This window comes from Chenopodium album, chromosome 2 (assembly GCF_948465745.1).
Source record: "Chenopodium album chromosome 2, dcCheAlbu1.1, whole genome shotgun sequence".
In the NCBI taxonomy this organism is placed as follows: Eukaryota; Viridiplantae; Streptophyta; class Magnoliopsida; order Caryophyllales; family Amaranthaceae; genus Chenopodium; species Chenopodium album.
Window position 1 is genome coordinate 36,359,660 of NC_137835.1, and position 72,089 is coordinate 36,431,748.

The following is a 72,089-nucleotide window of genomic DNA, read 5'->3' on the forward strand; positions in this document are numbered from 1 at the left end:
TTAACTTTAAATTAAAAATATAAACTAAGTCTAATAATTTGAAATTAAGCAATGCTCCTAATCTTTCTTTTCTTTCCTAGCCCTTTTAATTTTTGTCTGCTTCCTCCTCGTCATCCATAACCTTAGCTAGTAGGCATGCTTTAGAGGACCTACATTTAATCTTAGAATAGATAGTCTCCCCTTCAGCTAGTACTCTATGTTTCTTTTCCACCCAAGCCTTTTTATATGTGGTGTCAGCTTTCCTTTTTCCTTTATCTTTGGTCGCACTTTTCTTCCTAGGCATTGCAGGTGTTTTGAATTCAACTCTTGCACCTAAGCGTTCCTTGGCAGGAATCACCCTGTCACCTAGACGACTCTTCACATCAGTTTTACCCTGATCTTTCTTCGAATCCTTCGAAGGCTTATTCATCAACCACTTCTTCACATCGTTGGGCAAAAAAGGAGGAACCTTTTGAGTAATCACTTCCCATAAAGGTCTAGCACTCCAGTAAGCATCAAATCTGTCTACTTCCTGGGAAACAGGGTACTCATAGGGAGGACGAAGATCCCCGGAAGGAATATTCTAAAGCAAGTCGTATTGTCTTCTTACCCTGCAGGGGTAATAATAAGTCATACGAGACAAACTTGGAAGACAGCAAAAAGGTTGCTTGTTGACACCAACCATCCTTTCTATTTTCCACCATGGGACGACCCACTTGATAGCAAAATCGCGAGATTCGAAGACCTTCCTCCACCCATGGCTAATTAATTCTCAATACTTCTCAATATTGTCCGGAGGGCTAATTAATTCTAGCCTTTCCATTAGCCACATCTGTAAAAAAAAATTGCAATGCAAATAAATTATTATTACAATACAAAAATATATTTTTTGATTTCTGTAATTAAAAATATTATTTTTCTACCTGTAATAAAATTGGAGAGCCGCGAAAAGGTGCTTTTGGGTTCCTTTTCAATTTATCAAGACTAATCATAGTCTTTCCAACTATCAATGGCATTGGATTTCTCCCTGATTCAATTTGTTCTAGTACGGTGGTTATAGTTGATTGACCTTCATTATTTTTACCACAACTAAGAAAAAATTGATTAAGCATGCAAAATAAGAACGCTCTTCTTCTATATATATGAAAAGATTCAGAAAGAGGTTTATCAAAATAATGGCGTGCAAATTCTTTCAAATTAACTATGTTGCCATCTACTATTTTTGATAAATCCCTTTATTTTAAATTAAAGAAGCGCTCAAAATCCTTATAATAATATGCATCTACTCTAGGGATTACTATGACGTCTATTTTAGGAAAGCCTAAAATAGCACCAAATTCTTCTAGCAAAGGGCTAATCTCATCATACCCTATTCTAAAGCAATGAGTATCAACATTCCAAAATTCTAGAGCGGTATGTATGAAATCTAAGTCAAGATCTACCCCTTTGATGCCATAAATTCCCCCCAAGTGAAACAAATCTAATTCTTTTCTGTCTCTAGCATTAAGAGATCGACACCATTCATGAGTGTATTGGGTGAAAGTTTTGGTGACTAAAGACATGGTATTATTTTTCTAAGGCAAAAAATTATTTTATTTGCTGGAATTATGAGAAGAATCGGCTGGGCGGGGGGCTATTTATACACAAATTGCGAGCAGTTTTAATCAGAATGAAATACGGAATCAGCGTCAGACCCCGTAATTGGCGCCAGACACCAGCGCTTGGCGCCACACGCCAAGTGTAGCTCCTGGCGCTACACACCATTGCGTGGCGCCAGCTGGCGCCAAGTTGCCACATCAGGCGCGCTTGCTTAAATCGCGTTTTGATCCTAAACTCGAGTCGGCTAATGACTTTACGGCTCCGTTTATCTTTTCTAAACATCTTTTTTATCCTTTTTTTAATTAATTAAAATAGCTACTATATTAATTATATTATTCTTTTTGGATTTTTTTTCCATGTTTTTTTGTACACCCGACATTTTATTTGATTTTTCCTTTTTTTATTTTTTCTTTTTGGGGGAGAGAGTCGGATACCCTCCATCAATAATAAAAATGACGGAATTTTTGCGCAAAATTGTTTGTCACACTTCTCTTGCACACACAAACATGCACATAATAATAGCAAACAAAATAAACTCATAATAGCATAAATATACAAATTATGTCTAAAAATAGTGAGTCTAAGGCAAAGTTCTATAAAAGTCAAAATAAAAATCACAGGAACAAACTACGGCGCCGGAGGACGTATACCCATCATATCGTAAAATTGCGTCGTACGAGGAGTCACCTCTCCACCAGCACCAGCACCAGCTCCAGCTCCAGCTCCAGCTCCAGCTCCAGCTCTAGCTCAAGTCTCCGCACGAGGAGGAAAACTCAATGTAGGTCCACTCCACCCAAGATCAACCTGAGGCTGAGGCTGCGGAGGCTGCTGCGATGACGAGCCTACCTCGTACATCCAACCACCTATGAAAGCCGTGGTAGCCTCTCCCTCGCCTACCGGTGTAGCATGAGCTCCCTTAGAAGAAGATCCCGAGCCGTCCGCAATATCAGCACGAGCAGCCTCAGAGCGACCGCCTCTACCCCCTGACGTAGTACGACGACGTCTCAAGCTAGACCTCGCCGGATCCCTCCGCACCTCAGGTCTCGTGCGGGTGTGAGAAGCAATAGGCTGGCCCTGCAAAAAGAATAAAATTAGAAACAAGGCAAAATCGAAGCGGTAATGCAAAAATATATAAAGAAAGACTACCTCTCGGACGACGTCGTCCCGACGGCAGGTGGCCACATTCCTCATCCGGACGAGCTGGCTCCGGAAGGCATCTATACATCGTGTCATTGCCGAAACCACCTCGCGCGAAAACTGTCAGAGAAATAAGTCAGTAAATATGCATGATATATGGACAAAAATTATGAAAAACTAGGCTTACTCGAGTCTGATGGTGAGGAATCGACCGCTCTACAAAGCGCTCGTCCTCGGGAGCTGGAGGAATCATCTCCTCGATCGGCCCATATGTCCCCTGGTAATGGATGGACATACGGGGTAGCACAAACTCGGTAGCAGCAAACTGATAAAGCAAAAAAGTCAGTAAAACATTACTTCGGGGCTACTTAACGGAAAGTAAAAGCTAAAAAATCTTACCCTCACATCCTCAGCCGATACGGGGGCTGGAGCTAACAACGGCAGTAGCTCCTCAGCATAGCACCGCCCAGGGATCGCGTAAGACCGCCAAGGGGTACCAGCTCCCTCGGACATGCTCAACAACCGCGCGTCGTCGAACATGTGACGTGGTGGAGGAGCAGGAACGACGAAGACATCAGAGGAATGCTGTCTAGCGACCTTCTCTCCCAAGTACGCGATCGCTCCATAAGTCCCAAGGAAATATCGACACTCAGCAGAATACTGTGCGGCTAACCCAGAGACCGTCCAGCCGCCCCACGACCGGTACACCACCTCAGGCCCCTGCAAAGAACATCAATCAGGCGAGAATATACCTAAAGCGTCGCGAAAAGGCAAATAAATAAAAAAGTTGTACCGCGATGATCCAGTTCTGGACATGTGTAGTAGACATATCCACATGGCAACCGCCCCAAGAAGCGCTCACGGGAAATCCGCGTGGCGACGGTCTAGCCGGCGCAGCAGAGGGGAAGTGCTCGTAGAACCAGATCTACAAAGAGTTAATATTGTAAGTAAATGCTAGCTAAAATGTAGAGTTAAACTTTATAGGGAATAATGTTTACCTCTACGACCTTCCAAAAGGCGGACAAAGCAACATTCGTCCCAAAGGACCGGTGTCGACACGAGTCCCTTAGTGCACGAATGAAGTCAGCATAGGCCAAGCTGGCCCAGTCATAAGTCCTGATCCGGTGAAGATCGCGAACAGCAGGAAGGTAGTAAAGCAACGCCCTACTACCCTTGTCAGGAGAGAACGTCCCTGACAACAACATTAGTGCAAAGATGCGCACCCGCTACTCTCGGGTTGTCGCATCGTCATCAAAAGTCGCTGCCAGCGTCGAGCGGCGAATCCCCCTGGCACTAAACTGAGTCGTCTCAACCTCAGCTCGGGCCCGAAAAGTGATCGGCCCCAAGAGCTCCTCGACCTCAGAAGAAAAGACGTCGATTCCACTGTCAAACGGCAGTGGCACAGAGTTGAACTCCAGTCCTGTAATGAGACTGAAGTCTGTAGGGGTGACCATCATCTCGCCCCAGGGGAAGTGGAAAGTGTTGGTGGTGTCCCAAAAGAACTCCACCAAAGCACGCACTATATGGTGACCCCCATTAGAGGCAACCATAGCCTCGGAGGTCTCAAAGAAGGTAGCCAGTCCGCAAGACTCCCATAGGAGTCTCGTCTTAAGATCCCTGGCAATGTACATCTTGTACAAATCGCCCAAGCCATCATAGCCGGAACCGTGATAGCGCGTCCTCCCGACCGTGATGCCCCGTCTCACCCTCTCAGAAATGTGGTGGACGGGGGAAAAGAACAGGGTCCGCTCATCCCACTCAGGGAGCCGACCAAGCGAAGTAGATGGTGTGACGTCGTCTTCTATGGGTTCATGCTCCCGTCGGGTGTTTTGGGACCGTGAACCCGAACCTCGCTGTCTAGCCACGCTACATTGTGCAAAATCATCATAAATTAAGGTTCTATAGTATCTAAACTTCGCCTAGCCGCATAATACTATGTTCGCAAAAATCAGAGTACACAGTACTAAAACAGAGCACAAATTCAAAATTGAGCATAACGGCATTTTTCAAGCAATCACACAATTTCTTGCAATACTATAGTAATTATTGTGACAAATTGGACAAGAATAGCTTGCAAAAACATTAAGAACAAGGCACATTGTTCTTCACGACCTTAGGAGGTCCAACTATGGCAAATTGCTCATTTCATCACCAAATTGAGTCAAACAAGTCTCAAATTACTCCCAAGGAAATATATAAACATAATCAAGCAATTTCATGGCATAAAACTTGATAAACAAAGTGAATTGAGCATTTTTAATTTTGAATTTACATGAAATTCGTGAGTAAACATGTCAAAAATTCATAAAAACTGATGTGAGTTTGAAGAAAACTTACATAGATCGGAAAAGTAGATGAAAAGAGCTTTAATTTGCAACGAATTTGAGTGAATTCGGTTGAGAAACGAGCAAGAACGAAGCAAATGAAATTTTCTGGTTTTTTCGAGTGAAATCGCAACGAGCAAGCAGCAAAATGAAGAGGAAAGGGGTATTTAAGGAAAGCCCCGTGCTGGCGTCAAATATCAGGCTTGGTTCCTAGCGCCAATCCCAGCGCCTGGCGCCAAGGCTGATTGTGTGGCGCTGATGGTTTTTCAGCGGCGCCAGAACACCCAGCTACTTGGTGAGGTTGTTCTACCTTTTTGCAACATATTTTGGGTTCCTTGGTACGCCAGTTAGCCCCTCTAAGCAATTTGACATGATTTTTAGTAATCGGCTTGATTACATAAAGTGATCGACCTGATGAAAGATCGTCTCACTTAGCTTAAAGCGCCTATGCATTGGCTAATTAACAAAAAAGCACCGACATACAAGTTCAAAATGAACAAAGGACACCGACGTACAGGTTCAAAGCAACGGAAGCGCCGACGTATAGGCATAGCGGAAGCAAAGTTCAAGCGAACTTTTAAGGATCGATAGATGGAGGTCTTCAGTAAATTCCTTTGGAAAATTATCGCATCAAATGAGGATGACTTCAAGCGAAGATATCTTCGACGGCATTCCCTAGCTTGTGGAGAGTTGTCAAAAAGCAACTGAAGGTGATTTTAAGAGAAATAATCTTCGATAGTATTCCCTTGGACGTGGAATATTATCAATGCGGATTAGGATTGTTTCAAGAGAAGCAATCTTCGATGGTATTCCCTTGGACGTGGAATATTATCATAGCGGAGGGGGATCGTTTCAAGCGAAGCAATCTTCAAATTTGGAAGCAGTTACAGGCGTAGCGGTTTTCAAGCAAGATGGCATTCTCTAGCTTGCAGAAGGTCATCAAAGCAAATCGGTTACTTTCAGAGACGTGTGCTCGACGATGCAAGATACGCGTTTCTGAACTCTTTTATCTGTTTAACTAACGCTTGTATTGCAGGTATCGGCGTTACAAGAGTGGTTTAAGATTACAGAACGTTCTGAATCATTCTCCGTCCCTATCGATACTTTGACTTTTGTTTTCAAAACTTGCGTTTCTCCAAACTCAGTCAAAGTGGGGGCTTCTGTAGACACCCATTTGTGTCTCCCCAAAACCAAACCCAGTGATGAGTACCTTTCACGTCGAATCATAATCGAATGAAGTGAAAGTGTGGAAAGTCTAGTGTGGGCAGATAGTTTGAATTTCTTTTCTCTTCTCTCTTTTTTGAAAACTTATTTTAAGAAAACAGCCAATCCATTTTGGTTGGTCCATGATATGGGTCCAATAGTAGTGTAGTTGGATGGGGCTTGCAAAGACCTTTCCAACGATATATTGTAAGCCCAATTCCGATGAATATTGAGGAAGTTATGGCCAATTTACCAAACTAGGCCCGGTTTGAGCTTTATATGCGGCCCAATGATCTAGAGTAGGGCCTAATATGATTTATCACTCCAAATGCAATAAGGAATGGTTTTAGTCATCTAGATTCTACTAGAAGGTTCTTTTCATTCCTAATTCAATTAGCATTGATAAATTTACTTTTGTTGACTTTTCAGAGTTTTAATTAAAATCAAATAGCGTTTTTGAGGAAAATATACGGTTTTATCCTCCTGTACGGCAAAACTTATCTGATTTTCGAAAACGCGTCAAAAAAGGCCTAGCGCCTAGCGCTAGTGTTGGTGCCTGGCGCTAGTTAGCCAGGGTTAACGCCAGCTCTATTTTTCGTGCGCCAGACTCTGTTTTGTTTATTTTATCTTTTTTGCTGATTTTCTCTATAAATAACGTATTAAAAACTCCGTTTTCATTCACCAATTCTCATCAACAATCAGTTTTAATTAATATTCACCTACAATCAGTTTTCATTCGCAATCAATCATTAATTCATTCTTTCTTTCTTTCTCTTTTTCTAAACCTAATCTTTTACATACAAAATTCTGCATTCGCAAGATCTAGAAACACCTAGCCATATTCGAAGTTGCCTTCGCCCTAGACGTGAAAGGTTTAATTTCTGAGGTTTTGGTCCCAAATCTCTCTTTCAATTAGTTAATTTAATTGTTTGATTATTATTTTCCTTGAAGTTACTAACGTGTGTATTTTGTTATTAGAAAGAGGTACGAGGCATCAAAGCAAGTGCTTTAATGGTTTTTTAATTGATATTATGATATAGAAATCATGCTTAGGTTGTTATTATGATTCCTAGTATCATGTCTAGGGTAAATTTAATATTAAATATGATTAAAAATATGATGCTTTCTATGTTCTTCCTAATATTTATGATTGTTAGTATCATGTTAGGATTAAAGATTTGATTTTTATTGCTTAGTGACATGCTAGGGTTTGTTATTAATCTTGTTAGTATCATGCCTAGGATCTTGCTATTGTTATTATGCTTTAATATTAACATGAACATGATTATGATTATAATTGTTATAATTCATGATTATTATTTTGATGATGATTATTTTATCTGTGATGATTATGTTTATAATTTTATTATTGCTATTATTATTATTATGATTATTATAATTATGATTGTTATTATAATTATTATTATGATGATTATTGTTTTGGTTATTATAATGATTATTTTGATTATAATTTATAATGATTATTATATGTTGCTTGATTATATTTTATTGTTATTGCTTGATCACGCCTTCTATGCATGTTTAAAGGGAATTGGTACTTGTAATCACGCTTATATAAGATAATTAATAATCTTGTTTAGGGTTAATGTGATTATAATTCAAGTGATCGCTAATAATAGTTTTATTTGTGCATTAATATTCAACCAACATAGATAAACAGGTTTAGGGTTAATCCTATTGTTTGCATGTTAATTGAAAAGCGCACATGAATACAATCAGAATAAAGTAGAGGCCTATTATTAGGGCAGGTTCAATCTCTTTTAGGTTTGATTTGTACCTTCATCCCTGAACCCTTATTTGGTTCTAGACCTTATGGAGTTGACGATCTCTTGGATCGTTAAGGGGTGTAACCTTCACCCTGTGAACGGTTTACAAGTTCCTAAAAAACTTGTTGGCGACTCTTTTTGCTCTATCTTCTTTCCCTTTGGACGCCACCGTACTTTAGTGTATGATCACAGTGGGTTTCAAGCTAGGGGTTAACGCTTGAAATTTATTCCCCACAGCTTCCAAGGTGCTTTAATGTGGATTGTCGTGGCCAAATATCTTCAAGAATACTTGGGAATTTGTCAAGAGTTGTGACCGGTGCCAATGAACCGGAAAAATTTCAAGGAGAAATGAGATGCCCCAACAACCCATCCATGAGTTAGAAGTTTTTGATGTATGGGGAATTGATTTCATGGGTCCTTTCCCTTCCTCATATACGAATCAATATATTCTTGTTGCCATTGATTATGTGTCCAAATGGGTTGAAGCAATTGTTTCCCCAACAAACGATCATAAGGTAGCGATGAAGATGTTCAACAAGATAATTTTCCCAATATTTGGCATTCCTAAGGCGGTCCTAAGTGATAATGGATCTCATTTTGTGCATAGTTCTTTCCGCAAGATATTGAAAAATCATGGAGTTAATCAGTGTTTTGGACTCCCCTATCATCCTCAAACTAGTGGACAAGTTGAGGTGTCTAATCGTCAAATCAAGTTGAGTCTTGAGAAGACGGTCGCAAAAAATAGGAAGATTGGTCGGACAAGCTTGATGGTGCTTTATGGGCATATAGAACGTCCTTTAAGACTCCTATTGGCACCACTCCTTACTACTTAGTTTATGGGAAGTCTTGTCATCTTTCTGTTAAGCTTGAGCACCGTACTCATTGGGCTATTAAGAAAATCAATTTCGATTAGGCAAGTGGGGGTGAGCAACGTTGGCTTGATCTTCATGACTTGGAAGAAATTCGTTTAGCTGCATATGATTGTGCAAGCAGGTACAAATCTCGTACCAAAGAGCTGCATGATAAGCTTATTGAGAAGAAGGAGTTCAATGTTGCCGATAAGGTGCTTTTTTACAATTCAAGGATGATATTATTTGCCGGAAAATTATTGTCTCGTTGGAATGGTCCTTTTGTGGTTCAAGAGGTTTTCCCCAATAGTGCTATTGAAATCTCTCCTTTAGATTTCTCAAGGTCATTCAAAGTCAATGGCCATAGACTCAAGCGTTACTGTGATGGACTTTTTGTCAGAGTCATTCATGAAATGACCCTTTATGACTGTAGGGAATATTTCAACCATCACCCCAAACTTGAACCCCACTGTGATCATACACTTAAGTATGGTGGGGTCCAAAGGGAAGGAAGCTAGAGAAAAAGAGTCACCAACAAGTTTTAGGAACTTGTAAACCGTTCACAGGGTGAAGGTTACACCCCTTAACGATCCAGGAGATCGTTAACTCCAATAGCTCGGGAACCATGACTGGAAGTTCGGGGATGAAGGTACAAATCCAACCTAAATGAGATTGAACCTGCCCTAATAATAGGCCTCTACTTTATTCTGATCGTACTCATGTGCGCTTCTGACTAACATGCAATCAATAGGTTAACCCTAAACCTGTTTAATCTATGTTGGTTGAATATTAATGCACACATAAATCTATTATTGGCGATCACTTGAATTATAATAAAAGTAACCTAAACAATATTATTAATTATCTTATTAAGCGTGTTAATAAGTACAAATTCCCTTTAAACATGCATAAAAGGTGTGATCAAGCAACAACAATATATATAAACATCAAGCAACATAATAATCATAATAATTATAACAATAATCATAATCATTATAAAGCATAATATTATTTAGCAAGATCCTACGCCGCATGATACTAACAAGATTTTAAAAAAAACTCTAGCATGTCAATAAACAATAATAATCAAAGCTTTAACTCTAACATGATACTAACATGCTATTAAGACAGAAATAGGAAGCATCAGAACAATCACACTTGATATTAGGAAATTTTAATTGTTACCCTAAACATGATACTAGGAAGCAATAAAACATCCTAACGTGATACTAAGAATCAAAATAACAATCAAAATATAAATTAAACAATTAAAGCACTTACTTGGATGCCTCGTACCTCTGTCAAATAACAAAATACACACGTTAGTAACTTCAAGGAAAATATAAGATTAAACAATTAAATTAAATAATTGAAATAGAGATTTGGGACCAAACCCTCAGAAATACCAAACCTTTCACGTCTAGGGCGAAGGCAACTTCGAATTTGGCTAGGTGTGTCTTGATCTTGTGAATGCGGAATTTTGTTTGTAAAAGGGTTGGTTCTGAAAAAGAGAGAGAGAGTATCAAGAAATTCTTGATGAGAGTTGATGAGAATTAGATGGAGAATTTATGATTAAAAACGGAGGTTTAAGGACGCTATTTATAATGAAAATAGTCCGGATTTGATAAAAAAGAATTGGAGTTTGCAAAGGAATAAAACACGCTGCTGTCGCCACAATTGCCCCTATCGCGAGGCGACAGCCTGACGTTCGGCGCTGCAAGAGATTTATCACACACGTTTTCTATTTTTTACAAAAAAATTAAGCGCAAAAGTCCGTACGAAGGGTAAAATCGTAATTTTGTTCAAAACACTTCTTTTATTCCAAGTAAAACTCATAAAACTTAATTATCAATCCTAATTACATTAGGATTCAAAAGAACATTCTTGAATATTCTAGAAAACTACAATCAATCCTAATTGCATTAAGAATAATAATTCATAATAGGCCCTCCTCTATATCATTGGGCTGCATATAAAGATCAAACCGGGCCTAGTTTAGTAACTTGGCCATAACTTCCTCAATATTCATCAGAATCGGGCTTATAATATATCGTTGGAAAGCTCTCTTCGAGCCCAATCCAATACACTATTATTGGACCCTTGTCATGGACCAAAATAAATTAAATTAGATATTTTCATAACATAGGTTTTTGAAAACAGAAAGAAAGAATTTAATAAAAAACTATCTGCAACACTAGACTTTCCACTCTTTCACTTCATTCGATTATGATTCGACGTGAAAGGTATTCATCACCGGTTTTGGTTTTGGGGAGACACAAATGGGTGTCTACAGAATCCCCCACTTTGACTGAGTTTGGAGAAACACAAGTTTTGATAACAAAAGTCAAAGTAGCGATAGGGACGGAGAATGATTCTGAACGTTCTGCGATCCAAAATCATTCTTGTAACGCCGATTTCTGCAAACTAGCATTAGTTAAATAGATAAAAGAGTTAAGAAATGCGTATCTTGCACCGTCGAGCACACGTCTCTAAAGGTAACCGATTTGTTGCGTCATTTACCTTGACAACCTTCTAAAAGCTAGGGAATGCTATCTTGTTGCTTTTGACGATCTTCCTCAAGCTAGGGGATACCGCCTGAAGACTGCTATACTTGTAACTGCCTCTATTTTCCCCTATGATAGTCTTCTGCAAGCTAGAGAATCCTATCGAAGACTACTTTGCTTAAAATGATCTTCGTTTGTCTTTTAACCATCTTTCGCAAGCTAGGGAATATGATCGAAAATAACTTCGCTTGAAGTTACCTCCGGTTATTAGTGACAACCCTCCGCAAGCTAGGGAACAATGCTTAAGAAATCTTCGCTTGAAGTCATCCTCATATGTTACGATAATATTAAGAAGGATATCGCCGAATTTCAACGCTTGTCGATTCTTTAAAAGTTCGCTGGAACCTTGCTTTTGCTATGCCAGTGCGTCGGCGCTTTTGCTGCTTGTGAACCAGTATGTCGGTGCTTCTGTTGTTTATGAACCATTATATCGGTGCCTTTGCTGTATATGAACCACGATGTTGGTGCCTTTGCGATGAGCTAATGTTTAGGCGCTTTAAACTAAGTGAGACGATCATTTATCAGATCGATCACTTAATGCGATTGTAACTGAGCCAATTACTTAATCATGTCAAATTTTCTTAGAGGGGTTAACAGGCGTACCCAGGAACCCAAACTGCTGCACGAGGTCCAAATAATCATATTTTGATGTCTTCGCTCTGTCGCCACTCCAGCGGCTGCCAGAAATTGTTGTCGCCGCAATTTCTTCTTGTTGCCCGGCGACATCCTCTGTCGCGCGGCTGTAGACACCTACTAAAAATGTCTCCCCAAAACCAAACCCGATGATGAACAACCTTTCACCGCCATTATTGGTCGGGTTGAGTATTTAATCTTAGAGTGCTTAAATCCATATTTCCATTTCATAAAACAACCCAAATTCTAGCCCATTTCCCCAAACCATAACTTATTTTCCTTTTTTCGTGCCTTTAAATCCAAAATAATTCATTTCGTGTCCTTTAAAATCATTCATTTCGTGTCCTTTTTATAAAAATAATTAATCCACTTTCTTTTGGTCCATAATCTGGGTCCAATGATTGAATAGTTAGTTGGGGCTTTAAAAGAGCTTTCCAACGATATATTATAAACCCAAATCCGAGTTATAACGAATAAGTTATGGCCAAAATATTAAACTGAGCCCAAACCGAACCTAAGCCCACCTTACCTACGACCCAATGATCATGTGGAGGGTCCAAATTATTTAATCCAATTCCTAAACCAATTAGGATTATTTGGAAGCTTCTACAAGTTTCTAAAAGATCTTAATTATCCGTTTTGAAAAGATAAGATTAAAGAGTTTTAAATTGAATAAAACTCCTTTTTTTAAAAGTCCTAATTTTATTCGAATTGAAAGACATTCAAAGATAGTCAGATATGATTTTCGTGCCTCGTACTTTTTTATCCAAATTTTATATGGTTGGATAGCCCTTGAAATGATATTTCCAATGATATATTACAATATCAATTCCGAGCTATAACGGAAAAGATATGAATAAAATGTCAAACTCTATCCAAAATTGACACCATCTCACTATTTCGTCCATATATTTTTTTCTACAAAATATTTTAATCTAATTCTAATTGCATCAGAAAGTAGACTTCAAGATATTTCAACGATATCTTATTCATCTTATTCCGATTTCTGGATCAATAGATATCATAAAAACAAAAACCACAAAAATTGTTGTCTATCGCAAGAGTTTTAATCCGGTTCGAGCTCGATCTTTTCTTGATTCATCGACCCTTATTTTTTTTCTCTATAAATAGAGGTCATATCACTCCTTTTCCAATCATCAACAAGCTTGATCACAAAATAATTCTCTTCTCCCTCTTTAGCCTAAATACTAGCCACCCTATTCTCTCAAAATACTTCTCCTAAGCACTCCAAGGAGTCCATACAATACCTGAAGTTTTATACTTTAACCAAGGCGTGAAAGGTATAATTGACTAAGGGTTTGGACCAAATCAAATCTAATCTTTATTTAATTTAATTTTCATTTGATTTATATTTTTTATTGAAGTTACTAACAATTTATTCATGATGTAGCAATTTAAAGGAACGCGCGGAATGTGAGTAATTAATTAATTTAATTACTCTTATTTTATTTTTATAGTGCTAGTATCATGATTAGGTTATTTTATATTTTATTTGACTCACATTATTATTGTTAAATTTCTTCCAATATTAATGTTTATTCTATTATTATTTATTGATCACCATATTGCATGTTTAAAGGGAATATGTAATTGAAAATCACGCCTAATAAGATAATTTGGATAACCGGTTTAGGTTCCTTTTTAATCTTGTTATTAAATCAAGTGATCACCAATATTTTAGAATTATATGTTGCATTCATATTAAACCAATTTAGCCTAATAATAGTTTGGAGCAAATTGAATTTCTGTTTGTATGCCTTTGAGATCGCAGGAATCATTTTTCACTATAAGAATCGAGTAGAGGCCAATACGGGCGAATGTGACTCCATGACTCACTTCGTACCATCATCCTCGATCCTCCTTCCGTGGTTCCGAACCATATGGAGTTAGTAATCTCATGGATTATGAATGGGGTGTAACCTTCACGGGTCAATCGTTGTCCCTTTATCGTGGTTGCCTTTTTATGATCCGTGAACGGTTTGCAAGTTCCTTAAAAACTTGTTGCCGGCTCCCTACTTTTCTTGTCCCTAATCTTATTATGTCAGTTCCTACTTCCTATGAGTGCCAAGCATATTCATACATGCTTTTACGTAGGCGCACTTCGAGCGACGCCTACAGCGGCGATAGCTTTGTCGTGCGACGCTGCACTCGGTTTTTCCGAATAAAACCCCTTTCTTCCTCATTTTCACGTTTGCTGTGTTCTTGTGCGCAATTCGCCACGAAACTTCAAATTACTCGTTTTCGTTTGTTTCTCAACCAAATTCGCTCAAACCTTTTGCAAATCAAAGCTTAATTCATTTAGTTTGCTGATCTATTTAAGTTTTCTTCAAACTCACTCGAATTTTGCTGAAATTTTGCATGCTAATTCTCAAATTTTCAAAAAACTCAAAATTTATATTGCTTAATATGCTTTGTTTTTCAAATTTTATTCTATGAAATTGCTTGATTGTGTTTGTATATTTCCTTGGGAGTATTTTGAGACTTTTTTGACTCAATTTGGTAGAGAAATGAACAATTCACCATTGTTGAACCCTTTAAGGTCATGAGAACAATGTGGGTTGTTCTTCGCGTTTTTGTAAGCAATTCTTGTCCAATTTGTCACAATAATTATCATCATATTTCCAGAAATTGTTTAATTGCTTGAAAAATGCCATATATGCTTGAACTGAAATCGTGCTTTGTTTTATTACATAGTATCATGTGGCTTTGCGAACCTTATATACTATAGAGCCTTAATTTTTGTCAATTTTGCATAATGTAGTATGGCTGACAGCGAGGTTCTGGTTCCCGGTCTCGATAAACGCGATGGGAGCACGAGCCCGTGTAGGAGGACGAGGATTTGTCCACTTCTCTTGGTCCCTTCCCTGAGTGGGATGAGCGGACGCTGTTTTTCGCTCCCGAGCACCACATCTCTGAGAGGGTGCGTTGTGGGATTAATAGCTGGAGGACGCGTAGCCATGGTTCGGGCAACGAGTCCATCGGCAAGCCATACGACAAGTATTTCTGCGGCGATGAGGAGCTACGACGGTTTAGGAGTCCTGTGATCTGACTTCCCTATTTCGGGTTACTCAGGCCATGTACTCATTTGATCGAGACACCACGTGGTTCGTGCTTTGGTGGAGTTCTTCTGGGACACGGAACTCCACCAACACTTTTCACTTTCCTTGGGTGAGATGACTGTCACCCCATCTGACTTCAGTCTCATCTCGGGACTGGAGTTTCGCACGATTGCGCTGCCATTCGAGCATACTATTAGTTCTTTTTCTCCGATAGTCGAGGAGTTGTTGGGTCCGATCGCTGTTTGGGCCCATGCCGAGGTGGAGCCAGCACGACTTAGCTCTCGGTGCATTCGCCGGTCGACTTTGACGATGGCTTTTGAGGATGATGCGACCACCAGTGAGCAGCAAGTGCGCGCCTTTGTTCTTATCTTGTTGTCAGGGACCTTTTCCCCTGACAAGGGTAGTCAGGTGCTTCTCTTCTACCTTCTTGCTCTCCGCGATCTTCAGCTGATTGGGACTTATGATTGGGCTAGCTTGGCCTATGCTGACTTCTTTTGGGATTTGTGAGATTCCTGTCGCCACAGAGCTTTCACAGGAAACATCGCACTCTTTAGCTTCTGGAGAGTCGTAGAGATATCCATTATCTCTCAAAAAATTAGCTCTAGATTCTTATTAGCCTTTACTGACATTATTCTGTCTTTGTAGAACTGGTTCTACAAGCACTTTCTGTCGCTTGCCGCCGGCGAGACCATCTCGTCGCGAGCTCCCTGTTGGCACTTGTTGGGGAGGTCGCATCAGTGATCGGGCGGCCACAGCCCATGTTCGAGAGCTGATCCTCTCAGTATGTTCTTTTGAACAATTGTCGTCTTTGCATTACCTCTTTGATAGAGTTTTACCTTACAGACATATTTTGCAGGAGCCTGACGTAGTATATCGACCATGGGCCGGTTTGGTTATTCTTGCACTGGCTGCGCAGTACACCGCTGAGCGTCGCTACTTTCAGGGGACGTGTGAGGCGGTGGTGTACCTTGGTGAGAGAGTAGCTATTCAGCACTCTTCGAAGATCTTTGTCGTCCCTACTCCTCCGCCTCGCCAAATGTTCCATGACGCGATGCTGATTAACTTGGCGGAGAGGTCTCCTGCTCGTACCCCTTGGTGATCTCATGCTAGCTCAGGGCAATGCTTTGAGGAGGACTTCATGCCGTTGTTAGCTTCGGCCCTTGTTTTGTCTGAGGAGGCGGCGGTATGCTTTTTGTCTTTTAGTTCTTTGCTAGATAGCCCCCAAGTTGACTTTTTATCACCTAAGTTTTCTTTTTACCAGGCCGAGCCTACTTGGTTCGTTCCACCTTGGATGTCCATCAGCTATTAGGGGACATACAACCCTTTTGAGGAGATGATTCCTCCGGGTCTTGAGGATCAGCGCTTCGTAGAGCGATCCATCTTTCGTCACCAGACTTGGGTGAGTTATTTTCTTGCTATTTGTGTTATACTTGTCTTGTATTGTTACTGATTTTGTTTCTTGACAGTTCTCGCGCGAGGTGGTGACGGAGATGGCGAGGTGCATAGACACCGTTCGGAGTCATCTGGTGATGATGAGGAACCTAGCTTCCTGCCGTCGTGACGACGTTGCTCAGGAGGGATCTTTTTTCCTCTTTATTTTGTATTGTTTATTTTTCTATTTTCTTGGCATCTAACTTGATTTACTTTTGTAGGGACAGCCTATCCCTTCACTTACTCAAACGAGATTCGAGGCTAGGAGGGAGCCATCTAGGTCTAGCTCGAGGCATCGCCGCACTACTTTTGGTGGCTAAGGGGGTCGATCTGACGCTGCTCGAACCGAGGTAGTGGAGGGCTCAGGTTCTTCCTTTGAAGGTGCACGGACTAAGCCGATGGGCCAAGGAGGCGCGACATCAGCTACTCCGATGGGTGGTGGGACGTATGAGGTCGGCTCGTCGTCACAGCAGCCTCTACCGCCTCAGCCTTTGTTGATTCATCACTAGGGTGAGCCTGGGTGAACTGTTCCTGAGTTGAGTTTTCCGACTCTTGGCGAGGTCCGGGGCTGGTGAGGAGCATACTCCTCGGTCTGCGATGTTTATCGACATGATGTACATCCCTCATCATCTGCGCCCTCCGGCACCGTAGTTGTTCTTGTGTTTATTTTATTTTGACTTTTGTAGGACTTTACCGACTGACTCGTTTATTAGACATATTTGTAACTATTATCTATTATGACTGTTTTATATTTGTATTTTATTTTTCATTTTATGCGCATATGTATGTGTGCAAAAAATTTGTGATTAATTTTGCGCAAAAATTTCCGTCATTTTTAATTACTAATGGAGGGTATCCGACTTTATCCCCCGAAAAGAAAAAAGTAAATATAAATTGGACTTAAAACGACCTAAATTTAATTAAGGGTGAATAAATCCTAAAAATGAAGGAAAATATATTAAATTAATATGTAAGGGGTAATTGAATAAAGGGCGAAATTGTAAAGTCATTGTACAAATTCGAATAATAGCCAGAAAAACGCGGTTTGCATAGCACGCTGAGGTGGCATCGCAGAGCCACTTGTCGCCACGCGCTTCACCTTCTGTCGCTAGGCGACAGGCTTGTCGTCTGGCGTTGCAGTGCGCTGCCTCCGAATCCTTTCAGGAGTCGAACTGCATCAATTTTGCACATAAATAGCCCCCTAATCTGCCGATTTTTTGTATAATTCGATCAGGTTAATTATAATCTTAGCTTTTCAACAAATAATCAAGTCTTTAGTCACTAAGAGTTTTAGCAATTTTACTCGTGAATGGTGTCGGTCTTTAATTGCTAAAGAGATAAAAGAACTCGACTTTTTTCACATGGGAGGTATTTATGGCATTAAGGGGGTAAATCTCGACATCAATTTTATTCATACTGCCTTAGAATATTGGGATACAGATACACATTGCTTCAGACTAGGTTGTGATGAAATTAGCCCTTCCGGAAGAATTTGGTGCCATCCTAGGCTTCCCTTCATTAGATCTTGCGGTAATCCCTAGGGTGAATGAGTATTATTATAAAGATTTTGAGCGTTTCTTTAATTTAAAAGATAGAGATCTAACAAATATTATAGATGGTAGCGTAGTCAATCTAAAAGAATTTGCATGCCACTACTTTGATAGACCATATTCTGCGTCTTTTAATGTTTATAGAAGAAGGGCTTTTCTTTTGCATGTTTAACCAATATCTTCTCACTAGTGGTAGAACTAATGAGGGCCAACCAATTATATTTACTGTCTTAAAGCAAATTGAATCTGGAAGGAATCCAATACATTAATTGTTGGAGAGACTTTGCTTAGTCTACATGAATAAAAGAAAATTCCAAAAGCACATTTTCGGGGCTCTCCATTTTATTATAGGTAGAAAATAATATTTTTAATTACAGAAATCAAAGACATATTTTTGTATAGCAATACTAATTATTTGTATTGAATTTTCGCAGATATGGCTAATGGAGGGACTAGAATTGATTAGTCCACCTGACAACATTGAAAAATACACTCCAAATTGCTTTGTGAGGCGAAAGAAGTATTTCTCTAAGATGGGTCGCCATGAGTGGAGTAAAATTTTTGGCTCTTTCAACTTGGCTATTAAGTGGGTCGTCCCATGGTGGAAAGTTGAGAACATGGTTGGTGTCAACAAGCAACCCTTTTGTCGTCATCCAAGTTTAACCAAGATGACTTTTTATTGTCCGCGCAGGGTAAAAAGGCAGTACGGTTGACTTTAAACAATTCCTTCTGGGATCTCCGTCGTCCCTATGAATTCCCTGTTTCACAAGAGGTAGAGAAATTTGACACATATTGGAGTGCTAGGCCTTTATGGGAAGTGATTACCCAAAAGGTTCCTCCTTCTTTGCCTAATGATGTGAAGAATTGGCTTCTTAATAAGCCTACAAAGGACATGAAGATAAATCAGAGTAGAGCCAATGTGAAGAGTTTTCTAGGTGACAAAGTAATTCCTGTTAAGGAATGCTTGGGTGAAAAAGTTAAATTTAAAACACATGTGATGCCTAAAAAGAAAGACACTACTAAGGGTAAAGGGAAAAGAAAAGCCGACACTTCAAAGATGGAGTTTTAGCTAAGGAAGAAACCATTTACTCTAAAATAGAATGTAGGTCCTTTAAAGGATGCCTACTAGCTAAAGTCATGGATGATGAAGAGGATGCAGATAAAAATTGGAAGAGGGCAAAGAAAGAGAAGAAAGATTGAAGCATTGCTTAAGTTCCAATTTATTAGACTAGTTTAAATTTTAAGTCAATTTATTTTATTAAGCTTTTATTTAAATTCCATCAATAATGTAATTTTTACTTTATTTTATGAATGCAATTTAAGCTTTTTTAATTAAATTAACTTTTAAATTTAATTTATTAAAGCAATGAAAACAACTTAAATTTCCAGAAATTTTCTCGAGTACGAAAGTCGAAAATTTTCCGAAATACACCGAAATTTTCCCAGATATTCGCTGAAAATCGATGCCGCTGTTTTGCGTCTGTCGCCAAACATTGTTGTTTGTCGCCGGGCGACAGGGTCTGTCGTTTGGCGACAGACTTCTTTTTGTGGCGTTGATATTGCGTTGGATTTTTATTGATGCTGGCATGCGAGGCTTGCAAAAATTAAAATGGCCGCACCCTGTAAAGGGTTGCCTACATATCATTTCCTAAGGAATCAAGCCAAGTGTCCTACTCAAGTAATTATGGGTAGTAATTCTTAAGTTTGTCAAGGTTCATCATGTTTGAGAACTCATTGCTATCCATATCAGTTACTTTTGCTGCACCTCCTGACAGAATGGTTTTGACGATATATAGTCCGGACCAATTAGGCCTAAATTTGCCCCTTGGATCCAAAACATTTTTCCTTAAAGCTTTTAACACTAAGTCTCCTACTTTGATGTTTCTTGCATTGTCTTAACCTTCTTATTAAAGTGTCTAGCCATACGGGTTAGATAGCATTGGGTATAATGTAGAGTTTCTAGTCGCTTTTCATCGAGTAGAATTAGCACTTCATACCTTGCTCTACTCCATTCGACTTCATCGAGTTTGCTTTCTAATGCAATGCGTAGAGACGATATCTCTAGCTCTACAGGTTGTACGACATCCATTCCATAAACCAAGGAGAACAGCGTATTTCTTGTTGATGTGCGAATTGACGTGCGATAACCCTAACGTACGAAATGGAGTTTGTCAGGCCAGTCCTTGTAATTTTCTGTCATTTTCTCGATAATAGTCTTTAGATTTTTCTTAGCCGCCTCAACTGCTCCATTTTCTTGAGGTTTATAAGGGGAAGAGTGATGGTGTTGAATACCATATTTTTGTAACAATTCTTCACATTCTGCTTGAAAGAGAGTTCCATTGTCACTTATCATCTCTTGTGGGACTCCGTATCGACAAAAAATATTCCTTTCGATAAAGAGTGCTACATGTTTCGGAGTGAGTTTAGCATATGATTGTGCTTCAACCCACTTTGTGAAGTAATCAATTGCTACTAGAATGTATTCGTGACCTCCTGTCCCATGAGGGGTAATTTTGCCAATAATATCAATTCCCCATGTTAAAAATAGCCTTGGTGAAATGTAGCTGTAGAGTAGAGATGGAGGAACATGTTGCAAGTTATCGTATATTTGGCATTTAAGGCATCTTTGTACATCTTGATGACAATCCCTATTCATGGTAATCCAATAATATCCTTCTCGCATTATCTTTTGGACTAGCATTTTGCCATTAACATGAATTCCACAAATGCCTTCGTGGACTACTCTCATAGATCTTTGTGCTTCCTTTTTCCCTACACGTAAGAGAGCTCGACCCATAGGTACCCTTTTGTGTAACTCGTTGTCTATGAGTACATATTGGGAGGCCAAGAGTCTTAATGCTCGTTTTGCTCTTTTGTCAGCATGAGGAGGATATTCTCCTTTGGTGACATAATTTAGTATATCTGTGTACCATGGTTCTTCTTCTTCTTCTTAGGCCACTTCATCATCTGATGTGGCTTGAATGTAAGCCGGTTTATGCCTTTTTTCTATGGTTACAGGCATTTGCTCAATTTCCGTAGGAAGCCTAACCATTGAGGCTAGTCTTACCAAGGCATCAGCAAATTGATTTTCCTCTCTAGGTAGATAGGTGTATTCTACCTTTCCAACTGGTTGGTGAGAGTCTCCAGATAGGTTTGGTAAGGGGCTAAACTTTCACTCCTTACTTTCCATCTTTTGGAAATTTGGTTGATGATCAAGTAAGAGTCTCCGAATATTCGCAATTTCGTTACTCCCAATGTCAAAGCTGTTTCAAGGCCTACCACGCATGCTTCGTATTCGGCAGTGTTGTTGGCAACGTTGAAATCTAACTTTATGGAGATTGGAACATGATTTTATTTAGGTGATACTAATAGTACTCCAACGCCACATCCATTTTGGTTTGAGGCTCCGTCGAAGTATAAAGTCCAAGTATCATCTTTTGTGACCATCAAGTCTTCATCTGGAAATTCGTTGTCATGTATTGGCGTCGAATCTTCTATTGGTAAATCCGCTAAGAAGTTAGAGACCACATATCCTTTGATAGCCTTTTGAGGCATGAATCTTACATTGAATTGGGATAAATTGACTATCCACCTTGATATGCGCCCATTGAGTGTAGACTTTTCAAACAAATACTTAAGTGGATCCATTCGAGAGGCTACAAAGACCGTATGCACAACCATGTAATGTCTTAGCTTGGTTGTGGCCCACACTAATGCGAGGCACAATTTCTCAAGCCGTGTGTAGCGTACTTCATACTCTAACATTTTCTTACTTAGGTAGTAGATCGCATTTTCTTTTCCTTCTACTTCTTGTGCAAGCATAGCCCCCATTGTCTCCTTGGTGACTTTTAAGTACAATCTAAGAGGGATCCCTGGAAGCACTGGTGCTAATACGGGAGGATTTGCGAGATAGGATTTGATCTTTTCAAAGGCTTTTTGACACTCGTTGTCCCATATTACAGGCACATTCTTTTTGAGCTTCTTGAATATTGGTTCACAGATCGTTGTTAGCTTTGATATGAACCTACTTACATATTGCAACCGGCAAATAAATCCTTGAATTTGTTTCACGGTTTTGGGCGGTGGCTTTGACATAATCGCCTTGATCTTGGTTGGGTCTACCTCTATTCCTCTAGAGCTTATGACATATCCCAAGAGCTTGCCTGAGGTGACTCCGAAAGCACACTTGGATGGATTCAACCTCATGTTGTATTTTCTTAGCCTTTTGAAGAATTTTCTTAAAGCTACTTGATGTCCTGGGCGATTTTTTGATTTCACAATCATATCGTCCACATATACTTAAACCTCTTTGTGCATCATATCATGGAGTAGAGCAATTGCTACTCGTTGGTAAGTGGCACCCGCGTTTTTTAACCCGAATGGCATTACCGTGTAAAAGTAAGTACCAGAGGTGTTATGAATGTTGTTTTCTCCATGTCTTCCTCTGCCATAAGAATCTGGTTGTACCCTGCCTATCCATCCATAAACGATTGAAGCGCTTGATTTTCTGCATTATCTACTAAGATGTCGATGTGTGGTAAAGGGAAGTCGTCCTTTGGACTTGCCTTATTTAAATCTTGATAGTCGACACACATTCTTACCCTTCCATCCTTCTTTAGAACTGGAACCACGTTTGCTACCCATCCGGGGTATTTGGATACCATGATAAAATCTCCAGTTATTTGCTTTTGAACTTCTTCTTTTATTTTAAGAGCTACATCGGGTTTCATTCGACGTAGCTTTTGTTTTCACTACTAGAATTTCCGTGTTTTAGGGAAGCTTTATAGGCGTATTTTCGACGCCAAAAAGCGTCGAATTTTTTTTTCTCGACGCTTCAAAAAAGCGTCGAAAAAAGCTGAGTCGAGAAATTTATTAGACATTTAAAAGCGTCGCAATTATTGACGCTTTTTACTGTCCCGAAATGTATACTAAGTGTCGCAATTCTCACAGTTTGCGCACTTTCTCAAATTTGGCGACGCTTTTACTTGTCTATAATCTTATAATCTTTCAATTGGCGACGCTTTTTTATGTCCATAGTTACATACCTTTAATGTCTTTTATTTTAGTGACATTTTAGTCTATCTATATTTTCAAAGTTGACGACACATTTTCTTGTCCTTTTTCCTTTAAAATATGTTTACAATAACTTTACCCAAAAATAAATAAAATTTCAGTCACTGAACCTATTACTAACTAGTATACTAGTATTAACTAATAAATTAGATGTACAACAATATTATGCTAAAAAAGTTTTTATTGCATATAAATATTATAGTACACATACAATATCTCATAGTAATTAGTTTTCTATTACAATCGATATAATTACAAATAATAGTTCATTCGTGACTAATTGTATCGGCTGAAATTTTGAATCATATATAATTAAAATCTTTAAATAGCTTTAAAATATCTTTCTTCCATCCTTGTAATCTTGTGTCTTAGTTGTTAGCCTTTTTCTACCATTTCTCAGTATTCATACAAGCAATGGATGCCACAAAATCTCTTAACCCTGCACCACAGTTCAACATTTGCAACAAGATATCAGCAAAAGAATCTAATTACAATAATAGAAAAAAACTAATAACACTAGGGAGCCATATACCAAAAAAAATCATTAAATCAAACCAATATCACAACCACCTTTCAAAGCTAATTACAGAGTTGATAGCTTACCAAAAGTATTAGGTTATCCATACTTCGAAGAAAACATATCATTTGCTAATATTATCAAATTCTTAAGTTTTGACTTCTGCAATAAATTTTAATTACATGGTAATATGCAGAGCATTAATAGAAAAAGAAAGGATGGTGAAGTACCTTTTTTTATTCTTAGTTATTCCTGATAAGTGACTTTTATGTCACTTTTAGGGTGTTTATTGAGTCGTTTTCCGGCTTATTTTCCAATAATTTAGCCCATTTTGTCCTTTATTTCTATTATTTGCTTATTCTCATCTTTTATCTTTATTTTGAGTATTTTAGTAGTTTTTAATAGTTTTTAGCTTATTTTCTTAATTTATTTAATTTATCTTATATTCTATGTTTATATTTTAAGTTTTTAGTTCTTGTTTTCTAATAAGTTCCTAGTTTCTCTCATTTATTTTCTTATTTTAATTTATTTTCATGTTTGTTCTCTTTATTTTATTTAATTTCTTTTGATTTTATTTTTTATGTTATTTTTATTTTATTTTATTTTATCTTTATTTTATTTTATTTCGTGGTAATGCCCTCATTTTTTGGTTGTAGGTGTTCCGGGTTTCAAGTTCAAATCGTGTTCGGGGTCCGAGGTTCGAGGCAAATGCACAATGCTCCCTGCTCTTCCCATGCTGCCAGTCTTATCCTTCACCACGCCTCATCTAATCCTACACCACACCTCATCTAATCCTACACCACACTTCTCCTTTCTCCCCTGCTCCACGCACCTCTGCAGCCCACAAATCACGATTAACCATTGCTGCTCCCTCTCCTTCACTCATGCATCAACCAACACCAACACCGCCAATCAGAAGTCAGAACCCCCTGCTCCCTCGACCTTTCGCACATACCTCCACCAACAGCAACTCCTCACAACCACGCACATCACCACCAGCACCCACGAACCGCAACAACAGCAGCCCCGCACCGCTACTGCTGCCTCCTTCACCCACAATCAACTACCGCAACAATTTAAAGCCACCACCAACCTCCAATCACAGCCGCTTCCAACCAACAACAACAAACACCACCAACCGCAAGCACCCAACATCAATTACAGCCGCAATTTCTCACCCCGATTCCACTATTTCCGCCCAAAATTCAGAGCAATGGAAAATTGATCAAGTTCGAGCAAACCAAAGGAGTTCGGTCGAAGTTCGAGTCAGAAACTTTTGAGGTTTTGTAATTTGAAGAGGTGTGGTCGAACACACCCATGGCTCGACCGAACCAACCCCGTAGTTTGGCCGCACCAACCCATGGTTCGACCGAACCATTTCACGAGCTTCGCGCGTGACTTTTAATGAAAATCGAACTGCTGCGATGTGATGATGCTTGATGATGATTTTTGATGAAGGGTGAAGATGATGCGTGATGGTGATGAAAATTCAGAGCAGCCATTTTTGGAGGAAGGAGAAGTCTGGTGGAAATCGTGGGTTTGGTGGGAGTTTAGCGAGTTTTTGGGGTTATCTTGCTTTTCATTTCCTTTTATTTTATTTCATTGTAGTTTTGTTTTTTTTGGTTTTTAGTTTAGTTATTTTAATTGTTTTATTTAGTTTTATTCCTTTTTAATTTCTTTTATTTTAGTTTTATTTAACTTGTATTATAAATATCCCCTTTGGGGTTATTTTCAAAAAAACTTTCAATCAACATTTTTATTTTAGATAGATTAGATTAGTTTAGCCTATTTTTATTATTTTTCTCTCTCTTAGGGTTAGTTTAGGAGTAGTGTAAAGAGAGAAAGCTTGGATTTCCATAGAATTTTTGAGAGGTTGAAGAAGCAACTTTGTGGAACTTCTTCTCATCTATTCAATGAGCATTTTCTAACTTTCTCTCATCTTTATTTCTTTGCTTAATTATTAGTTTTTGCTTTTTGTTTGTTGATTTGAGTAGATTAATTATTTTGTTTGTTTAATCTTGTTTCTATTCTTATTTTACCTTGTTTTCCATGTATTTCTTCATTATGTTAGCTTAGATTTTGTTCTAGGGAAATGGATGAAGGTTATGTTAATAAATTGAATGATTGATTGTGATTAGTATGGAATGGTTTCTTGATTATTGTGTATGGATGATGCTTTTATGGATTAAAATCTTTCTAGCTAATTGATTCTATGTTCTTGATTGTGCTTTCAATCGATTGTGCAAGCGTGAGTTGGTTGAGAGCCCTAATTTCTTCCATACCTTTGTTAGGCTAGTTGCACGAGAGTGAACTAGTTTAGTAGGATAATTAACATGCTAAATTGTGCGAGAGTGAGTTAAATGTGTTGATTGTTCCTAATCAATGTCATTTTCATCTAATTGTATGATGTTATTGAATGTATTGATGTAATTGGATTCCACTTTCCCTAGTTTATTTATTTGTTCTTAGTTGTGTTTAGTTGAACCTCTCTCTATTTCACAAGCTTTCCTAGTAGTCTAATTAGCACAAATTGATACACTTAGTCCTTTTGGGTTCGACCCTTTACTTGCCACTAACTAGTTTAGTGTAAGTTTAGGTATTATAAATTTCTAATTTGGTTAGGGTTAGTAGTCCCAACGACCTACTTTTAACCTCGATCAATTCCCGTTACATATCTAGTATTTAATTTGAGTGCAACCTGCAAGATAGAAGAGAAGTACAATGATAAGGAAAATGACTAACAAGTGGTAGAATATGTTAAGGAGATTGACTAACAAGTGACTACTACAAGAATTTTAACGTGTCTTTGTCTTCAGAGTTGCTGCCCCTCTTAAACCAGAATGTAAATCCGTGTTTAAAAACAACTATGTTCTAAAATTTATGTAGCATATACATTATACATGTTGTACACAGTTAATTAAGGTTTCATAAAATTTTAATCAACTACCCGACAGCGAATCTCATGAGTATGACCTTATACTGGGATATATATTTCAACAGGAGATAGTTTTTACACCAAGATGACTCTACAGCCTCAAAATATGACATAGCCTGGAGTCATTACCTGCATAGTTATCAACTTGTCACACAAGCTCAAGCATATAATACCAAACTTGTATATCCCATCTAAGTTAAAATATCTCACAAACATTAGAATCTAAAGGTATCCAGGCCCTAATTTTAATTATATTATTGACCTATCAACCATGTATACTAGAAGAAAATATGGAAGGTTAAGAAATCGGCAACAATCCTTAAATTAAAAAAAATAAATTATGGCATCTTAATGTAAGGAGAGGAGCAATAGCCAGGTAATTTTATCTTTCAAAAAAAATTAAAGATACAAGAAACAAATAGTCCAATAGGGAAAATTACCAGGTAAGTTTATCTTTCAAGAAAAATTAAAGATACAAGAAACAAATAGTCCAATAGGAAAAATTACTAGGTAATTTTATCTTTCAAGAAAAATTAAAGATACAAGAAACAAAATGAGCCAAGTCCCACACAAAATTATTCGACATACACTTCAAGCAAAGTATCTTACAATTTGGTTTAAAAGGGAAAATCTCAGATTATGAAGAGGAATATCTCCTATAATAATTAAGTTACAAAGGATTTGACTAATCAGCTAAACCCAGAACAATTATGTGACAACCAAAATGATAAATTTAGAGTTTTGATCCATTTGTCAGCTTAGCTATACACATTAGTCATTCGGATTGCCCAGAATGAGTGCAAAAACTAAATGTAGCAAGTAGGCTGAAAAAAGATAGCTAGAAACCATAGACCAAGCAGGTAGCATTAGGTGTTTCAAAGCCCTCAATAATGGCAATATCCTCAAGCTTTATTTGGTGGAAAGTTCTTAACCAAAATGATAACATTACAATCAGAGCTCTAAAACATAAATACTCAAATACCGGAGGTAAAATTAGAGCCTTGCCTTATGATCCCGTTCTGTTTCTGCAGGAATCCGACAACCCGAATCCAAGATCCGAAGCTCGAGTATATAACCCGTTCTGCTCCTATCGGCCAAGTAAGAACCTACACAAAGAGAGGAGATTAGCTAGCCCCGGGGTGAATCCGGGAATAACCACTCCAAAGATTAAGTCAGCAAGTGTTTATGGAAGAAAGATGATTTAGAGAGAGAAAGTAATGAAAGAGAGAGAGAGAGTAGTGAGAGAAAGAGTGTAATAAATGCTACTCTGTTTATAAAGTAAAATCAGATTATTTATAGGTTTACTAAGTGACAGATGGTAGTTTAACAAGTAATATAATTTCTGCCACATGTCAAACGCGAGCACGACACGTGGCAGCTACTTACATGCCGATATGTATACTTTATACAGAAATGCCGATATAAACAAAATCTATTGATGGATCGAATTCAAATAGTATGTCAGTCTGTCATACCATATCGGCCTATATTGATTTCCGTTATGTAGATATTTCCCCATACAACTAGCCCCCCGAGTGAGGACGTTTGATCAAGTGATCTAACGTGGTCACTTGTTATTAGTATTCTCATTTGATTCGATTTGATTTATAATGTGAGGTTGTGACCGGCAAACAAGGTTTTTCCGTAATTATATCTAGGCTGGGAGCGAAAAACTTCGTTTTATCCCCCAAGTAACCTTGTTTGCCGCTAGCAAACAAGGTTTACTGTAATTATATTTAGGCTGGGAGCGAAAAACTTCGTTTTTCCCCCCAAGTAACCTTGTTTGCCGTTAGCAAACAAGGTTTACTGTAATTATATTTAGGCTGGGAGCGAAAAACTTTGTTTTTCCCCCCAAGTAACCTTATTTGTCGTTAGCAAACAAGGTTTACTTTAATTATATTTAGGCTGGGAGCGAAAAATTTCGTTTTTCCCCCCAAGTAACCTTGTTTGCCGTTAGCAAACAAGGTTTACTTTAATTATGTTTATGTATGGTGGCTTTAAATTTTAGGCGGGAAAATTGTATAAGTAGAGGACACGTGTTGACGATCTAACGATTTATTTTTTAAATTAACATTTTGTTCTAACCGTTAGATTTCTGACTAGGTGTCATATCAAACGTCACCTTTTCAACTTCCTTTTTAACTTCTCTTTCCTTTTTTTTTTTTTACTTTTCATATTTTCACATCTTCTTCACAAAAAGTTGCGAATTTTACCAGAGAAAGCTGCAATCTTTATTTGGGGTAACCGCAATTGGGTCTTGCTGGACTTGTCGCATTATTGAAGCATCAAATATTCTTCTTTGCGTCGTCGCTGCCATCGAGTAGTTTAAGGTATTTTAAAGATTTCAATTTCAATTTGCATGCATTGGAATACATTCGCTGTTTGCCCATTTTTTAGTTTTTAGTTGGTTTATTAAATGTCCAATAATAATATTGAAGAAGAACAACCCACCCTTAGTACTGTTAGGCGGCGTCTTATTAGGCAGTCTTTGGGAAAAGATCTCGGCCATAACAAAAGTGGGGTTTCATCTTTGTCTAATAATATTGACGACCCTTTTCAGCCGTTATCAGAGAAAGAGCAAAAGGAGGCTTTTTACCGTCATAAGATACTAGCGGATTGTGAAAAGGCACGACGCCCTACAAACCCTAACATTCCCGAGGGCGTTGAGGTTCTTGAAATTGAACCTGTTAGCATCCAGTATCATTTGCGGAGTTTTGCTGACAAACCTGATTTTGATCAATACGGAACTAACGTCGGAAATATTCATATCAGAACCTCCAGTATGCCGAGATCTAAGTCGACTGACAACCCATCTCAGACTGCTGATGGTGCAGCGGGGCCTAATGTTGAGGCTGAACCAAGCAAAAGGCCTGCCAAGCACAAGTTATAAGCTCTTCTAGCTAGAGGTTCGAAATCTCCTGTTCACGATTCCGCTATCAAATCTGTGTTAAATGATGACGATGATAGTGATGAAGAAGTAAATCAGGGCGATAACACTGAAAGCCATGAGAGAGCCGAAATGATTGATCTTATGGCTCAAGTTACCCATGAGGAAAGTTTAGATGAGGAGTATGAGTCTGAAACCGATGAGGTTGATTTTCGAGAACCCCTTATCTTACCCTCTAACAGTAAGGTTGCTGAGGTTAGTGTTAGCAAGGTTTGGCTGAAATTGGCCGAAGAAAAGGAATATTGCCGTAAGGCAAAAAGATTTTATGGTTTGCCGGATGGGTATGAGTTAATACTTCCACCACCTTCTGCTACTGTTCTTGATTGTCCTGATGGTCATATTGCTATTTATGCCAAACACTTTGAATTCGGCCTCCGATTTCCTCTTCATCCTTTTATTGCTAAAATTTTTAAGGCATGGAATGTATGCCTGGTACAAGTTACTCCTCCTACTATTCGTGCCGTTATTGCTCTGGTTTGGGTTTTGCTGTATAAAAATTTTCCGTTAACCTTGAACTTGTTTAGGAGGTTAATAACTTTGAAACGTGATGGACAATCCGAGGGTTGGTGGTCATTGTATACGGCCTCTCACAAGTTCACTGTAAACCCAAAGTTGTCAAGTTGTAAAGGTTGGCAGGATAAGTTCTTTTTCATGAGTGTTCCGGAAGATTTTCCTATCAGGAGAACTTTCTTTCGGCCTCATCCTCGTTTCGGCCATATTGCCGAGAGAGAGCTTGGCCCTCAAGAACAGAAGGCCTGTGATTATTTTGACGTCGTTAGGGCCAATATCGGTGGAAAAACTCGTGTTGTTCCGAAAGTGTGGTTGCCAAATGTAAAGTACATTTTGAACAACGCACCACTATCTTATATCGGTTTATGTCGGACTAACGCTTATGGTACTAACCTTATAAATTGTTGTTATCCTTTACGTTGTTAGTACTTACGCATTAATATGATACTTTTGTTGGTATTATTTTTACAGATATGGTTTTTAACAGTTTATACTTATTAATAATCTTTGACATTTAGGCCCACAGAAGTTGGACAAGGCAGCACTCGGCTTATCACCTGACGGCAAGAGAGTGGTGTCCCGTTGTCCCCCATCTCCAAGACCGGCATTAGAGACTTTCACTTCTTTTTGCTCGCGTGCCCCTACACGTAATCCTAAAAGAAGAGCAGAAGAGATGGCTGATGAGAATGTGAGAAGAAGTCGGCGTCTGACCTCATTGGCTAACAGACGCGGTGGTAGTGTTCCTGCCGTTTCTACAAGAAAGGAAGATGAGCCGGCATCAAAGCGGTCAAAGACCGACACTGAATAGCCAAAGGCTCCATCGCCACCTAAAACTTCTGCTCCCAAAAAAACAGTTTCGGCAATGGCAACAACCGGTGAAAATGCCGATAAGGTGTTTGAAGATCTTACTGTGTCTCCTGCTCCTCAACAGGTAATAAACTTGGTATATATAAAAATTTACTTGTGATAACGGCCGAAAAGAAAATTTTTATTATATCGTTCTTATTATTTTTATTATTTTTTTACTAACTTATTTTCTATTAGGAAACTGTTCCCATTTCTGCTGAACCTCAACAGGTTGGTCCTGTCAATTCCGACACAAGTATTCCCGGTATTACTTATCGGGGTGGACAGTGGATTGAACATGTTGAAGGAAAGATTCCAGATGAGGTTCTGAATAGAGTAAGGGCTCCTGAGGGCCGTTCTCGCGATCAATGGCGGCCTGAAATGGACGTCTTCCGTAATGAATCCATTTTCACTGATGACCCTCTTCGGGGTGGAAATTTGGGATATCGGCTGCTACGAAATGTTTCAACTCTAGTTGATAGGCCGTCTGGACTTATCGGCCCAGTTGCAGCCCAACATATGCATGATCTGATGAGGGTATGTAGTTATAATTTACTATGTATCCATTTTTTTTTTACTTTAAGACACATGACTTATATCTTTCATATTTCACTTGTTTATAGGCGGTTGCTTCTGGAACAGAGTTGGTTGAGATGTATAGATTCTATCAAGATAAGTATCATCAGAACATGTCTAACCAACAATCTCTGGAGACAGCTTTGAAGAATGCCAGAAAGGCTCTTGATGGAATTAAGCTGATAAAAGCGAAAGATGATGCCGAATTGTCATCTCTGCACGAGAAAGTTGAAAAAATGAAAATTCTTGAAGAGGAGATAAAGGATCTTAAATCTCAGCTTGAAGATAAGAACGCCTTGAAGAACCAACTTTCTATTGCACAGAGTGATCTTTCTAAGGCTAAGGCAACAATCGACAACTTAGAAGGTCAGCTGCAAAAAATGGAAGCTGATAAATCTGGGTACGGCAAAGGGCGGTTAGCCGTTATTTGTCATCGGCAGAGTTTTGTAGTAAACTACAAGATCGTTTTGATGGTGGGTGGACTACTGCTAAGAGGTGTGTTGCTCATGCTATCGGCCTAAAACAAGAAGACTGGGCAAAGATTGAAACAACATTTAATAATGATGCTCACAAGACACCTTCTGGATTCGAGCAACAGGAGTTCTCAGACGCAGATATCTTTAATCTTGCTCCTCCTGCTGATATCGGCGTTTCTGACCCTAAGATTTTGGATTCTCCTGAAAACAAATCGGCTTAAAAGGGCGGGCAGCCATCACCATCATCATCTTGCGGCTCTTGTGTTATGGGGCCTTACTCACTGTAATTTCTATTTTGATTATGTACTTTTAGAAAACTTGCTTTTGACATATACCCTTTTGTGGTGATGTCTGTCGATCTTGTTTTAGCTTTGCCAAAACATCGTTTCTTTCATAACACTATGCTTGTATATCTTTAATGTATTTACGTTTTTATGCAGTTCTTTTAAATGTTATAATTGTCTCGGTTTTAACTTTTATCAGTTTTAATTATTCAATTTAGAATCGATTTACTTTACACAATTCGTACGCTATACTTATAAGCATAAGGATATCGACATAGCCCCTTATTAAGACTGTAATATTGGGCGTAGTATAGCCCCTTATTCTTCCCCGCTTAATACAGACATCATTTTCATGATGTATGTACTTACATCTTTTTGTATACGACAATAGTTTATGTTTTGTAACTCATTGGTCACTTGTGCAACTATATAATAGTTTCGCAAATACCCTTATCGGCGATCATGTTTTAGCTGCGCCTCATGTCGGCGCATACTGTATAATGATTTGGCCGGGATATTATATTGAACCAACAACCTCGTGATTTAACGAATACAACTGATCAGGTTGTAAGAGCGTTATCGTCACGGAAGTGGTTTTTGGCTGTCCATCCCAATTCATGGTGGTCTGTTAATTGGAGGATGCCTTTATACACAAATTGTAGAGTAGATCATTGCATCTGATTTTATTTATCATCACTACCATACAAAATACTTAAACTCAACTTTTACATTATACATAGTATTTTTTAAGAACTGCGGTATTCCAGACATTCTTCAGTGGCTTTCCGTCTTAAGATTCCAGATAGTATGATCCTTGCATTACCATGTCTCTTATTCGATATGGACCTTCCCAGGTAGCTGTTAACTTTCCATCTTCATTCCCCTTTCCTGTTGCCGATGTTCTTCTTAACACTAAATCTCCGACATCTAGTGGTCGGTGATTAACTCTCTTATTATAGGCCCTTGACATTCTATTTTTGTATGCGGCCGATTTAACTGCCGCTTTTTCCCTTACTTCTGGTAAAAAATCCAACTGTTGTCGCAGTAATAGATCATTTTGCTCTTCGCAGTAATGCTGTATTTTGAATGTCGGCAGACCGACCTCGACGGGTATAACGGCTTCTGTTCCAAAAACAAATGAAAAGGGGATTCTCCTGTTGCTTCTTTAACTGTTGTTCTGTTCGCCCATAAGATCTTTGGAATTAAATCTGCCCATAACCCTTTAGCATCTTTGACCTTTTTCTTTATTGCCATTACTATCTGCTTATTCTGCTTCTGCTTGGCCGTTTGATTGCGGATGGCAAACTGCTGCATATGCAAATATGACTTTGTAAATTGTCATCAAAGTTTTTACAGGCTTACAATCAAACTGTGATCCATTGTCAAAAACCATTGCTCTCGGAAGGCCAAATCTTGTAAAGATATTTTTCCAAATGAACTTTCTGACTTCTGTTGCTGATATTGTAGTTACTGGTTCTGCTTCGATCCATTTGGTGAAGTAATCTACACCCACCAGTAGGAATTTTTGACTTCCAGTGACAGAAAGGGACCAACTATATCCATCCCCCATTGTGCAAACGGTACTGGATTCAATATCGGCGTTAAATCATTTGGTGGCCGGTTCAGAATAGGTGCGAACTTTTGACACTTTTCACACTTTTTAACATAAGAAGAAGCATCTTCATTCATTGCTGGCCAATAATATCCTCTTCTCATTATTTCTCTTGAAAGAGCTCGTGCCCCTAGGTGATTTCCGCAAGTTCCTTCATGAATCTTTTCTATTAACCTTGTAGATTCTTCTGCCGTTATACATCTTTGTAATGGGAACGAGAACCCTCTTTTATAAAGTTGACCCTGGTACAGTATGAACCATACGCTATCTTTTTTTATTTTTCGAGCTTCTTCTTTCTCTATCGGCAAAGCCCCTGTCAGCAAGTATGTTAGGATTTTGTCATACCATTGCTCCCCTAGCTGAATACAATGAATGGCCTTTGCCGACTCGTCTATGCTTCTCTGCTTCAGAACCTCTACCATAACAGTTCTCTCTAAGTCATTAAAACTTGAACTGGCTAGCCTTGCTAGAGCATCAGCCTGCGAATTTTGTGCTCTCGGCACCAATTGAACTTCGAAATATTGCAGTTGGGCTGTAAGCTCATTTATTTTTTCCAGATATTTTATCATCGCCAGTTCTCTTGCTTCATATTCCCCACGAAACTGACTGGAAACCAATTGTGAGTCAGTTTTGAGAACTAACCTTTTTGCATCTGCCGCTATAGAAAGTTGAATGCCCGCAATTGCTGCCTCGTATTCAGCTTCATTATTTGTTGCTTTGAATTTGAACTTCAAGGCATATTCAAAAATTTCTCCATTCGGGGCTGTTATCACAATACCGGCTCCAGATCCCATTAAGGTTGCTGAACCATCCACTGATACCTGCCATGTCCCCAATTCTTCCTCCTCGTCATTGTAGGAGGTTTCTACAACAAAATCCTGATAGAGCCTTTGCTTTTATTGACACCCTGGGTTTATAATACAGCTCATACTTCGATAACTCAACAGCCCACTTCAATAACCTTCCTGATGTATCCATTTTTTGCAATGATTTTTCCAATGGATGATTCGTAAGGATTTCTATTGGATGTGCATCAAAATAAGGTCGTAATTTTCTAGCAACAATTACGACAGCAAAGGCCATTTTTTCTATCACTGGATATCGTCGCTCAGCAGCATTAAGGACATGGATGACAAAGTATATCGGCATTTGTTGTTTGGCCCTCTCCACTATCAGGACTGAGGCCACTGTTTTTGGTGACGCCGATATATATAACTGTAAGTATTCTCCCGGCTCCGGTCATGCTACTGTTGGGAGAGACTTCAAATGGTTTCTTACCATCTCTAAAGCATCAGCTTGATCTTTTCCCCATTCAAATGATTTGTTTTATCGCAGAACCACAAAAAACGGGAGCGCTTTATCTGCCGATTTGCTAATGAAGCGCGTTAAGGCTGCCATTCTTCCTGTTAAACTCTGAATGTCTCAAATTGATTTAGGTTGTTTCATTTCAAGAAGAGCATTAACCTTATCAGGATTTGCGTCAATGCCCCGTTCATTAACCATAAATCCTAAAAACTTTCAGATCGAACTCCGATAACACATTTTTCTGGATTGAGCTTCATCTGATATTGCCGCAAAGTTGCAAAAGTTTCTTTCAAATCCTTTATGTGATCTTTTTTTATCTTGCTTTTTACTATTGTATCATCTACATATACTTCAACATTACGGCCCTTCTGATTTGCAAAAATTTTATCAACCAGCTTTTGATATGTCGCCCCAGCGTTCTTTAGCCCAAACAGCATTGCCTTGTAACAGTATACCCCGGCATCTGTTATGAAAGCCGCTTTAGGCCAATCAGCTTCATGAAGACTAACCTGATGATATCCGGAGAATGCATCTAAGAAGCTTAACATCTCATGGCCAGAAGTCAAATCTACCAACCTGTCTATCCGAGGCAACGGATAACAGTCCTTTGGGCAAGCTTTATTCAGATTTGTAAAGTCCACGCACATCCGCCATTTCCCAGTCGGCTTTCTAACCATTACAACATTTGCCAACCATTCTGGATAAGTACATGGTTCCATAAATCCTGCCGTTAACAGCTTGTTGACTTCTGCTTGAATGGCTTCAATTTTCTCTGTTGAGAAGTTGCGCTTCTTCTGCCTTACCGGTCTAAACCTTCGATCCACATTGAGCTTATGCTCCATCACTTCTGGGTGTATGCCCGGCATATCGCTTGCCGAAAAGGCAAACACATCTGCATTTTCTCTCAATAGGCTGATCAGATTACACCTCATTTCAACGTCCATATCGGCCCCAACCTTAACTGTCTGATTTGGGTTCCCTGGTCGGAGCTCCACCTGTCTCACCTCCTGGTGACGGCCTCGGCGCAGTTTCTGGCCTAGAATCGAAATTCTCCATTGACAAATCTCGCACTGTTGGCTCTCTTGCTCGTTTCGGGTTGTTTGTTACTTCTCTTTTCTGCCCCGGATTTTTTAGCGCCGTGACATAGCATGATTTTGCCATCACCTGTCCGCCATGTACCTTTTCCACAACCCCTCTATTCGACACATAAGCAATAGTTAGATGGTAAGTTGATATTACTGCCTGTATGTCATGAATTATCGGCCTTCCCACAATTCCATTATACGCCGATGGTACATCCACTACAAAAAATTCAGCCATCGCATCTCTTGCTGTTATACCATCTCCAAGCCTAATAGGGAGAACTACACTCCCTTCTGGCCTTACCGTCGAACCGTTAAACCCAATAACCGGATATGATACCGGCGTTAAATATTGTCGGCCTATCATCAATTCATTAAAGGCTTGCATAAACAGAACATTTGCTGAACTTCCTCCATCAACTAGAACTCTTTTCACATCGGCTCCATTGATCTTTGTTATTAATACAAGGGGATCATCATGAGGAAACACTATTCCTTTTGCATCTTCCTTGGTAAAGGTTACATTTGAAATTTCAGACGGTTGTGGGCGATCAGCAACATCTAATGCATTAACAATGTGTCGATATTCCGATAGGTGCTTCCATGCTCCACTTATGGTTCCTCCGTGAACTGGTCCACCGGTTATTACATCAACTCTTTTTCCAGTGGACGACGGTGGTTGCCCGCTTTCACCTTGTCGGTTCACCTGACCTTGTCTTTCTGGCCGGTAATCTACTTGCTGGCGTTCTGGCTGCCGATATTGTTATTGCTGACTTTCCCCAGAGTGTAACCGATATTGAGTAAGATGCCCCCTTCTTATTAATTCTTTGATATTATCCTTCAACTGCACACAGTCCTCAGTGTAATGCCCCACATCTCGGTGGAACATACAATACTTCTTGGTATCCCTTCCTTTCGCTTTCATCGGCATGGGCCTCACCCATCCTTCTCGGTTTTGATTTATAGAATATATTGCAGCCCTTGGTGCATTTAGAGGTGTATACGAATTATATCGCATTAGTGCTTTGGTTCCTCTGACCTCTTGGCGGCTTCCTCCTCTTGCTGCAGCTGGATTCCTCGACCTTACAACTCCCGAAGATCCCCCTTCAGACATAGGGTGAATTCTATCAGTAGAACTTACTCGGCTGCTTGTTTTCATCAATTCCTCACTCTTAATATAATCATGAGCTTTGTTAAAAGCTGCAGCTAATGTTGGCTGATTTTTTCGGGTTAAGTATCTCTTAAATTCTGAATCATTCAGACCGTTCATTAGTGCCATGACTGCTATCTCCTGCTGCAATCTTGGAATTGTATTGGCTTCATTATTAAACCTCCTTATATAATCCCTTAAAGATTCATCTGCCTTTTGAGTAACAGCCATTAACTCTCCAGAAGTTCTCTGCCGAACACTATTGCTGACATACTGCCCCACAAACATTTCGGCTAACCGCTGGAAACTGTGAATTGCTCCATTTTCAAGATTATTGAACCAATCGGCTGCTGCTCCAACCAGAGTGGTGGGAAATACTTTACACCAAACGGCATCAGAATTGGTGTATAAAATCATGTGACCCTCATATGAGGTCATGTATCTACCTGGATCTCCCCTTCCATCATACCGACATGTCGGCATTTTGATTTTCTCCATTGGTTGATCAAGGATGCTTTGTGCAAATGGTGATGCTCTCAACTGAACTACTCTTCGCGCCGCTCCTTGCTGATAAGTTCCCGTACTTTTATCTTGACCTGAGGATCAAACCTCTGATTCTCTAGGGGTTTGCTGGGATCTTATCGGTGACCCCTCATGCCGGGGTCTTTGCGAACTTCCGCTCTGGTTAAATTGATTGCCATGAGCTGTAAAAGGCATCCCTCCTCCATCTTGGGTTGCCCCTATTTCTTTTCTTTTCTTGCTCATAGCGGTCATTACTCTTGCAGCTGTTTCCAACTCTTCTGATGTGAACCCTGCCATAGGGTCTATATCTGCTCCAGTCTACCCTTCAGGGGTTAACGGCATATGGAATTCATTACCCTCCAAAGTATGAGTTTCATCCTCAATCTGAATTTATGGATCAGGCATTTTTTCTTTTTTTTTTTTTTTTTTTTTCGGAAAGTATGAGGCTCTTTCAGGCGATAGAAGCTATTAAGTAGCTCCCCTCCTAGCGTCAACTGTTTTTGCAGGAATCCGACAACCCGAATCCAAGATCCGAAGCTCGAGTATATAACCCGTTCTGCTCCTATCGGCCAAGTAAGAACCTACACAAAGAGAGGAGATTAGCTATGTTTCTGCAGGAATCCGACAACCCGAATCCAAGATCCGAAGCTCGAGTATATAACCCGTTCTGCTCCTATCGGCCAAGTAAGAACCTACACAAAGAGAGGAGATTAGCTAGCCCCGGGGTGAATCCGGGAATAACCACTCCAAAGATTAAGTCAACAAGTGTTTATGAAAGAAAGATGATTTAGAGAGAGAAAGTAATGAAAGAGAGAGAGAGTAATGAGAGAAAGAGTGTAATAAATGCTACTTTGTTTATGAAGTAAAATCAGATTATTTATAGGTTTACTAAGTGACAGATGGCAGTTTAACAAGTAATATAATTTCTGCCACGTGTCAAACGCGAGCACGACACGTGGCAGCTACTTACATGCTGATATGTATACTTTATACAGAAATGCCGATATTAACAAAATCTATTGATGGATCGAATTCAAATAGTATGTCGGTCTGTCATACCATATCGCCCTATATTGATTTCCGTTATGTAGATATTTCCCCATACACGTTCTTTATAAGGGATCAGACAGTGACATGCACATGCCTTAATCAAGATTAGAAACACATGTGATAAATTCGATGAATAAGTACGAAGTATTGAAAGCAATTAATACCAGAAAATAATATGTACCTTGTTTAGGTTCCTCTTCTTCATCCGTCACAAAAAATGTTCCTCTTCTTTGACATTCTTTCATCTTAGCTCTACCTTAATATTCAATACAAGCTGTTTCATCTTACTTGATTTGCTCTTCTATCTTAGAAACTTATGCCACGACATGCACAAACACATAGATTTCTAGACAAGATCAAAGGAATTTTAAGGAAAAAGAAGTAGATAGGAGGCAGGCAGCTCACATATTCAATAAAATGTGTTGGGGGCAGGTCAGTTATATCATGTTTTAAAGCAACAATACTACATGTGACATGTTGAAACTATTGTTGTACCTCACCTGGTGTATCCATTAGAGTCCAAATCTCCAGCAACATGTTAAGAAGATCTTGAAGCTGCACAAGATTAATTATATTAAGCACACAAACTTAGTTGCACAAGATTAATTATATTATAAGAAATTCACTTTGAAGAAAGTTATCTAAAAGACTACATTTTTACACTGTATGACTCCTCTAGCTTAAGCTCTCACAAACTCTTGCAGTTTCCTTGAAGGCTCAATCCGAGGGAAATACATTTTTATTATGTAGTTATCTAGAGAATTGAATCAATGAAAGAGTAAATAAAACATCTAATTATAAAAAATATTAAGCAATGATTTGATTTGGACACAATGATCATATTTAAAACAAGTCAAACTCAAAACATCAGAGTTGTCAAAATCATCTACTCTCTATGAGCAAAAGTATTAAGGAAACAAGCATGAAAAAATTAATAAAAACTCACATGCATCACGCGTACACGCGTTTGAGCTCTCCCCTGCAATATTATTATCAGATGCGGAGACTCAACAAGCACATAATGTGTCCCATACAAGGATTAACAATACACAAAAAAAAAACACACACACACACAAAACAAAACAAAACTTTCCCTTCAAATACTTTAGCAAGATTGACTTTCAATGAGGTTGATCATATATAGTGGTTTATGATGTCAATAGATAATATATTAAAAACAAACTAATTAGTTGAGCTATGATAATGTTGCTAATGATACTTTGTCCGTGGCACATGTGCATCTTATTTGATGAGCTACAAGGAAACTAATGAAACATGAGCTTCAACTTAAACATAAAGGTAAAAAGGTATTAAAGCTCAAGTGTTCCAGAAACTTTCAACTACACGGCCAAATCAATTTATTCACCACCTTGCCAAACACAAGAATGCTAACACATCTTTTATGAGAATATTTAGATATTTCGTTGGTATCTTAACTTATCTGGATGTGAAATGATAAGTCAATGCAAACTTATAAACCTTGAAAGCTCAACGTTTTGGTTTTATTTTTTCCTGTACCATCAAATGATTGATTTCCAATGAAAAAAAAAACATAAATCTTAGATATAAGCTAAAATAGTGAAATGTACGCAACTTTTTTTTTTCCTGATATCTAAAACAAATTAATCACCACTATCAATCTATCATACTCCATAAGTTCTATTGTATTATGAATATCTCTAACCAATTATGTAAAATTATATTGTATTTAAATTCCACATAGTTAGTTAAATCCCATATGGTTGAAACCCGATCTACGCAAATTTTGAGTTCATACTGTAACACCCAGCCGAGAAAATGAAAAGGGATTATCTGAGTAATAAGACTAAAAGAGTGAAATTCTGCAACAATTGAAATTCTCAATTAGACCAAAACCAAAAATAATTGTAGCCTAAAATGCTCACTAAGTCCCCTGTACCCAACACGCCACACAAATTAAACCCTAGATTTAAATACAATTGGTTTCTACAACTACATGAAACTAAAAATTCCATGAAATTTCACAACAACTCAATAAAATTAAGTGTATCTCAATAAAATAAAGCAAGGAATTGTTGAGAATAAGAACGAGATTGCCGTAATTTGACGAAATTGAGAAGGAGCAGAAGAAAATTAACACGACTTCGTCCCTAATTCATTAAATTTCAAGCGGTTTCAAAAGATAGCTGAGATTGTATAAGAACAAAGGATAGTGATGAACAATTAGGCTTAGTGTATGAAGTTTTCAGATCTGAAAGCCAAAGAAAGAGGAGAGAGAAAGAGATGGGGGTTTCTTTTGTGCGAGTGGATAGCTGGGTGGTTTATGATTTTTTTTTACACTGCTTTGTTTGAAGTTGTGGGCTGCCTTTGAGTCACGTGCAACTCATACATAATTTTTGACGCTTTTCCAAGTCGAGAAATTTATTTGACATAAAAAAGCGTAAAAAAAAAGCGGGAATTTATTTTTACACTAACGCCTCATACACAGCGTCGAGCCAATAGCGTCTAAAAAGTAAGGGATTTGTAGTAGTGTTTACAGGTTTCATTCCAAGAATTAGAGATATATATAGTGTGTTGAGTTATTTCTCTATTAATGTCTGGCATATCTTCATATGACTAAGCAAATACATCGATAAATTCTTTAACTAGATTAATTAAATATGTTCTTTCTTCTTATTTAGTGTTAGTCTGATTTTAACTTCTCTTTTAATGGTTGAAACATTTGAGATGTCAACCGTTTCAGTATCCTTAATTACCAGTGTTTTCTTTTCAAGTGTTTTCATTGATTTAATAATTTCTTTATCATTTTCATTGTTAGTTAAGCACTGCTCGTCATCTTGGTTTAAGGAATAACACGAGGAGTAAGAGGAAGAAGACATGTTATTGAATTCAAAAATCATTACATCGAATAAAGAAATGTCCTCAGGGACTTGATTGCTAAATATCCTAGGAGTAGATGCTAAAATAGAATAAGGAGAAGAAGAAAGAGGTGCTACAGCTAAGGACTTAGAATACTCTACAAGGAAATACTCTGACTTTGACTCTGACTCAGACCACTCTTCAAACATTGGTCCTTGTCCTGTTGTTATTAATATTTTTCTTTCACTTAGAGTAGTCACCTTGACCGTCTTGCGCCATCCTTGCACTAAACCCTCTACTGGAGTGATGAGTTTTGTAGGGTCAAAATTCTTGCTTTGTAGAACTATTTGAATGAGCGAGGAGTTATCCTCCATATACTTTGGCTCATCCTTCACGCTCCCAAAGAGGAGTCCCATGACTTTAAAGTCAAAGCATGGGGGGTGCTTTCTTCTTATGGATAGAAGTTGGGATCTCATCTAGAAAGTAACAATCCAGAAAGATTTCGGACCCCGGTTGCCTTATACCATTTACAACAAAGGGGTTGGGAAATTCATAGCATGGATAGTCCTCTCCTTCTCTTATAAAATGTCCATTTAGAGTAAGAGGATATTGGTCCATTGGGATTGCTTTCTTTTGGGTGTGAGCGTTCCTATGCACCTTAGACTTTTTCTGGGCTCGCTTTAGATCTTCTAGAGTCGGTTCGAAACCAAGTCCGAAAGTATCTAACTTAGGGAGGCCAGGTAATTCCATTTGTTTTTCTATCTCCTTTTTCATTCCTAGAGTCATTCCCGGAAAGTGTCCCTGTCTCTTGAGAATAGAATTTACCGTCATATTAGAGTGGGGGTTATGGAAAAGAGGGGTCCATTCATCTTCCTCGATTAAGGAGACCTCTTCATTAAAGCCCCACAAATATTCATCACTCTCATCGTGCTCCACATTAACAATCGAATTTTCAGTAGCTTTAATCCTCATAGGTGAAGCATCAATTGTAATAGGAATCCCTCCAACTATAGCCTTTACTTGCTGATGAAGGGATGAAGGGAAGGCCTTAAGGTCATGAATCCAAGGGCGTCCCAACAATAAGTTGAAGGCAGCTTTAAAATCTACTACTTGGAAGGTAGTGGCATGTTCTATTGCTCCCACCGTTACGTTCATGGTAATCTTTCCAAGAGCTTGGCGACGAATGTTGTCGTAGGCTCTTATTCCTTGTGTTGACGGGGTTAAGTCCTCATCCCTTATTCCTAAAATTCTCGCAGTTCTAAGTGGACAGACATTGATTGTCGATCCATTATCTACAAGAGTCATTGGGACATTCATCCTCTTGCAGACTACTGTGAGGTTTAGAGCCTTGTAATGCTTGTCACCTTCCCGAGGTAAATCCTTGTAAGAAATGGTGATCAAGTTAATAGGACTAGGGAGATCACTCATGAGAAAGTTAGTCAACCCCTCAGGTGTGGTTTCAGAATCTATCCGTATCTTGTCCAAGGCGTTCATTACCGCCAACCTATGTTCTCGGGATGTAGCTAGAAGTTTTCATACATTCATTTCGACATTAGTCTTCTTGAATTGTTTGACAACATCATTGTCCTGTATAATTTGTATGGGAACTTGTTGTACGGTAGGAATAGGTTGTGTAGAGATGGGAGGTTGCATTCTCCCTTATCTTGTGAGGACGTCTATGGGTGAATCTTCTTCATCCCAAAAATCACATATTGGATATATGACTAAAAGTGGAGGTTCTTCCTTATCCTTAAGATAGATGTCTTTGTCATCGTTGTCCTAAACCTCATTGATACTAATATCTTGTTCTTTTGGGATTTGAACTAACTTCTTGTCATCAATAAACTTTTGAATCAAATCTTTGAAATTTAAAACAATTCTCAATGGTATGATGATATGGATAGTAGAACCTATGTGTCCTCTTTAACGAATCAAATGGTCTCGGTTCGAGAGGCTTAACCTTGCCACTCTCGGAGAGCATTTTTAACATTTTAGTGTAAGAAGTCCCAATTGGAGTGTAAGGCTTATTACTCCTCTTGGTTGTGTCAATTACATGGAGAGGAAATGGCTTCTTCTCCATAGGTGGAACTTTAACATGCTTGCTTTGAACCACCTTTTCTTCCTTCTTCGCGAATTCAATAGCTTCATGCAACAAGTCTATTCCCTCTCACATCGATCGTATGAGAATCCATACTTCTTCCTTACTTGCAGGTTCTTGTCCAGAAGGGAAATCACTCATGGCATCGAAAAAGGTTTCCTCCTCTTATTTGATAGCATGAATTTCTTCAACAGGTTTGATGAGGGATGAAGGATCGACATGGTTTTCCTCATCAGAGATAGCCAAAGAACCAGATAGAAGTGCATTTTTAGTGCTTGGCTTCTTGCTTGGAGGGGGCATTGGAAGCTTATTGCTGTCAATCAAGTCTTGGATAGCTTCCTTAAGCTTCCAACAGTTCTTAGTGAGATGGCCCTTGCCTTGGTGATATTTGCAATATGCGTTGGGGTTCCAGTTAGCTGTCCTCTTTTCAACAGGTGGATCCCCGAATAGTCCAATGCGAGCTATAAGACCTTTTGCATTCAGCCGGTCGAACACGGTGTTATAACTCATACCAATAGGAGTAAAGTTCCTCCTAAATGGTTTCTTTTGTCCTTGGTTGTTCATGGCAAGGACTTCACTCAAATTAAAGGTGTTAACATCATTTGAGTGGGTGGTTTTAGAAGAAGAAAGATTGTCGTTCTTCTTACCTTTCCAGCCACTGTGGAGTTATTATTATTAGCAGCTTTTTGTTTAGCAAGGTCGTCTTCAATGTTAATTCCAATATCATAGACGGCCTTGAAAGTATGTAAGTTGTTTTGGTACTTAAGATTTTTGGAGTACTTTTCTTGGAGATTCTTAATGAACATCCTTACATATTTCTTTTCACTTAATACTTCAATCATCCTAGCAGAAGTTTCTCTCCATTTATTAAAGAAAGAAGTGAAGCCTTCATTCTCTTTTTGTTTAACTATTTCAAGTTCTCTATGATCAATTTCAACTTGAATATTGCATTTATATCTATCAATAAAAGCGTTTACAATAGATTCCCAAGTATAGGTTTTCCCTTTATCAAGGGAAAAGAACCATTGTTGGAAAACGGTTTCAAGAGATAGAGAAAATAAAGAATGAAATACTTTCCTATCAATCCCCTTAATATTCATTATAGTCTCAAAGGCTCTTAAATGAAGATAAGGGTTATCAGTTGCCTTGAAATTTGGGATGTCGTTGGCATTGAACATCTGCGGAAGAAGCTCCTTGTCCACCGAGACTCCTTGTGCGCTAATGCCCTGGAACCTGTAGTCATTAGATATCTTACTCTAGCTCTCTTGTATCAGCTCCATTTGTTGGTGCTAAATAGGGTCATTGATTTTGATGGTTAAGGTCTTTAGCATCTCAGTAACACCAGCCATTTGCTTCTTGATCTCATTAACTTCTTCTTGACTCGCCATTATCTTCTTAGCTTTTCTTTTCCTACTGACTGGTTTATCAAAAAGTTGTACTTGAACGAAAAGGTTGTTTCTTATTAAACGCCCTTCCTTTCTTGACCATGCACTGTAAATTAAACCATTTTATTTGTTTTAATGACTTGACACAAATTGATTTTGGCTTTACGGGTTTATAAAGAAAAAGAAAAAGGCAAAAATAGGGTGCATATTTTTGGGAATCAAGTATATGGGTTCAAACAAGTGGTTTAATTGGAGGATTAATATCCGACTTACCCCCCTAAAAAATGACAGAAAACACGCGCATACAAGACTCTCTAGACATGGTCAAAGTGTACATACATATTAGTGTGTGCTTTATTTGTGAGTGCAAGTGACATGCTTTGACTCTTGTGTAAGACCATGGGACTAAGTGTTTAGACTCAATTAAGGACTAAATAAGGTTACTGCCATTAACAAAATAACCAAACTGATTAATAAAATGTTTAATTAGACTCGTCGTGATGACTCGAGCAAGAATCTGAACTGTCATCAAAGCAACATGACTATCGCCGCACACTCCAGTGCAGCATAAGACGACAGAGTTGTCGCACGGCGTGGCACAGCAGCGTTTGGCGCTGCAGCCCAAATTTTTGCGCCATTAATGGAACATTAATCAAGGACTGGTTTCAGTATTTTTACTATACGGGACAGGCCTAAAGTCGTACTTATTCAGTTCTGATTAATTTCTTAAACTTTAATTAATTAATTAATCATGAAAAGTCCTTTTAGTCATTAATTAGTTTATTTAGGCTTAAACACAAGTCAAACAAATGGTTAGGAAAAACACATATAGTATGCACAACAAATAATGCACAAGTAGTCAAGTAGGCACAATATCATGCAATGAGTTTGCAACCTAACCATGGCTCTAGTTCTCTAAAGTTTGGGATATAGGTTAGTCAAAGAGGGTCCACGGTTATGAGTTCGGATGCACCGCGCGAAAGCCTTACCTTTGGAAGGGTTGGCGCGTGTGGATGGGATCTCGCGATTTAAACTCGCTTCCATGGTTTGGTTAATTCAACATTTTCGAATGTACCCTTTGTTGTTCAGAGAGTTCAATCAGGTAGATGGAGCATGAATTCCCAGAGGGTTTGTCCATATGAAGAACACATATAGGTTTCAAAAAAGTGAGAAAACCTCAATCAGGAAGTAGAATCGAGCCAACAGTGCTAGAACTGGTCGAAACAAGAAGGCAGATTTCTGGCTCGGTATTGGAAGAACGCAACACCAGCCAACAAAGACTGTCGCCAAGGTATGAGCCCTGTCGCCTGGCGACAGAATTTTCGCTCGGCGATAGAGCCATATCTTCGGCGAGGCTCTGTTTTCTAGACGCTAGTTCCTACATGCCTCATCAATTGTCTGTGTTCTTAGAATTTTCTAGTTGTGAAAGATATTCCTCAAATTTCCTACATGTAAATATCCTATGTTTTGACTCATTACGGATGGTCATTCCAATGAGAACCTTTTTTTCTGCATATGACAATAATGCTAATCGAAATTACGCACATGAAATACTTAGAACTTTTCTAGTCTCATCCACTCATTCTAAATCATTGCCGAAATAAATTTCATGAATTAAAATAGAAATCCTCCCCAGTGGAGTCGCCAAAAATTGTAGGAAATATTTCAAGCATTACCCCAAACTTGAACCCCACTGTGATCATAACCTTAAGTACGGTGGCGTCCAAAGGGAAGGAAGCTAGAGCAAAAGAGTTGCCAACAAGTTTTAGGAACTTGTAAACCGTTCACAAGGTGAAGGTTACACCCCTTAACGATCCAAGAGATCGTCAACTCCAATATGTCTTGAACAAAAACTGGAAGTTCGGGGATGAAGGTACAAATCCAATTTAAAAGAGAATGAACCTGCCCTAATAATAGGCCTCTACTTTATTCTTCTTATATTCAACTGCGCTTTCTGACTAACATGCAATCAATAGGTTTTCCCTAAACTTTTTTATCTATGTTGGTTGAATATTAATGCACAAATAAATCTATTATTGTTGATCACTTGAATTATAATCAAATTAACCTAAACAAGATTATTAATTATCTTATTAAGCGTAATTACAAGTACAAATTCCCTTTAAACATGCATAAAAGGGGTGATCAAGCAATAACAATATCTATAAACATCAAGCAACATAATAAACATAATTATTCAAATATACCCATCGAATAACTAATCTCTAATTTTTTAAAAATTACCCATCAAAACAACTTAAAAGTAACCATTCACCCATTCCAAAATTCATCTACTTTAGTAACAAGCAAGGTTACTAATCTCAAATTTATTCAAATATACCCATCAAAACAACTTAATATTAACCATTTAAACATTCCAAAATTCAACTAATTTAATAACAAAGTTCACTAATCTCTAACTTATTCAAAATAATCTATCAAAACAACTTCAAATTAACCATTAAAAGTAACATACCAAATTTCACCTATTTAAGTACCAAGGTTAATATATATTCTATAATTATTTCAAAATTATCCACCAAAACACATTAAATTAACCATTAAAACATAATGAAATCCAATTAATTGAGTTTCAAACTTGACTAATTTGTAATAATTTCACAATTTCTCAATAAAAAAACCAGAAATTGCTAAAAATTGAAGTAAAATTATATTTAAACCTAAATTTGAATTTTCTTAACAATTCTTCAACAAGCAAAAGAAATTAATAAAAGTACATAATTGATAAAATAATTGTGAATAAAGAAAAAAAATTAAACCTAGAAAACTCAAATTGTGGTTTAATGTACCTTGAAGGGAAGGAGAGATGGAGGAGCAGCCGTGGAAGGTGGTGCGGTGGCGCGGCGGCGATGTTCAGGGCGGCGGCGCGGCGTCTTCGAACAGCTCCAGAGGACACGAGCAAAGAAGAGAAGAGGAGAAGAGAAGAGGAGAACAACAGAGGAGGCGCGGCTTCTTCGAACAGCAGAGATGGAGGAGCAGCCGTTGAAGGTGGTGCGGTGGCGCGGCGGCGAGATTCAGGGCGGCGGCGCGGCGTCTTCGAATAGCAGAGGACACGAGCAAAGAAGAGAAGAGGAGAAGAGAAGAGGAGAACAGCAGAGGACGGACCCTTAATCTGGAGGCGCGGCTTCAGATAAACATCAGAGAAGAGGAGCCAAGGTGGTGTTCAAGGTGGCAGCAGTGGTGGAGGGAAAAGGAGGGGACGGAGGCTAGGTTCGGGTTTTCTGGGTTTGAGTCGAATGAAACAGTGGTCGTGGAGGGAAAATGAAAAGAAATGTTAAGGAAAGGAGGAAGAAAGGAAGGGGGAAGAAAGGAGAGAAAAGGGCCGCTTATTTTTTTTTTTAAAAAAACCACCGGTTCACAAAGGCACCGGTTCAAACCGGTGCTTTTTTTTAATTTTTGGCACCGGTTTGAGTTGAACCGGTGCCTTTTATCAATGTATAAATCCCGCCCAATTTTAGGCCGGTTTTTGGCACCGGTTTGGCTTGAACCGGTGCCATTAGGGGGTTGCCTTTTTGTATTTTTCTACTAGTGTAATAATTATAACAATAATCATAATCATTATAAAGAATAATATTATTAGCAATATCCTAGGCATGATACTAACAAGATTAATAACAAACCCTAGCATGTCACTAAACAATAAAAATCCAAGCTTTAACCCTAACATGATACTAACATACTATTAAGAAAGAAATAGGAAACATCACAACAATCATACTTGATATTAGCTAGGAATTTTTAGTTGTTACCCTAAACATGATACTAGGAAGCAATAAAACATCCTAACATGATACTAGAAATCAAAATAACAATAAAAATATCAATTAAACAATTAAAGAACTTACTTGGATTCCTCGTACCTCTTTCTAATAACAAAATACTCACGTTAGTAACTTCAAGGAAAATATAAGATTAAACAATTAAATTAAATAATTAAAATACAAATTTGGACCAAAGCCTCAGAAATACCAAACCTTTCACGTCTAGGGGGAAGACAACTTCGAATTTGGCTAGGTGTGTCTTGATCTCGTGAATGCAGAATTTTGTTTGTAAAAGGGTTGTTTAGAAAAAGAGAGAGAGAGTATCAAGCAGAATTTTGTTTGTAAAAGCAGAATTCTTGATGAGAGTTGATGAGAATTAAATGGAGAATTAATGAGAATTGATGATTAAAAACGGAGGTCTAAGGACGCTATTTATAATGAAAATAGTCTGGATTTGATAAAAAAGAATTGGAGTTTGCAAAGGAATAAAACACACCGCTGTCGCCACAACTGCCCCTGTCGCGAGGCGACAGCCAGACGTTCGACGATGCGGGAGATTTTTCTTACACGTTTTCTATTTTTTTATAAAATTAAGCGCAAAAGTCCATACGAAGGATAAAATTGTAACTTTGTTCAAAACACTTCTTTTATTCCAAATAAAACTCTTAAAACTTAATTATCAATCGTAATCACATTAGGATTCAAAAGAACCTTCTAGAAGATTCTAGAAAACTACAATCAATCCTAATTGCATTACAATGATAATTCATAATAGGCTATCCTCTAGATCATTGGGTCGCATAAAAAGATCAAATCGGGCCCAGTTTAGTAATTTTTGGCCATAACTTCCTCATTATTCATCGGAATTGGGCTTATAATATATTGTTGGAAAGCTCTTTTCGAGCCCAATCCAATTACACTATTATTGGACCCTTTTCATAGACCAAAATAAACTGGATTGGCTATTTTCATAAAATATGTTTTTGAAAACAAAAAGAAAGAATTTAATAAAAAACTAACCGCAACACTAGACTTTCCACACTTTCACTTTACTCGATTATGATCCGACGTGAACGGTATTTATCACCGGGTTTGGTTTTGGGGAGACACAAATGGGTGTCTACAATGACCCACCTTTAATGGTGGAGAACATCAAGCTAGTGACGTTAAACAAACGCTTCTCGGGAGGCAACCCGAATTCCTAACTTTCTTTTCTATTTTCTTTGATTTTATTTTTCCTCTTTGATGCTTTTCATCTAATTGATTTATTTCTTGATTGTGTTTTAGGGTTTTTTTTATTGGATGGAAGTAAGATTTCCAACAATTTTTGTACCAAATTTGAGGATGCAGTGTTCAATATGAGGACTTGGAGGCATATGTAAGAATTTAAGCTTGCTGGGTTTGAAATGGTGGGTTCATGAAATGATAGTGTTGAACCCACCGTCAAGGTGTTTAGAGAATACCTAGTCTCGTGTTCATCATGGGCATATAGCTTGTGCCCATAATTGTGCACACAAGAGAGTTTTGGAGGAGCAGTAGACCTAGGAGGGCGTGACCATGGCGCAGTTGCGCTGCCTAGCCATGCGGGCGCGCACCCCCTGCTGCCCTCTTCTTTTAAGCGCACCATTTTCATTTATATCTGTTTCTCCATTTTCTTACTTCATTTCTCTTGTTGTGTTCTAACATCATCATCATCTTGCTGCCATTTTATCATTATATTATCATCATTTTTCACTTCATTTTTTTTTATTATTACTCTAAATCTCAAATTTTACAGTTCCTTGTAAATTTCTCTCTCCAAAAGTTGGGATTTTTGGGTATTATTTGATTGGGGTTTTGAGTTTGAAAATTTGGATTGATAGTGTGTGATTGTGCTATTTGTTCCATTTCATTAGAATTTCTCACCTATTCAAGGTATGATTTCTTCATTTCTTTTGGTTTTCTTGATAAATTTTCTACCTTAGTTTTTCATGAGGGATTTGACTTGTTTTTGTACTTTCATCAATGGGACTTTCATATTAATTCTTACCTCCAATATTTGTGTTGATGATGATTAATGATATATTTGAACTTGTCATGCTTGATGTTGCTTGAACAACCACTATATTGGTACTATCATTGTTGGACATGTTATAATTTTTAGTAGCGATGATGTTCATATTGATAGGTTTTAGATGATTTTTTAGAATGTTGTTGCTCTTCGTGCTCTTTTGTAGTTCGTAAATTCTTGCTAGTATTATTGATCAAGTGTATTTTTACACTTGTGGTGTGATAATTTGCTCTTTCCATAATAATGGTGGCCTTTATTTTATTTGCTCTTGATATGCACCATCTTTGCGCATCATTTCTTTCATAATTTTTAACCTAGCTCTTGTTTGCTTGTGAGTAGATGGCACATCTTTGCCGGGCCAAGAGGGCACGGAGTTCTAATTTTAGGGAGGTTGTGCCACCTCCTCCTAATGTCAAAGAGACTTGTGGCATCGAGTTTACCAAGAAAGAGCATTGGGATAATTTCATTCGTGTTTAATCTAGGAAACTTCTATCAACTTGATTCTATAATGCATCGGCAACAACATCATTAGGAATTGATGAAGATGTGAGATTCTTAGCTCAAAATTTGGGGTTGGAAGAATTCATTGGTCTTAATGCTCCGATCTATGCCCGCATCACATTCAAGTTTCTTTCTGATGAGTGACATTTATGTCACTCCTAAGGAGTAGTTTTAGAGTCTTTTCCGTGTTTATTTTCCCTTATTTTCCTTTTATTCTTTTGTTTTCTCTTTAATAAAGTTTCTAGTTATTTTGGTGATTTTGGAGCATTTTAGTTTATTTTCTTTATTTTATTAGTTTTAGTCTATTTTCGTATTTTATTTTATTTTATTAGCTTGCGTAGTTTTAATTATTTTTAGTTTAGTTTTATGTCTCTTATTTTCTATTTTATTTTATTTATTTCTATTTTATTTATTTTATTCTATTTGTCGTGGTTTTGTTTTATTTCGTCCTTGGTTTATTTTCATTTTATTTTATTTTATCTTTGTCCCGATTCTCCCTTGTTTTTATTTGGTTGTGTAGGATCGTGCTCGGAGGTCGGAGGCTCGAGTCAAAGGTGTCAATCCAAGAAGCTTTCAAGCCCCAAAGTTGCTGCCCAATTTTAACCATCACCACACCCTTCACTATCCTACACCACCCCAAGCAACAACATCTCACTCCCCTGCTCCCTCTCCTTCACTCACGCATCAACCACCACGCATTCCAGCCTCACCACCAACAACACCACTCACCACCAGTCCAACCTTCAACCAACAGCTGCTGCCACCAACACCACCACACAGCAGCCGTAACAATCACACGCACATCTCCACCTTTAGCCACCCAAATCGACACACACATCAGCCCACCAAAACCAATCAACATCCCCTGCTCCTTTTACTTCCACTCACACGCACCTGACCACCAGCAATCACCACTACAACAGCTACTATAGCAGCAACCCGCAGCAGTTGCTGCGCCTCCCACGCCTACCACCATCACCCAATTGCAGCCGCATCTCCACTAGCCCAAACCGCAACAACCAACTTCACCACCGCCCCAATTTACACCCACAATCAGCCGCACTCGTAACAATCACCAGCAGCAGCACTTTGCGCCACATCAAACCACCAATTCGCACAAGCAACGACCAAAAATCAAAGCAATTAGCAAATTCTCAAGGTTCGAGCAAACCGTTGAGGGTTCGGTCGAAGTACAAGTCAGAGACTTTGAAGGTTTTGTTATTCGAAGAGGAGTGGTCAAACACACCCATGGTTCGACCGAACCAACCCCGTAGTTCGGCCGCACCTACCAGTGGTTCGACCGAACCACTTCACGAGCTTCTCACGCGATTTTTAATGAAAATTGAACGGCCTTGATTGATTGCTGGTTGATGAAGATGTCGGTGATGATGGTGTTTTGATAAAGTGATTTGAGCCATTGATGATGGTTGTTCGATGATGATGATAGCAGTAGCCATAATTTTCGAAGAAGGGGAAATGGGGGTCTGATGGTTTTTGGGGGATTTGTGGGTTTATTTATCTCTTTCTTTTATTTTTATTTCTTTTGCTTTTCCTTTTCTTATTTCTTTTCTCTTTTATTTCTTTTCTCTTTTATTTTCTTTTTATTTCCTTCTTTTTTCTATTTTTCCTAGTTTTATTAAGTTAGTATAAATACCCATTTTTGGGGTAATTAGAGAAAAACAAACATTCAATAACTATCTATTCTACTCTCTAATTAGTTATAGGAGAGCTTCTCTCTCTAGGTTTAGGTTAGGATTCTCTACCTTTGTTTTTTATTTTGCTTATTTGCTTTGATTTTTCTTCTTTGCTTATTAATCATGTTGATGCTTATTGATTTGATGATTGATATTGTTTTCAATATGATTTGTGAGTAGTCACCTAGCCAAGGGTGTGGGGATGGTGTAGTTGCTAATTGTTCATGCTTATAATGTTGGGGTTATGTTAATGGTGATTAAAGTCTTTGCATGCTTGATATTCTTTGGTCTTCTTGCAAGTGCACTGACAAGGCAATAGACGCGTCGTCAATTGTCTATCCCTAGATCAAATACAATTTATACAACCTAAACAAACCTAATACGAGTATAAGGCAAGCATAGGGGTCGAACCACAGAGAACGGATAAACACCACCAAATGTTATCGACAATTAAGCTAGTCCGGAATAGGGGATAAACACCACCAAATGTTATCGACAATTAAGCTAGTACCTAGCGAGGAACACAAACACGTCCATATGAGAAAATCTAATCTAAAAACAAAAAAAAATAAGAAACTAAAATAAAAATAAAAATAAAAGAAAGAAAATAAGAAAAGAGAAAAGAAAACAAAGAAATAATAATAAAAATAAAAGAAAAAAAATGAAATAATAAACTAAACCCACAAATCCCCACCAAAACAATCAGCTACCCCCATTTCTTCTTCGATATTCATGGCTGCTCCATCATCATCATCGAACAACCATCATCAATGGCTCAAAATCATCACCAACATCTTCATCAACCAGCAATCAATCAAGGCCGTTCAATTTTCATTAAAACTCGCGTGAGAAGCTCGTGAAGTGGTTCGGTCGAACCACGGGTTGGTGCGGCCAAACTACGGGGTTGGTTCGGTCGAACCATGGGTATGTTCAACCACTCCTCTTCGAATAACAAAACCCCCAAAGTCTCTGACTCGACGTTCGGCCGAACCCTCATTGATTTGCTCGAACTTGATTAATTTGTGAATTGCTCTAAATTGGGGATGTTGCTTGGGCGATTTGGGGTTGCAATTGGTGGCTGATTTGTGGTGGAAGGAGGCAACAGGGTGTTGCAAATTGGAGCAGTTGTGAGGGTGATGGTGCGGCTGCAATTGGTTGAGGGAAATAGGAGGGTGCGGTTGTGGTGGCTGGCAAGATGAATTGTGAATGGAGGCTGGTGGTTGTTACGGCTGCTGTGTGGCGGTGTTGGTGGCAGCAGCTGTGCGTGAATTGGTGCTGGTGTGTGTGGTGTTTGTGGGGTTGCAGGCTGGTTTGGGCTGTGGTGGTGTAGGTGAGTGTGTGACGGTGGTGTGGGAGTTGCGTGAGGGGAGAGAGCAGGGGCAGCGAAGTGCTGGTGTTGTTGGTGTTGTGTTCGTTGCTGTTGTTGGTGGTTGTTTTGTTGTTGTTGTGGCTGGTGGTTTGCGTGGTGGAGGTTAATGTTGCTGTTGGTGGTGTTGCGGGGTGAAGCAGGGAAAGAGTGTATGGGTGAGTGGAGTTGTGTTGTTGGGGTTTGGCATTGTTGAGGGGAGCAGGGGAATTGAGCTGCTTGTGTTGTTGGTGTGTGTGTGGTGGAGGATAAGGTGTGGGGTGTAGGATAATGCTGGCAGCATGGGTTGGCTCAAGTTTTGCGCCTCGAACCTTGGACCTCCGAACACGAATATGACCTTGAAACCCGGGACACCTACAACCAAAAACTCGAGGGTATTACTAAGAGATAAAATAAAATAAAATAAAATAAAGGTAAAATAAAGTAAAATAAAATAAGATAAATAACACTAAACTAATAAAAATTAAATAAAACTATACAAGCAAATAAAGTAAAATAAAATACGAAAATAGACTAAAACTAATAAAATAAAGAAATTAAACCAAAACACTCCAAAATTACCAAAATAAACTAGAAACTTTATTAAAGAGAAAACAAGAGAATAAAAGGAAAAATAAGGGAAAAATAAACACGAAAATAACCTAAACACTACCCCTAGGAGTGACATAAATGTCACTTATCAAATTCCCCCAAGCTAAACCTTTGCTCGTCCTCGAGCAAAGCTAAGGCAAAAGAGAACAAGATGGAATTATTGAAAGCAAAAGAAACAAAATAGAAACAAGGAGAAAGAATGTACACTAACTCACTGTCGTAGGAATCACGGTTGTTTTTAGCTACAACAAGCCCTTAAAACCCCAAAGTCGCTTATGAGGACGAGTGAGGTCTCGTGAGGGTTTCCTAAGAGCTTAACCCACAACTCTTGACAAAAACCAAAGCAAGGCAACAAAAGAAAAAGAAAAAAGAAACATGAAAACAAAGAGCAAAACACAAGTTCATATATGGACAAGAGATAGGGACAAGTACTAGTGAATACAAACCTTTCTAAATAGACAAATGTATGCACGTTCCAAGATGTCAATGGTTGATTGAAACATAAGACATGCTAAGAATAGAGAACTACTTAGGACTCAATCCACCCTAGCCCCAACCAATCGGGCCACGTTCTCTCCACTAGCTTCAAATTAACCCTTAAGCTAGCTTCTCAAGATTCCACGAAGGAACCGGAAAAAGATAAAGAAATGAAAAACTTTGAGAACGTAATCCCGACGTTTGAACTATGCATACTCTTTCCATAGGTTTGAAGTCTATCTCCCTCCACCGTTCTTTTGAACTAACCCACTAGAGTCCAAGGGTCTTTTTATTGGTTGTAGCGTAGGGCTAAGGGTTAAGGCGGGGTAAAAATTTAAAATTTAAAATTTGGTGATATTTCCTAAGTGAAGCAAAAAGTGCGGCCGACACTCAAAAACAACTAAAGAAGTCACTAAATATCAAACAAAAATACCAAAAATGCCATTCCCCCAAGCTTATTCAACACAAACACACAAAATATACAAAATGAAGGAACGATTAATTCCCCCAAGCTTGAACAAAGCATTGTCCTCAATGCTTAAACTAGGGAAGAAAACGAAACCATCGAAAATATTTTTGTTCTTTTGTTTCTTTTCCAATTTTTTTCTTTCTTTTTTTTTTTTTTTTTTACTTTATTCATTGTCCTTGCCTTTTTAACTTTGGACGGCTTTTTCTTGAAACTTCACTTGATTTTCATAAATTTGCCTCATTCTTTACAAGTTCAACTCTAACCAAATCTCAAAGTGCTTCTTGTTTATGATCAACATTCTCAAAACTCAAACCTCACATGCCAATGCTTCACTAACTATAAGGGTTGGTTAACATAGGCCATTTAGGTTTGTAACATGGTTTAAACAAGAGCGGGAAACATCAGCTCAAATTGGTTAGCAAGTTGGTTTATGCAAAATACAAAATCAAATTTGTAACAAAACAAAAAGAAGATAAAGAAAAAAAAAATGAGAAAGAAGTGCCCTTTTCCTCCCCTAGAGTGCTTCGGTCACGATCTTGGGAGCTATAAGTCAAAACAAGGATCAAGACATGCATAGCTAAGGATCCAAATGCGCCACACAACAAAGTGATGAAGGCTAGAACAATGTTACCTCACACGGGATTATAACTAAGAAAATACCAACTAAGGGTGCCAAATCCACTATAGAGAGCAACACCATCTTACCACATACCCGCGAACTAAGGCTTCATGGATTCCTAAAAGTTCTTAACCCAGCTACCTTAGCATGTAATTTCCTAGAGTCAACCAATGACACTCTCAAATCGTGCACACATTAATCACTTAGGAAGAAAGGCATTCAAGAGTAAACAAATCCAAAAGATATAATGTCCAATTAAGAATAAACAAAACACAATTTTGCTAAACTTTCCTTGAAGTAAACAAAAATCTTTTTGGATTTTCCAAAAGCATGAAAAACATGGAAATGCACATACTCACGTGCATGGCATATATGAATCAACATCCCACCAAACATGATAGAATACCGTCCCCCAAGCTTGAATGAAACCAAGCTCTCAAATCACTATCAATGAAACCAAGGAGGGGAAAACAAGGAATAATTAATCCAACATTACCAACACATGATCTTCAAGTCACAATAAGTATGAGAAAGAGGGAAAAGAAGTATATTACCGGATATGGGATAAATGCAAAATCACACAAAAAACCCGAAATAACCTCATATGAGCCATAATCTCTACAAATAAGGCTTGAATTCCACATGATAGGTAAGTTGAGGCACATTTCCTTGATTCTTGATCATCACCAATGCGCAAGAGTATATCAAGTTGTGTACCTAGCGAGGAACACAAACACGTCCATATGAGAAAATCTAATCTAAAAACAAAAAAAAATCAGAAACTAAAATAAAAATAAAAATAAAAGAAAGAAAATAAGAAAAGAGAAAAGAAAACAAAGAAATAATAATAAAACTAAAAGAAAAAAAAATGAAATAATAAACTAAACCCACAAATCCCCACCAAAACAATCAGCTACCCCCATTTCTTCTTCGATATTCATGGCTGCTCCATCATCATCATCGAACAACCATCATCAATGGCTCAAAATCATCACCAACATCTTCATCAACCAGCAATCAATCAAGGCCGTTCAATTTTCATTAAAACTCGCGTGAGAAGCTCGTGAAGTGGTTCGGTCGAACCACGGGTTGGTGCGGCCAAACTACGGGGTTGGTTCGGTCGAACCATAGGTATGTTCAACCACTCCTCTTCGAATAACAAAACCCCCAAAGTCTCTGACTCGACGTTCGGCCGAACCCTCATTGATTTGCTCGAACTTGATTAATTTGTGAATTGCTCTAAATTGGGGATGTTGCTTGGGCGATTTGGGGTTGCAATTGGTGGCTGATTTGTGGTGGAAGGAGGCAACAGGGTGTTGCAAATTGGAGCAGTTGTGAGGGTGATGGTGCGGCTGCAATTGGTTGAGGGAAATAGGAGGGTGCGGTTGTGGTGGCTGGCAAGATGAATTGTGAATGGAGGCTGGTGGTTGTTACGGCTGCTGTGTGGCGGTGTTGGTGGCAGCAGCTGTGCGTGAATTGGTGCTGGTGTGTGTGGTGTTTGTGGGGTTGCAGGCTGGTTTGGGCTGTGGTGGTGTAGGTGAGTGTGTGACGGTGGTGTGGGAGTTGCGTGAGGGGAGAGAGCAGGGGCAGCGAAGTGCCGGTGTTGTTGGTGTTGTGTTCGTTGCTGTTGTTGGTGGTTGTTTTGTTGTTGTTGTGGCTGGTGGTTTGCGTGGTGGAGGTTAATGTTGCTGTTGGTGGTGTTGCGGGGTGAAGCAGGAGAAGAGTGTATGGGTGAGTGGAGTTGTGTTGTTGGGGTTTGACATTGTTGAGGGGAGCAGGGGAATTGAGTTGCTTGTGTTGTTGGTGTGTGTGTGGTGGAGGATAAGGTGTGGGGTGTAGGATAATGCTGACAGCATGGGTTGGCTCAAGTTTTGCGCCTCGAACCTTGGACCTCCGAACACGAATATGACCTGGAAACCCGGGACACCTACAACCAAAAACACGAGGGTATTACTAAGAGATAAAATAAAATAAAATAAAATAAATGTAAAATAAAGCACTAGTAGAAAAAGGCTTATTTGCGTCGCTCATTTATAGTGTATTTGCGTCGCTTCTATGAGCGACGCAACTGCTCGCGACGCAAATGACTTTTAAGTCATTTGCGTCGCTCCTAGGCGCGACGCAAATAAGAGTCATTTGCGTCGCTCCTTTATAAACAAGCGACGCAAATGACTTTTTTGATAAACTTATTTTTTGTCATTTGCGTCGCTCCTTTATAAATAAGCGACGCAAATGAATCTTCTTATAACCTTATTTTTTGTTATTTGCGTCACTCTTTAATAAAGGAGCGACGCAAATAACTCTTCTGATAAACTTATGTTTTGTTATTTGCGTCACTCCTTTATAAAAGAGCGACGCAAATAACTCTTCTGATAAACTTATGTTTTGTTATTTGCGTCACTCTTTTATAAAGGAGCGACGCAAATAACTCTTTAAATAAACTTATTTTTTGTTATTTGCGTCACTCCTTTATAAAAGAGCGACGCAAATGACTATTCTGATAAATATTTTTAGTTATTTGCGTCGCTCCTTTATAAACAAGCGACGCAAATGACTCTTAAGATAAACTTTTTTGTTATTTGCGTCGCTCCTTTATAAACAAGCGACGCAAATAACTCTTCCAATAAACTTTTGTTTTTTTATTTGCGTCACTTGTTTATATAGGAGTGACGCAAATGACTGAGTAGACAATACAAAACAGCTGTATTTGCGTCACTTGTTTGTTTAATGAGTGACGCAAATGAGGTGAATTTTTTTTTTTTTAATTATAATATAATAATTGCCTTGTATATGTTTGTAGTACCTGTTTTCCTAGGTATAAAGTAATATGCTAACGCTAATATAATTGAAATTAAAATGCAATATTATTGAATAATGCAAATGTAAATTTCAGCAGAGTCTCCTTTGTAATTTGGCCTACCCATAAAATTGGGAATGACGGCATTATATTAACAACCTGTCCAATAATTTACATCTCAATATCATAGACATTATACTCATCATCCCAACACCAATTAACCAAATTACTTCATTTCAAGCCTATAATCCAAAACAAGAGTCAAACATGCGCTAAGTGGTAAATCTAAAGTTCAACATTACATATAAAATACTCTGCCCAAATATCTCGGATCTCATTTATCTCCTCCTCGGTGTACGGTGTAGTTCTTGAAAAATCCTATCAACACAACAAATATACAAGAGGAAAGTTTTAATTCAAGATTGTAGCTAACATCAAATTGTATTTATCAAACAAAAATGAAATATTTGACAACTCATACCTGAATAAGATCTTCACTGCTATGGCGATGTTCAAGTATTTCGTACATATAACGCGCCCAATTCGTGCTTCCCATCGCCCATTATGATGATGCCTACAAAAAAATTAAATGATAAAAAATAATTTTAATAAGACATTCAAAGAATCATAGATGTCAACCAGTAGTATATTGCAAAACAGCAACTGTAAAAATCTACAGACTAAATGCAAACAAATTTGCAGAACAAATGGAGCACTAACAATTATGCATAGTAAAAGAACACAATCTATTAAATTACTTTAGTTTGAAGTTTGAAACTTCAAAGAAACCATGGTATTTCAAAAAAAAAAAAAAAAGCCCCAAAAAAATTTTACCGCAAATTGTATCCAGGCTTTGAACAGTGCAATAGTATTTCACTGGGTGGAAGAACAGATCGCATAAAAGCAGGCTTTGCAGGTGAACAACTATGTCAAGTTGACTGCACTCCTACGCCAATAACATGAAGTAATAATAAGCTCCTTACTTAACTAAACTACATAGAGAAAGTAAAAGACAATTTCCTACACGCCGGAGAAAAACTAAGGCTGAGTACATAACCTGTGAGGCTGTGATACCTTCACAAGTATCAGCCTACTTCTAAAGGTCAAAGACCTAAAGAGAAAAAGTTCAATATTTGCTCCATAATTATACCGTACATAATATTGAAAAGATCCCAGATGATTAAGCCTAGCATTCCAATTACAATATCACTTCTCTATTAGGACATAAGCTAGAGGCCTGGCTTATCATGCAACGCCTTCTCGGTTTTTAGTTTTTAAAAGTTACTACTGGCTTAAATTGCAAAGTTAACAATTTATTCATGCGTTATTGACTATGCTATTTAGGCTTGGGTATGCCGGTATCCGTTTTCAGGGACTATGCAATATGCTCAAATGACTATGCTATTCTACGGCTGTAAGAAAATAGTGGGAGAAGTAACACGGCAAGCATAATCTCTTTGCTCTTTAAAGCCAATAAATGAATAACAGAGTTCAATTTCTTGTCATGTATCATGACATATAAAAGTACACCCAACCCAAACACCTTCCTCAAAATATGCATCATGACTAACAATACCCCATCTATCTCAATATTCCCCAAACACATAACTGAACTGCTGCTGCCCTTCCATAACACAAGAAATGGCTAAATAATGGATCTAGGAAGAGATTTTCAACAAATCAAATAACATAAAGCCACTAAATCAGCAACTAAATTGTATAAGTGACAAGAAATGCCTACATGGAGAAAATAAATCTGTATTTAGTAAAATATGTAAGACCACCAACATTTAAACATTAATCATACACCACAACAAGTAAAAGCAGAAGAGACAAGCACCTGAACAACAATTATATAATTGCCAGATACATGAACTAAGTTCCACATTTGACAGCAAGATTCTTAAAGCGTTAAGACTAAGGAAGACCCTTAAAACATGTGAGCTGTAAGAAAATAGTGGGAGAAGTAACACGACAAGCATAATCTCTTTACTCTTTAAAGCCAATAAATGAATAATAGAGTTCAATTTCTTGTCATGTATCATGACATATAAAAGTACACCCAACCCAAACACCTTCCTCAAAATATGCATCATGACTAACAATACCCCATCTATCTCAATATTCCCCAAACACATAACTGAACTGCTGCTGCCCTTCCATAACACAAGAAATGGCTAAATAATGGATCTAGGAAGAGATTTTCAACAAATCAAATAACATAAAGCCACTAAATCAGCAACTAAATTGTATAAGTGACAAGAAATGCCTACATGGAGAAAATAAATCTGTATTTAGTAAAATATGTAAGACCACCAACATTTAAACATTAATCATACACCACAACAAGTAAAAGCAGAAGAGACAAGCACCTGAACAACAATTATATAATTGCCAGATACATGAACTAAGTTCCACATTTGACAGCAAGATTCTTAAAGTTCAAAGATGCAAACAAGCAACCAGTAGTATATTGCAAAACAGCCATATAAATTCAATGACTATGCAATATGCTCAGATTAAAATTGACTTCAAAAATTCAATGACTGAAATTCACAAGTATGCAATATGCTCAAATGAAAATTCAATGACTGAAAATTATAAAAATTCAATTAAATCTGCCATATAAATTCTAATTAGTGAACTAACACTAAACCTGAAATTAAACTAAGTCATTGTTCAAGTTAAATGCTACATTCTATCTACCATGAAAAGATTGAACATAAATAGAAGCAATCTTACCATAGGTGAAATTGATTCTAAAATTCAACAATGTCGAGCCGAAATCGATTTTTGGGGGCGAAATTAAGCGATTTTTCCACTCGAAAATTCAAAAATTCAACATTGCTGTAATTTGCTTGAACTTCCTCGGGTTTTTAGGGGCGAAATTAAGCGATTTTTCCACTCGAAAATATCAGTTATTGCTCGAATTTTTTCAGCAGGATTTTTAATTGTATTTTTTGGGGTTTCTAGGGTTCGAATTCGTATGGAATTGAGTACATTTTTTGCTCGAAATGGGGGATTTTTGGTCGAAAATAATCAATTTTTCTGGGGTTTAAGGGTTCGAATTAATTAGGGTTTTTGGTCTAAATTTTTGCTCGAAATTGCTCGGATTTGCTGCCGATTATGGGTGTTGAACTTGATTGCGATTTTGGATGTTGAATTTGCTGGGGAATTGCAGTTTTTTGGGCGAATTTGTGGGTGTTTTTTGGGCGAATTTGTTGGATTGAAGGGTCGAAATTAAGCAACTCTGTTTAGTGAATTAGTGAAAGTGAAAAGCTAAGGTCAAAAAAGCGCAGAATGGGTAACCTAAAGTGCAACAGAGTTATTTGCGTCACTTTATAATAAAAATGCGACGCAAATAACAAAATCTGAAATGCTGAAAATTTGTTATTTGCGTCGCTCATTTATTAAAAGAGTGACGCAATTTATTCACTGCCTTATTTGCGTCGCTTGTCAGTAAATGAGTGACGCAAATAAGTTTATTATTTGCGTCGCTTCAATAAATAAGAGCGACGCAAATGATAGAAAGCTAACATACACTTGTTTTTTGCGTCGCTTCTTTAATAACAAGCGACGCAAATAACTTTAAAGTATGGTAAAAATACACATTTGCTTCGTTCTTTAGAATGAGTGACGCAAATATGGCGACGCAAATGAGCCTTTTTCTACTAGTGAAGTAAAATAAAATCAGATAAATAACACTAAACTAATAAAAATTAAATAAAACTATACAAGCAAATAAAGTAAAATAAAATACGAAAATAGACTAAAACTAATAAAATAAAGAAATTAAACCAAAACACTCCAAAATTACCAAAATAAACTAGAAACTTTATTAAAGAGAAAACAAGAGAATAAAAGGAAAAATAAGGGAAAAATAAACACGAAAATAACCTAAACACTACCCCTAGGAGTGACATAAATGTCACTTATCATGCACGTTGTTAGTTGATCAAAGATGAGTCTTTACTAACAAGTAACGGAAGTTGACTTAGTTGAGGTTCATTACTATCGATTGTTATTTAATAGTACCTCCTAGTATATGGTTCTAATGTGGAAACATAGAGGCTATGTTAGGAGAAGCGAATTGATCCCGGAAGGCGGCTAGATTGGACCCCTTTACTTCGATATTCATGCATGTTTAGTTCATAATTAATTCAATTTCTATGCCTTTGTTCATGTTCAAGTGAATGCTATACCTAAACCATTTCCCTTAGTGTTTTATATCTTGTTTTAGCATATTTAGACTTTAGTTTATTTATCTCCTATTCCGGACTAGCTTAATTGTCGATAACATTTGGTGGTGTTTATCCGTTCTCTGTGGTTCGACCCCTATGCTTGCCTTATACTTGTATTAGGTTTGTTTAGGTTGTATAAATTGTATTTGATCTAGGGATAGACAATTGACGACGCGTTTATTCCCTTGTCACTTTCATCTTTGGAAGAACATGAGGAGAAGTTGGATGGTGTGTCTACTGAAACGCTTACTTTTCAAGTTATCAATAATGATCACTCAGTCCCTTTCTCCTACTTTAACGAAGTCTTCAAGTTTCCTTTGCCAATGGAAGGTGTTCCCTACATCTACCCTACCTTTAAGGTCTTGCAACGAGATCATAATTATAGAGAAGGTTGTTGGTGGAGGAACATATCGGTTGAAGATAGTTATCGTCCTCAATATTCCAAGTCGGCTTCCATCATCCACCCGGATTTGAGATACTTTAGTCGACTCCTCGGTTGTGCATTTTTCTCTAAAGAGTCTTTCGGAGCCATTTCTAGGGAGGAACTAAGTTGGCTTTAGTTAGCGGATAAACCTCTTGAAAATGAGGTCAAGGTCCTTGATTTTGCTTCCCACTTGATTGATCGTTTCATTGATATTCGTGATAACGTTTTTCTCTCCAAAAGCATTAAATTGGGAGGAATGATCACCATCTTGACCCTCTCTCAACAAGAAATATGGGAAGATGCTTGATTCCCTTGGGCCAATTCGTGATAAACGAGAGAAAACTCCATTCCATCTACTTAGTATCTATGCTTTTATCAATCAACGTTTTTTAGAGCGTACTTCGTATTTGGAATGTTTCACGGACAATAAATTAGTTCCCTATCCCTTATCCAAAGGCTACCGCTCGATGCTTGGACATTGCTCGTCCTTGGCGGCTAAACAAGTGGCCAATCGACCAATCTCTCAAGAAGCCTCCTTTGCCAAATCTTCGCCTCAATATGAATGCCCCCGATCACTCTCTTGCTCTCACTTTGCCCCAAGTGTCCCGGGAACGTACACCTTTGATTCCTTCCTCTTCATCTTGTGACTTGTCTATTTTGCATGCAAAGATCGATTCCATTGCAAATGTTTTGAACTATTCACCTTTAGGGAATGACTTTGTTTTAGGCTTTGATTACCATGCTAGACAAGTTTATGATATGTATGTAATAAGGGTGGAAATTGATCCTTATGTTAACTACCCGTATCTCCCGGTTCAATAGGGACTCATACCTCAATGGGCCCCATATGACCCGAGCCTTGGTCCTAGTTTGTGCTATCCCTATTGGGAGGGGCCCCATGTGCCCCCCATGTGATTAAGGGGACCTCTCTGACTTCTTACGACTATAGGAGGCCCGAAGAATGTGATTTTTCTTATGATCCGGCTAACCCTAACCCATTCCCCTAATCCTTAGACTTTTAACCGATAGGGGCTCTCGGGTGAGTCGGTTCTCGATGATTTGTCCCACTATTTTGCTAGGGACAAGGCCATGAGGGAGAGTCGGTTGAAGGGTAAGGGTCCAATGGAGGTGGATGATGTCTTTATCCATGTTTCTTCTCTTGTTGGTGAGGGGAGTTCCCATTCTACCTCTTACCATAGTGTCGAGGGATGCCATTTTGGCTACCCTCCCTTTTATGCTTGTTTGCTTTTGTGTTGTTATTTTCCCATATTTTTTATAGGTTTTAGCTTGGGGGGGGGGGTAGCTCATTTTTTGCTTGGGGAAGTATTTTTATATTTGCTGTGTTGTGTTGGTTTCCCCCTTGCTCTTATGGTTCACTATGGCTTTGTCTTCGATTTGGTGTCTCTTTTTGATGACAATTTATGATGGTTTCTTTTTGCTAAGATTGTGTTCTGATGATGATGACATGATGTTGGTCTGTCAGTTGATACTTGATTCTTTTATTACTTGATTGCTTTCTTGGTGGATGAATTTTTCCTCTTCTATATGATTTCACTTCTCTAATTCTATTTACTTGATTTTTCTTTAGGTTGTTTTGGGTTTTTTTTCTGGAAGTTACTAACAATTTCTTTTTGTATATAGCTCTCTATCTCTCACTTGGGTTTTATCCTTGTTTTTTCTTGTTAGGTATCTTGACGGTTTTATGCTTACTTCTCCTCTTTAGCTTAGTTCGTATACTCGGTGAGATCCCTCTATTTCTTCTCTTTCTTTTTCTTTCTTGATTGCTTAGAATAGGTTTAGTTTAGGAAGAGTTTATTGTTCGAGGATATTTTCCTTGTAACACCTAGCGTGTTTGGGGTCAGTGGCGATGTTGCCGAATGACCACTTGTTTGACGATTGGGATTTACTTGTCTTGCTTACATTCTTGTGTTTTTGTTTCCTTCTTTCCTTTCTTTTCTTTTTCTCTATTTTCTTTTTCCCTTTTTCTTGCATCTATGAATCAAAAAAAAAAAAAAAAAAAGAAAATTTTGAGGCTACATTTTCTTTTTACTTGTTTAGCTCTTATATTTGGACATACTACCATCCGAGCTTTTGCTTTTGAATATATGCCTTGCTATGTCTTATCAGTATGCATGCTTTAAGAGTATCCATGGTTGACTCTAGGATAGGGCTGTTAAGGTAGCGGTTTAGACCTTTTGGGGCCTTGAAGCCGGATTCTATTGGTTTGTGGTAAGATGGAGTTGCTTCCTTTGGTGGATTTGAAGCCTATAATGAGTTTTTGCTATAACCATGTGAGGTTTCATTCTTTTCAAGCCTTCTACATATTTTGCATGAGCGGCACATGGATTCTTGGCTATTATGTACTTTATCTAGAATTTGTCTTTCATCTTCCGAGATCGCGACCGAGTCATTTAGGAAGGACAAAGGCATCTTTTCGGGGTGGTAATTTTTATTTTTCTAGGATAGATTTCATTTCTTTATTTTGGATTTTCATTTGCCTACTTGCTAACCATTTGAGCCATATACCGTTCATTTTAAGCCATATCTTTATATCTTGAGCTTTTTGTTTTATTTTTGTTCCCATCATTGGATTTTGTGAAGCATTTGGTCTCTTATTATGAAGGTTTGCTGGTTGAGAATGATTGTTTGGTTCTTTTGATGAAAGCAAGTTTGTGTTGTAAATGTTTTGTGAATAAAACGCAAATGCAAAAGTTAAAAAAGCCGTCCAAAGTTTAAAGAGGCAAGGACAATGAATAAAGTGAAAAAAATGAAAAATTGAAAATATGAGGAAAAGCAAAGGAAATTCAAAGAGCTTTGTAAAAAAATTGAATAAAAAAGTGATAAATGGAAAATTCAATAAAAATATTTTGATGTAAGTTTCTTTCTCCCGATTTTTACGCATTGAGGACAAAGCTTTATTTTGGCTTGGGGAGAAGCGTTCTTACGCTTTTTTACATGTCTTTGTGATTCTTAGCTTTGAATAAGCTTGGGGGTGGTATGTTTTTTTTTTGTGATTACTTGGTTTTGGTGTTGAGATTTTGCCAAATCTTTGCTTCACGATTTAGGTATACCACAAAATTTCAAATTTAGCCTACCCTCACCATTCTCTCCTTTACATTACAACCCTTTCCAAGAGCTTTTGACCTTTGTGGTTGAGTCACTAGTCAGTGGAGGGAGATGAAGGCCAAGCTTATAGAGCGGTATGTAATATTCGAGATGTCGAGTAGCCTAAAATTTTCTTCTTTTCCGGTTCCTTCGAGGAACCATTGAGACGCTCACTAAAGGTAGATTTGAAGCTTTTGGGAGAACGCGGTTAGATTGGTTAGGATGAAAGTGGATTGTGTCTCATTAGTTCTCTACGCTCAGCATATCTTATGCTTCAATCAACCTTAGATATCTTGGAGCATGCATACCCCTATCATATAGAAAAGTGTTTATTCACTTGCATTTGATTATTTGCAAAAGTCCATGTCAAGAGCTATTTGTTTGAAAATTTTGATTTACTTTCCTTTCTTATAATGATTTTGCCTCATTTTACTTCAAAGAGTTATGGGTAAACCTCTTAGGAAACCCTTACGAGACCATCACTCGTCCTCTAGAGCGATCTAGGGGTTTAAAGGGCTTGTTGTAGCGAAAAGCAACCGTGATTCCTACGATAGTGATTCTTGGTTTATATTCTCATCTCGTCTTTCTTTTTCTCCTTTGAATAAGTCTTTCATCCTTATTCTTGCTTGCTCAGTTTTGCTCGAGGACGAGCAAAAGTTTAGCTTGAGGGAATTTGATGAGTGTCATTTGATCTCTTTTAGGGTGAATTTCATTCTCTTTTGTAGCTCTTTTTATTCCCTTTTCCTTAATTTTGCTCTTTATTTCTTTAGTTAACATTTTCTTATTTTCCATTTTCATGTATTTCTTAGTTTATTTTTCCTTTGTCTCCTTTACTTGTTTGTTTTCTTTTTTTTTTTTTCAGGAGAAATCGTTCCCGAGGTCACTTCCCAGGTTTTGCATTAATTAGGATGCTTTGTGTCTTCCCTTTGAAGCTCAAGATTGGAGATATGCAAGTTCCAAGCTTCCTTAGGCCGTGCATTCAAGCCGTGGGGGCACCGATTTTTGTGTTGAACCCACTGTCAAGGTTCTTAGAATCGGCCGTGCTCCGTGTTCATCAAGCACACTAAGTGGAGCACACGAGGAGCGTTAAGATGAATGGGAAGAGAGTTGCCCTGATCCCACGCGCGGGCGCGTGCGACAATGGTGCAAGCGCACAGCCTAGTGGCGCGGTCGCGCCTATTGCTCCCTCTGTTCCGTACCCTCTACTTTGCGGCCGAGCAACTCTAAAGTGAAGGTCGCGACTGTACGGGTTCATTTCGGATGACTAACTACTCTCTCTTTGTTAGTTTTACTATTTATAGTTTCTCTTCATTTTTTGAGGGAGGGGGCTTGGAATTAGAATCAGGTTTGATTTTCTTAGAGAGAGAAACTCTAGGTCTGAGATTTATAGAGAGAGAAACTTAAAGATTGATGGTTGATGATTGATGATAGTTACAATTGGTTTGATGTGAACCACATTTCCTTGTTTTGATCATGTTTGTAAGAATCCTCTTTACTTTGATTCAATCTCTAGATTTTGATTTCAATTGTATAAGTTTATTGATTGTTTGAATGAATTAATTTGATTGGAATGATGATGATGAATATGATGAATTTTATAGCTTTGTTCTTGATTTCTTTAATGGATTGTGAGTAGTTTGCTTGCTAGGGATGTGGTGAAGCATGTATTAGTGATGGATCATAGCTAATTGGGGGGTTTTAAATTGATTTAGCACTGTGATTAAATTGGTTGATTTATTTTGTGCATGTGTATGGATTGTAAGGAGTGATCAACCTTGTTCTTCATGCTAGATTACATTGTGTGTCTACATTGATATGGACCATTGATTTGTAGCTCGCATTTGTCGATTGGGCTTGGTTATTGACGTTCCTAGTTAGAGTCTTTCGTAGTTGGCGCTAGTTAGACCTCTAGGAGATAGGTTGTCGAGCTCTTTTGATTGCATTGTCCATCTTCCCTCGCAATACTCAAATTAATCAATCTCCAACCCGATTAGTGTGTGTTCATTGCAACTACATGTAGATCCTAAATCCCTAGTGTTTTGATACATTGATTTACTTTGTTTGTTTAGTTGAATATTAGATAACCTACACTACCTCTTACACTTCGAAGTAGCTTGACAATGACCGTAGCAAACTTCCCCCCATTCCTAGTGGTTCGACCCTAACATGCCCTATTACTAGGTGTAGGTTTGGTTACAAATTTAGTTTGATTGGAGGAATTTTAGTTTCCAGCGACTTAGAATCCAACCTCCGTCAATACTAGGTAAGATGATTATTTATTTAGCTGTTTAGTATCTTTGCCTATTGCTTTCCTGATAGTGTGCTAACATTCTTTCTACTCCGGTTTTAGAACACTACAGAAGTTGTTGGTAACCCTCATATGGTTTTGCCAGTCCCGACCTTTAAATGTCATAAATTATGGATCTCATGCCAGAAACAAGCTTGTGATGCAGGAGTTCATGATTCCGCCTACTGGAGTTATTATGGATCGATGACCTCCTAGCACCAGTCGAAGCCCCACTTCTCTATTTCCTTCATTTAACCTTAAAAAAAACATCAACCTACCTTATTTCTGCTCCTTGAATCAAGGTAATTCCTCTTTCCAAATTCCAGATGTAATTTTTTATTCGGTTTATTATGAAATTGTATTTTACTTCACCAAAAACCCTTGCTTTTTTAAATCCAGAAGTACCCCTTTTTCCCACAAAATTCAATTTCATTTTTCCTTTTTACTATTCTTTTCTTGTTTATTGTAACTATTAAGCTCTATTTTTTTTACAATTTTCTAACCCTTGAATTGGTTACTTGATTATTTGAAAGAATTGTGTAGGGAACTCGTCCTTCATATTTGAACTATGAATTTTCCATATAAAAAAATAAAAATAATAAAAGGTAGATTTTTGCTCAAGACATTTTAAAATTTTTTGTACTCAAATTGCAGTTTTTCTTTTGTTCAGTATAGTTATGATGTTGAGATCTTAATGATAATTTATCAACTGACTTTACTTTTCTTTTGCCAGTTGATTTTCATGTTTGGTACATTTCTTGTATTAGAGTTGGTTACATTTGTAAATTGAATTGCTGATTGAATATTTGAGCATTGGTTTTATGTATTTGGTTGTGTGATATGTCTGTGCTTTTGTGTTCGATCTATTTGCAAAGGGAAATAATACCTTTGAGTAAACTTTACGAGAATAGGTTGTGAAAACTAATTTAATGGGGTTTTTGTTGTTTCATTAAGGCCCTGTTCTCTTACGTTGAAATTCAGTTCAGTTCAGTTCATTTAAACTCAGTTCAGTTCAGCTCAGCTCCTAATTTCCTTCTCTTATAAAATATTCATTTCAGTTCAGTTCTGTTCAGCTTAGTTCAGTTCAGTTCAGCTCAGCTTAGTTCAGTTCAGTTCAGTTCAGCTCAATTCAGTTCAGTTAAGTTTAGTTCAGCTCAGCTGAGTTCAGTCAATGAGAACAGGCCCTAAATGGCTGTTGTATCATGTAATTTCGATTATGGAGCTTTGAAATATGTGTGTGTGTGTGTGTGTGTGTGAGAGAGAGAGAGAGAGAGAGAGAGAGAGAGAGAGAGAGAGAGAGAATAGAGTATTTGTTGGTGTGTTTTACAACCCCTTTGCTGCTATGAAGGTGAAGCTTTTTTCTTCTAGCTTTCAAATGTTGAATTGCTAGATTTAGGCTTTTTGTCTTTGGTGTTATGCCCCATATGTGCAGTAGGACTAGGTGATTGAGTTAATCTGATTTAATGGTTATCTTTTCAGGGGTTTAGAGTGGGTAGAATGTAGCAGCAGTTGCTATTTTGAGGGGGAGAGGTGACTAGAATGTTTGTACATTTATTGCACTATGCTGAATGAATACGACTCAACATTGTGAGTATCGAAAGGGAGAAAATAAGTGAGTATCCAAGTTTATGTGATGGGATCATGGGAAACGAGATTAATGTTATAATGCATCTCTTCTTGCATCCTTGTTTTAAAGTAGTTGTAGTTCAACTTTAACTAATTAAACTATTAGCTCCACATCATAAAATAGACAATCATGATATATGTTAAATATATTATTGGCTTTTGAAAATATGTAATGCAGTTTCAATCAGGATATATGTTAATATATTAAAATCGCTCTTTTATTCAAATAAGAGGAAAATCTTACAAGGGTTACGTTCAAGAGTATGAAGACCATGGTAGTTAGATATATATTTTTTTTGACAAAAGAACTTACAAACAAACAAACAACAAAAAAACTAAAAACGGAAACAAAGTAAATCACGGCGACGTGCCTTTCCGGCCAAACAGTGAGCCTGAGCAACCGTAGACCTTGGAACCTTCTGAATATGACACACAACCAAAGCACCAATATCTTTCAAAATTTCCTGTTGAATCCAACTTACATAAATATCCTTGGGAAACTGAGACCGAAGCAGATCCTCCATCGAAGAACAATAATTAAGAATCTGTAAAGAGGAATATCCACACTGCCTGGCATGACATAAACCAAACAGACAAGCCATCAGTTCAGACTGTAATGCAGAATTAGAGTTACAAGCTTGCGCCCAACCCCCGAGTTGAACATCAGAAGCCAGATCCCAGAATACCCATCCAGTACCTGCATTATGAGTGCCAGATTT

General features: G+C 38.1%; 1 protein-coding gene across 3 annotated transcripts; it reads right to left on the minus strand.

The window, feature by feature from the left end:
- Positions 1 to 26,508: 26,508 nt before the first annotated feature.
- LOC145598142 (uncharacterized) lies at positions 26,509 to 41,303 on the minus strand. 3 transcript variants are annotated; one of them, XR_014103484.1, is made up of 4 exons: positions 39,967 to 41,303; positions 39,674 to 39,774; positions 39,202 to 39,575; positions 26,509 to 26,789 (listed from the first exon to the last, which is right to left on the minus strand). XR_014103484.1 is itself a non-coding variant. In XM_081654462.1 (4 exons), exons 1-4 carry the CDS (start codon positions 39,970 to 39,972, stop codon positions 38,574 to 38,576), a joined length of 225 nt encoding a protein of 74 aa, XP_081510588.1. In that variant the 5' UTR covers positions 39,973 to 41,303; the 3' UTR covers positions 36,315 to 38,573. The 3 variants fall into 3 exon arrangements, 2 of the variants coding, with proteins under 2 accessions (XP_081510588.1, XP_081510581.1); XM_081654462.1 differs by lacking the exons at positions 26,509 to 26,789; positions 39,674 to 39,774 and adding an exon at positions 36,315 to 38,662 and having other exon boundaries at positions 39,202 to 39,276; positions 39,521 to 39,575; XM_081654455.1 differs by lacking the exon at positions 26,509 to 26,789 and adding an exon at positions 36,315 to 38,662.
- Between the last annotated feature and the right edge of the window lie 30,786 nt (positions 41,304 to 72,089).

What these genes read in the sequence shown, in the direction of transcription:
- LOC145598142 (XM_081654455.1), bottom strand. Translation starts at nt 37,946, where the DNA reads ATGGAGAAAATCAAAATGCCGACATGTCGGTATGATGGAAGGGGAGAT.